General features: G+C 41.0%; 3 protein-coding genes across 3 annotated transcripts; 1 reads left to right on the top strand and 2 right to left on the bottom strand.

Moving 5' to 3' along the window:
• Positions 1–15,706: 15,706 nt before the first annotated feature.
• On the bottom strand, positions 15,707–21,603 carry LOC140991963 (tubulin alpha-1C chain-like). Its single transcript, XM_073462135.1, has 4 exons — positions 21,505–21,603; positions 17,751–17,973; positions 17,072–17,220; positions 15,707–16,906 (listed from the first exon to the last, which is right to left on the bottom strand). Exons 1-4 carry the CDS (start codon positions 21,505–21,507, stop codon positions 15,932–15,934), a joined length of 1,350 nt encoding a protein of 449 aa, XP_073318236.1. The 5' UTR covers positions 21,508–21,603; the 3' UTR covers positions 15,707–15,931.
• Positions 21,604–22,570: 967 nt separating this feature from the next.
• On the top strand, positions 22,571–25,908 carry LOC140992174 (tubulin alpha chain-like). The gene is made up of 4 exons (XM_073462451.1): positions 22,571–22,588; positions 24,327–24,549; positions 24,627–24,775; positions 24,925–25,908. Exons 1-4 carry the CDS (start codon positions 22,586–22,588, stop codon positions 25,906–25,908), a joined length of 1,359 nt encoding a protein of 452 aa, XP_073318552.1. The 5' UTR covers positions 22,571–22,585.
• Positions 25,909–30,858: 4,950 nt separating this feature from the next.
• Positions 30,859–67,175, bottom strand: LOC140992175 (inactive dipeptidyl peptidase 10-like). Its single transcript, XM_073462452.1, has 27 exons — positions 67,107–67,175; positions 61,871–61,985; positions 61,683–61,778; positions 52,958–53,052; positions 49,208–49,282; positions 47,368–47,420; positions 47,198–47,279; positions 45,574–45,694; positions 44,719–44,873; positions 44,322–44,419; positions 44,109–44,232; positions 43,816–43,854; positions 43,547–43,654; positions 43,360–43,451; positions 42,342–42,389; positions 42,137–42,255; positions 41,776–41,823; positions 39,654–39,752; positions 39,418–39,487; positions 38,241–38,369; positions 38,048–38,113; positions 36,656–36,710; positions 36,133–36,232; positions 35,639–35,697; positions 32,951–33,023; positions 32,648–32,721; positions 30,859–31,461 (listed from the first exon to the last, which is right to left on the bottom strand). The coding sequence occupies exons 1-27, from the start codon at positions 67,161–67,163 to the stop codon at positions 31,327–31,329; spliced, it is 2,385 nt and encodes a 794-aa protein (XP_073318553.1). The 5' UTR covers positions 67,164–67,175; the 3' UTR covers positions 30,859–31,326.
• Between the last annotated feature and the right edge of the window lie 4,914 nt (positions 67,176–72,089).

Genomic DNA, 72,089 nt, shown 5'->3' with positions numbered 1-72,089 from the left:
TATACTGGCTGAACGAGACACAGCAGTCCCCATCGGATTCCGGTGGAATTTGTATTTTTGGTGAATATTTTAGTGAAAAGGGACAATGTTTCATGAGACTGGCTTAAGGCTGGAGTTAGGGTTAGGGTTAGGGTTAGGGTTAGGGTTATGGGGCTAGGGTTAGGGTTACGGTCGTCTTTTGACCGATTGACTCGAAATTCGGCACGAATGTGGTCCTCTACTGGCTGAACAAGGGACAGCAGTTCCCATTGGATTCCAGTGAAATTTGTATTTTTGGTGAATATTTTAACGAAAAAAGTGGCCCATTTTTTCAATAGCTTCCAGGTCTTTGGACCGATTGACTCGAAATCGCTCCCAAATGTGCTCCTATACTGGCTGAACGAGACACAGCAGTCCCCATCGGATTCCGGTGGAATTTGTATTTTTGGTGAATATTTTAGTGAAAAGGGACAATGTTTCATGAGACTGGCTTAAGGCTGGAGTTAGGGTTAGGGTTAGGGTTAGGGTTAGGGTTATGGGGCTAGGGTTAGGGTTACGGTCGTCTTTTGACCGATTGACTCGAAATTCGGCACGAATGTGGTCCTCTACTGGCTGAACAAGGGACAGCAGTTCCCATTGGATTCCGGTGAAATTTGTATTTTTGGTGAATATTTTAAAGAAAAAAGTGGCCCATTTTTTCAATAGCTTCCAGGTCTTTGGACCGATTGACTCGATATCGCTCCCAAATGTGCTCCTATACTGGCTGAACGAGACACAGCAGTCCCCATCGGATTCCGGTGGAATTTGTATTTTTGGTGAATATTTTAGTGAAAAAAGTGGCCCATTTTTTCAATAGCTTCCAGGTCTTTGGACCGATTGACTCGAAATCGCTCCCAAATGTGCTCCTATACTGGCTGAACGAGACACAGCAGTCCCCATCGGATTCCGGTGGAATTTGTATTTTTGGTGAATATTTTAGTGAAAAGGGACAATGTTTCATGAGACTGGCTTAAGGCTGGAGTTAGGGTTAGGGTTAGGGTTAGGGTTAGGGTTATGGGGCTAGGGTTAGGGTTACGGTCGTCTTTTGACCGATTGACTCGAAATTCGGCACGAATGTGGTCCTCTACTGGCTGAACAAGGGACAGCAGTTCCCATTGGATTCCGGTGAAATTTGTATTTTTGGTGAATATTTTAAAGAAAAAAGTGGCCCATTTTTTCAATAGCTTCCAGGTCTTTGGACCGATTGACTCGATATCGCTCCCAAATGTGCTCCTATACTGGCTGAACGAGACACAGCAGTCCCCATCGGATTCCGGTGGAATTTGTATTTTTGGTGAATATTTTAGTGAAAAAAGTGGCCCATTTTTTCAATAGCTTCCAGGTCTTTGGACCGATTGACTCGAAATCGCTCCCAAATGTGCTCCTATACTGGCTGAACGAGACACAGCAGTCCCCATCGGATTCCGGTGGAATTTGTATTTTTGGTGAATATTTTAGTGAAAAGGGACAATGTTTCATGAGACTGGCTTAAGGCTGGAGTTAGGGTTAGGGTTAGGGTTAGGGTTAGGGTTATGGGGCTAGGGTTAGGGTTACGGTCGTCTTTTGACCGATTGACTCGAAATTCGGCACGAATGTGGTCCTCTACTGGCTGAACAAGGGACAGCAGTTCCCATTGGATTCCGGTGAAATTTGTATTTTTGGTGAATATTTTAAAGAAAAAAGTGGGCCATTTTTTCAATAGCTTCCAGGTCTTTGGACCGATTGACTCGATATCGCTCCCAAATGTGCTCCTATACTGGCTGAACGAGACACAGCAGTCCCCATCGGATTCCGGTGAAATTTGTATTTTTGGTGAATATTTTAGTGAAAAAAGTGGCCCATTTTTTCAATAGCTTCCAGGTCTTTGGACCGATTGACTCGAAATCGCTCCCAAATGTGCTCCTATACTGGCTGAACGAGACACAGCAGTCCCCATCGGATTCCGGTGGAATTTGTATTTTTGGTGAATATTTTAGTGAAAAGGGACAATGTTTCATGAGACTGGCTTAAGGCTGGAGTTAGGGTTAGGGTTAGGGTTAGGGTTAGGGTTATGGGGCTAGGGTTAGGGTTACGGTCGTCTTTTGACCGATTGACTCGAAATTCGGCACGAATGTGGTCCTCTACTGGCTGAACAAGGGACAGCAGTTCCCATTGGATTCCGGTGAAATTTGTATTTTTGGTGAATATTTTAAAGAAAAAAGTGGCCCATTTTTTCAATAGCTTCCAGGTCTTTGGACCGATTGACTCGATATCGCTCCCAAATGTGCTCCTATACTGGCTGAACGAGACACAGCAGTCCCCATCGGATTCCGGTGAAATTTGTATTTTTGGTGAATATTTTAGTGAAAAAAGTGGCCCATTTTTTCAATAGCTTCCAGGTCTTTGGACCGATTGACTCGAAATCGCTCCCAAATGTGCTCCTATACTGGCTGAACGAGACACAGCAGTCCCCATCGGATTCCGGTGGAATTTGTATTTTTGGTGAATATTTTAGTGAAAAGGGACAATGTTTCATGAGACTGGCTTAAGGCTGGAGTTAGGGTTAGGGTTAGGGTTAGGGTTAGGGTTAGGGTTAGGGTTATGGGGCTAGGGTTAGGGTTACGGTCGTCTTTTGACCGATTGACTCGAAATTCGGCACGAATGTGGTCCTCTACTGGCTGAACAAGGGACAGCAGTTCCCATTGGATTCCGGTGAAATTTGTATTTTTGGTGAATATTTTAAAGAAAAAAGTGGCCCATTTTTTCAATAGCTTCCAGGTCTTTGGACCGATTGACTCGATATCGCTCCCAAATGTGCTCCTATACTGGCTGAACGAGACACAGCAGTCCCCATCGGATTCCGGTGAAATTTGTATTTTTGGTGAATATTTTAGTGAAAAAAGTGGCCCATTTTTTCAATAGCTTCCAGGTCTTTGGACCGATTGACTCGAAATCGCTCCCAAATGTGCTCCTATACTGGCTGAACGAGACACAGCAGTCCCCATCGGATTCCGGTGGAATTTGTATTTTTGGTGAATATTTTAGTGAAAAGGGACAATGTTTCATGAGACTGGCTTAAGGCTGGAGTTAGGGTTAGGGTTAGGGTTAGGGTTATGGGGCTAGGGTTAGGGTTACGGTCGTCTTTTGACCGATTGACTCGAAATTCGGCACGAATGTGGTCCTCTACTGGCTGAACGAGACACAGCAGTCCCCATCGGATTCCGGTGGAATTTGTATTTTTGGTGAATATTTTAGTGAAAAGGGACAATGTTTCATGAGACTGGCTTAAGGCTGGATTTAGGGTTAGGGTTAGGGTTAGGGTTAGGGTTAGGGTTATGGGGCTAGGGTTAGGGTTACGGTCGTCTTTTGACCGATTGACTCGAAATTCGGCACGAATGTGGTCCTCTACTGGCTGAACAAGACACAGCAGTTCCCATTGGATTCCGGTGAAATTTGTATTTTTGGTGAATATTTTAGTGAAAAAAGTGGCCCATTTTTTCAATAGCTTCCAGGTCTTTGGACCGATTGACTCGAAATCGCTCCCAAATGTGCTCCTCTACTGGCTGAACGAGACACAGCAGTCCCCATCGGATTCCGGTGGAATTTGTATTTTTGGTGAATATTTTAGTGAAAAGGGACAATGTTTCATGAGACTGGCTTAAGGCTGGAGTTAGGGTTAGGGTTAGGGTTAGGGTTATGGGGCTAGGGTTAGGGTTAGGGTTATGGGGCTAGGGTTAGGGTTACGGTCGTCTTTTGACCGATTGACTCGAAATTCGGCACGAATGTGGTCCTCTACTGGCTGAACAAGGGACAGCAGTTCCCATTGGATTCCGGTGAAATTTGTATTTTTGGTGAATATTTTAAAGAAAAAAGTGGCCCATTTTTTCAATAGCTTCCAGGTCTTTGGACCGATTGACTCGAAATCGCTCCCAAATGTGCTCCTATACTGGCTGAACGAGACACAGCAGTCCCCATCGGATTCCGGTGGAATTTGTATTTTTGGTGAATATTTTAGTGAAAAGGGACAATGTTTCATGAGACTGGCTTAAGGCTGGAGTTAGGGTTAGGGTTAGGGTTATGGGGCTAGGGTTAGGGTTACGGTCGTCTTTTGACCGATTGACTCGAAATTCGGCACGAATGTGGTCCTCTACTGGCTGAACAAGGGACAGCAGTTCCCATTGGATTCCGGTGAAATTTGTATTTTTGGTGAATATTTTAAAGAAAAAAGTGGCCCATTTTTTCAATAGCTTCCAGGTCTTTGGACCGATTGACTCGATATCGCTCCCAAATGTGCTCCTATACTGGCTGAACGAGACACAGCAGTCCCCATCGGATTCCGGTGAAATTTGTATTTTTGGTGAATATTTTAGTGAAAAAAGTGGCCCATTTTTTCAATAGCTTCCAGGTCTTTGGACCGATTGACTCGAAATCGCTCCCAAATGTGCTCCTATACTGGCTGAACGAGACACAGCAGTCCCCATCGGATTCCGGTGGAATTTGTATTTTTGGTGAATATTTTAGTGAAAAGGGACAATGTTTCATGAGACTGGCTTAAGGCTGGAGTTAGGGTTAGGGTTAGGGTTAGGGTTAGGGTTATGGGGCTAGGGTTAGGGTTACGGTCGTCTTTTGACCGATTGACTCGAAATTCGGCACGAATGTGGTCCTCTACTGGCTGAACAAGGGACAGCAGTTCCCATTGGATTCCGGTGAAATTTGTATTTTTGGTGAATATTTTAAAGAAAAAAGTGGCCCATTTTTTCAATAGCTTCCAGGTCTTTGGACCGATTGACTCGATATCGCTCCCAAATGTGCTCCTATACTGGCTGAACGAGACACAGCAGTCCCCATCGGATTCCGGTGAAATTTGTATTTTTGGTGAATATTTTAGTGAAAAAAGTGGCCCATTTTTTCAATAGCTTCCAGGTCTTTGGACCGATTGACTCGAAATCGCTCCCAAATGTGCTCCTATACTGGCTGAACGAGACACAGCAGTCCCCATCGGATTCCGGTGGAATTTGTATTTTTGGTGAATATTTTAGTGAAAAGGGACAATGTTTCATGAGACTGGCTTAAGGCTGGAGTTAGGGTTAGGGTTAGGGTTAGGGTTATGGGGCTGGGGCTAGGGTTAGGGTTACGGTCGTCTTTTGACCGATTGACTCGAAATTCGGCACGAATGTGGTCCTCTACTGGCTGAACGAGACACAGCAGTCCCCATCGGATTCCGGTGGAATTTGTATTTTTGGTGAATATTTTAGTGAAAAGGGACAATGTTTCATGAGACTGGCTTAAGGCTGGATTTAGGGTTAGGGTTAGGGTTAGGGTTAGGGTTAGGGTTATGGGGCTAGGGTTAGGGTTACGGTCGTCTTTTGACCGATTGACTCGAAATTCGGCACGAATGTGGTCCTCTACTGGCTGAACAAGACACAGCAGTTCCCATTGGATTCCGGTGAAATTTGTATTTTTGGTGAATATTTTAGTGAAAAAAGTGGCCCATTTTTTCAATAGCTTCCAGGTCTTTGGACCGATTGACTCGAAATCGCTCCCAAATGTGCTCCTCTACTGGCTGAACGAGACACAGCAGTCCCCATCGGATTCCGGTGGAATTTGTATTTTTGGTGAATATTTTAGTGAAAAGGGACAATGTTTCATGAGACTGGCTTAAGGCTGGAGTTAGGGTTAGGGTTAGGGTTAGGGTTATGGGGCTAGGGTTAGGGTTAGGGTTATGGGGCTAGGGTTAGGGTTACGGTCGTCTTTTGACCGATTGACTCGAAATTCGGCACGAATGTGGTCCTCTACTGGCTGAACAAGGGACAGCAGTTCCCATTGGATTCCGGTGAAATTTGTATTTTTGGTGAATATTTTAAAGAAAAAAGTGGCCCATTTTTTCAATAGCTTCCAGGTCTTTGGACCGATTGACTCGAAATCGCTCCCAAATGTGCTCCTATACTGGCTGAACGAGACACAGCAGTCCCCATCGGATTCCGGTGGAATTTGTATTTTTGGTGAATATTTTAGTGAAAAGGGACAATGTTTCATGAGACTGGCTTAAGGCTGGAGTTAGGGTTAGGGTTAGGGTTAGGGTTAGGGTTATGGGGCTAGGGTTAGGGTTACGGTCGTCTTTTGACCGATTGACTCGAAATTCGGCACGAATGTGGTCCTCTACTGGCTGAACAAGGGACAGCAGTTCCCATTGGATTCCGGTGAAATTTGTATTTTTGGTGAATATTTTAAAGAAAAAAGTGGGCCATTTTTTCAATAGCTTCCAGGTCTTTGGACCGATTGACTCGATATCGCTCCCAAATGTGCTCCTATACTGGCTGAACGAGACACAGCAGTCCCCATCGGATTCCGGTGAAATTTGTATTTTTGGTGAATATTTTAGTGAAAAAAGTGGCCCATTTTTTCAATAGCTTCCAGGTCTTTGGACCGATTGACTCGAAATCGCTCCCAAATGTGCTCCTATACTGGCTGAACGAGACACAGCAGTCCCCATCGGATTCCGGTGGAATTTGTATTTTTGGTGAATATTTTAGTGAAAAGGGACAATGTTTCATGAGACTGGCTTAAGGCTGGAGTTAGGGTTAGGGTTAGGGTTAGGGTTAGGGTTATGGGGCTAGGGTTAGGGTTACGGTCGTCTTTTGACCGATTGACTCGAAATTCGGCACGAATGTGGTCCTCTACTGGCTGAACAAGGGACAGCAGTTCCCATTGGATTCCGGTGAAATTTGTATTTTTGGTGAATATTTTAAAGAAAAAAGTGGCCCATTTTTTCAATAGCTTCCAGGTCTTTGGACCGATTGACTCGATATCGCTCCCAAATGTGCTCCTATACTGGCTGAACGAGACACAGCAGTCCCCATCGGATTCCGGTGAAATTTGTATTTTTGGTGAATATTTTAGTGAAAAAAGTGGCCCATTTTTTCAATAGCTTCCAGGTCTTTGGACCGATTGACTCGAAATCGCTCCCAAATGTGCTCCTATACTGGCTGAACGAGACACAGCAGTCCCCATCGGATTCCGGTGGAATTTGTATTTTTGGTGAATATTTTAGTGAAAAGGGACAATGTTTCATGAGACTGGCTTAAGGCTGGAGTTAGGGTTAGGGTTAGGGTTAGGGTTAGGGTTAGGGTTAGGGTTATGGGGCTAGGGTTAGGGTTACGGTCGTCTTTTGACCGATTGACTCGAAATTCGGCACGAATGTGGTCCTCTACTGGCTGAACAAGGGACAGCAGTTCCCATTGGATTCCGGTGAAATTTGTATTTTTGGTGAATATTTTAAAGAAAAAAGTGGCCCATTTTTTCAATAGCTTCCAGGTCTTTGGACCGATTGACTCGATATCGCTCCCAAATGTGCTCCTATACTGGCTGAACGAGACACAGCAGTCCCCATCGGATTCCGGTGAAATTTGTATTTTTGGTGAATATTTTAGTGAAAAAAGTGGCCCATTTTTTCAATAGCTTCCAGGTCTTTGGACCGATTGACTCGAAATCGCTCCCAAATGTGCTCCTATACTGGCTGAACGAGACACAGCAGTCCCCATCGGATTCCGGTGGAATTTGTATTTTTGGTGAATATTTTAGTGAAAAGGGACAATGTTTCATGAGACTGGCTTAAGGCTGGAGTTAGGGTTAGGGTTAGGGTTAGGGTTATGGGGCTAGGGTTAGGGTTACGGTCGTCTTTTGACCGATTGACTCGAAATTCGGCACGAATGTGGTCCTCTACTGGCTGAACGAGACACAGCAGTCCCCATCGGATTCCGGTGGAATTTGTATTTTTGGTGAATATTTTAGTGAAAAGGGACAATGTTTCATGAGACTGGCTTAAGGCTGGATTTAGGGTTAGGGTTAGGGTTAGGGTTAGGGTTAGGGTTATGGGGCTAGGGTTAGGGTTACGGTCGTCTTTTGACCGATTGACTCGAAATTCGGCACGAATGTGGTCCTCTACTGGCTGAACAAGACACAGCAGTTCCCATTGGATTCCGGTGAAATTTGTATTTTTGGTGAATATTTTAGTGAAAAAAGTGGCCCATTTTTTCAATAGCTTCCAGGTCTTTGGACCGATTGACTCGAAATCGCTCCCAAATGTGCTCCTCTACTGGCTGAACGAGACACAGCAGTCCCCATCGGATTCCGGTGGAATTTGTATTTTTGGTGAATATTTTAGTGAAAAGGGACAATGTTTCATGAGACTGGCTTAAGGCTGGAGTTAGGGTTAGGGTTAGGGTTAGGGTTATGGGGCTAGGGTTAGGGTTAGGGTTATGGGGCTAGGGTTAGGGTTACGGTCGTCTTTTGACCGATTGACTCGAAATTCGGCACGAATGTGGTCCTCTACTGGCTGAACAAGGGACAGCAGTTCCCATTGGATTCCGGTGAAATTTGTATTTTTGGTGAATATTTTAAAGAAAAAAGTGGCCCATTTTTTCAATAGCTTCCAGGTCTTTGGACCGATTGACTCGAAATCGCTCCCAAATGTGCTCCTATACTGGCTGAACGAGACACAGCAGTCCCCATCGGATTCCGGTGGAATTTGTATTTTTGGTGAATATTTTAGTGAAAAGGGACAATGTTTCATGAGACTGGCTTAAGGCTGGATTTAGGGTTAGGGTTAGGGTTAGGGTTAGGGTTAGGGTTATGGGGCTAGGGTTAGGGTTACGGTCGTCTTTTGACCGATTGACTCGAAATTCGGCACGAATGTGGTCCTCTACTGGCTGAACAAGACACAGCAGTTCCCATTGGATTCCGGTGAAATTTGTATTTTTGGTGAATATTTTAGTGAAAAAAGTGGCCCATTTTTTCAATAGCTTCCAGGTCTTTGGACCGATTGACTCGAAATCGCTCCCAAATGTGCTCCTCTACTGGCTGAACGAGACACAGCAGTCCCCATCGGATTCCGGTGGAATTTGTATTTTTGGTGAATATTTTAGTGAAAAGGGACAATGTTTCATGAGACTGGCTTAAGGCTGGAGTTAGGGTTAGGGTTAGGGTTAGGGTTATGGGGCTAGGGTTAGGGTTAGGGTTATGGGGCTAGGGTTAGGGTTACGGTCGTCTTTTGACCGATTGACTCGAAATTCGGCACGAATGTGGTCCTCTACTGGCTGAACAAGGGACAGCAGTTCCCATTGGATTCCGGTGAAATTTGTATTTTTGGTGAATATTTTAAAGAAAAAAGTGGCCCATTTTTTCAATAGCTTCCAGGTCTTTGGACCGATTGACTCGAAATCGCTCCCAAATGTGCTCCTATACTGGCTGAACGAGACACAGCAGTCCCCATCGGATTCCGGTGGAATTTGTATTTTTGGTGAATATTTTAGTGAAAAGGGACAATGTTTCATGAGACTGGCTTAAGGCTGGAGTTAGGGTTAGGGTTAGGGTTAGGGTTAGGGTTATGGGGCTAGGGTTAGGGTTACGGTCGTCTTTTGACCGATTGACTCGAAATTCGGCACGAATGTGGTCCTCTACTGGCTGAACAAGGGACAGCAGTTCCCATTGGATTCCGGTGAAATTTGTATTTTTGGTGAATATTTTAAAGAAAAAAGTGGCCCATTTTTTCAATAGCTTCCAGGTCTTTGGACCGATTGACTCGAAATCGCTCCCAAATGTGCTCCTATACTGGCTGAACGAGACACAGCAGTCCCCATCGGATTCCGGTGGAATTTGTATTTTTGGTGAATATTTTAGTGAAAAAAGTGGCCCATTTTTTCAATAGCTTCCAGGTCTTTGGACCGATTGACTCGAAATCGCTCCCAAATGTGCTCCTATACTGGCTGAACGAGACACAGCAGTCCCCATCGGATTCCGGTGGAATTTGTATTTTTGGTGAATATTTTAGTGAAAAGGGACAATGTTTCATGAGACTGGCTTAAGGCTGGAGTTAGGGTTAGGGTTAGGGTTAGGGTTAGGGTTAGGGTTATGGGGCTAGGGTTAGGGTTACGGTCGTCTTTTGACCGATTGACTCGAAATTCGGCACGAATGTGGTCCTCTACTGGCTGAACAAGGGACAGCAGTTCCCATTGGATTCCAGTGAAATTTGTATTTTTGGTGAATATTTTAAAGAAAAAAGTGGCCCATTTTTTCAATAGCTTCCAGGTCTTTGGACCGATTGACTCGATATCGCTCCCAAATGTGCTCCTATACTGGCTGAACGAGACACAGCAGTCCCCATCGGATTCCGGTGAAATTTGTATTTTTGGTGAATATTTTAGTGAAAAAAGTGGCCCATTTTTTCAATAGCTTCCAGGTCTTTGGACCGATTGACTCGAAATCGCTCCCAAATGTGCTCCTATACTGGCTGAACGAGACACAGCAGTCCCCATCGGATTCCGGTGGAATTTGTATTTTTGGTGAATATTTTAGTGAAAAGGGACAATGTTTCATGAGACTGGCTTAAGGCTGGAGTTAGGGTTAGGGTTAGGGTTAGGGTTAGGGTTAGGGTTATGGGGCTAGGGTTAGGGTTACGGTCGTCTTTTGACCGATTGACTCGAAATTCGGCACGAATGTGGTCCTCTACTGGCTGAACAAGGGACAGCAGTTCCCATTGGATTCCGGTGAAATTTGTATTTTTGGTGAATATTTTAAAGAAAAAAGTGGCCCATTTTTTCAATAGCTTCCAGGTCTTTGGACCGATTGACTCGAAATCGCTCCCAAATGTGCTCCTATACTGGCTGAACGAGACACAGCAGTCCCCATCGGATTCCGGTGAAATTTGTATTTTTGGTGAATATTTTAGTGAAAAAAGTGGCCCATTTTTTCAATAGCTTCCAGGTCTTTGGACCGATTGACTCGAAATCGCTCCCAAATGTGCTCCTATACTGGCTGAACGAGACACAGCAGTCCCCATCGGATTCCGGTGGAATTTGTATTTTTGGTGAATATTTTAGTGAAAAGGGACAATGTTTCATGAGACTGGCTTAAGGCTGGAGTTAGGGTTAGGGTTAGGGTTAGGGTTATGGGGCTAGGGTTAGGGTTACGGTCGTCTTTTGACCGATTGACTCGAAATTCGGCACGAATGTGGTCCTCTACTGGCTGAACGAGACACAGCAGTCCCCATCGGATTCCGGTGGAATTTGTATTTTTGGTGAATATTTTAGTGAAAAGGGACAATGTTTCATGAGACTGGCTTAAGGCTGGATTTAGGGTTAGGGTTAGGGTTAGGGTTAGGGTTATGGGGCTAGGGTTAGGGTTACGGTCGTCTTTTGACCGATTGACTCGAAATTCGGCACGAATGTGGTCCTCTACTGGCTGAACAAGGGACAGCAGTTCCCATTGGATTCCGGTGAAATTTGTATTTTTGGTGAATATTTTAGTGAAAAAAGTGGCCCATTTTTTCAATAGCTTCCAGGTCTTTGGACCGATTGACTCGAAATCGCTCCCAAATGTGCTCCTCTACTGGCTGAACGAGACACAGCAGTCCCCATCGGATTCCGGTGGAATTTGTATTTTTGGTGAATATTTTAGTGAAAAGGGACAATGTTTCATGAGACTGGCTTAAGGCTGGAGTTAGGGTTAGGGTTAGGGTTAGGGTTATGGGGCTAGGGTTAGGGTTAGGGTTATGGGGCTAGGGTTAGGGTTACGGTCGTCTTTTGACCGATTGACTCGAAATTCGGCACGAATGTGGTCCTCTACTGGCTGAACAAGGGACAGCAGTTCCCATTGGATTCCGGTGAAATTTGTATTTTTGGTGAATATTTTAAAGAAAAAAGTGGCCCATTTTTTCAATAGCTTCCAGGTCTTTGGACCGATTGACTCGATATCGCTCCCAAATGTGCTCCTATACTGGCTGAACGAGACACAGCAGTCCCCATCGGATTCCGGTGAAATTTGTATTTTTGGTGAATATTTTAGTGAAAAAAGTGGCCCATTTTTTCAATAGCTTCCAGGTCTTTGGACCGATTGACTCGAAATCGCTCCCAAATGTGCTCCTATACTGGCTGAACGAGACACAGCAGTCCCCATCGGATTCCGGTGGAATTTGTATTTTTGGTGAATATTTTAGTGAAAAGGGACAATGTTTCATGAGACTGGCTTAAGGCTGGAGTTAGGGTTAGGGTTAGGGTTAGGGTTATGGGGCTAGGGTTAGGGTTACGGTCGTCTTTTGACCGATTGACTCGAAATTCGGCACGAATGTGGTCCTCTACTGGCTGAACAAGGGACAGCAGTTCCCATTGGATTCCGGTGAAATTTGTATTTTTGGTGAATATTTTAAAGAAAAAAGTGGGCCATTTTTTCAATAGCTTCCAGGTCTTTGGACCGATTGACTCGATATCGCTCCCAAATGTGCTCCTATACTGGCTGAACGAGACACAGCAGTCCCCATCGGATTCTGGTGAAATTTGTATTTTTGGTGAATATTTTAGTGAAAAAAGTGGCCCATTTTTTCAATAGCTTCCAGGTCTTTGGACCGATTGACTCGAAATCGCTCCCAAATGTGCTCCTATACTGGCTGAACGAGACACAGCAGTCCCCATCGGATTCCGGTGGAATTTGTATTTTTGGTGAATATTTTAGTGAAAAGGGACAATGTTTCATGAGACTGGCTTAAGGCTGGAGTTAGGGTTAGAGTTAGGGTTAGGGTTAGGGTTAGGGTTAGGGTCATGGGGCTAGGGTTAGGGTTAGGGTTACGGTCGTCTTTTGACCGATTGACTCGAAATTCGGCACGAATGTGGTCCTCTACTGGCTGAACAAGGGACACCAGTTCCCATTGGATTCCGGTGAAATTTGTATTTTTGGTGAATATTTTAAAGAAAAAAGTGGCCCATTTTTTCAATAGCTTCCAGGTCTTTGGACCGATTGACTCGAAATCGCTCCCAAATGTGCTCCTATACTGGCTGAACGAGACATCGGATTCCGGTGGATTTTGTATTTTTGGTGAATATTTTAGTGAAAAGGGACAATGTTTCATGAGACTGGCTTAAGGCTGGAGTTAGGGTTAGGGTTAGGGTTAGGGTTATGGGGCTAGGGTTAGGGTTACGGTCGTCTTTTGACCGATTGACTCGAAATTCGGCACGAATGTGGTCCTATACTGGCTGAACGAGACACAGCAGTCTCCATTGGATTCCGGTGAAATTTGTATTTTTGGTGAATATTTTAGTGAAAAGGGACAATGTTTCATGAGACTGCCTTAAGGCTGGGGTTAGGGTTAGGGTTACATTGGATTCTGGTGGAATTTGTATTTTTGGTGAATATTTTAAAGAAAAAAGTGGCCATTTTTCAACAAAACATCGGCCAATTTTTTCAATAGCTTCCAGGTTATTCGACCGATTGACTCGCAATCAATGCCGAAATGTCTTGTTATACTGGCTGAATGAGACACCCCAGTTTTAATTAGATTTTATTTGAATTTTTTATATATATTATATTATTATAAATATTTTGAATATTTTAAAGAAAAGTCACCATTTTTCATGAAAATAGAATAGAACAGAATAGAAATAGAATAGAATTAATTTAGGGATCGCAGACTGAACATTTATTTTTTCACAGCAGCAGTGTCTGTACACAACATAAATAGCAAGATATATACAATGTATATACACAGTGCAAACTATACTATAAACAATAATAAGCTATACAACTATACAAGGAATAAACAATTCCTATGAATGTGCAACAACAGAACCAACATATACTTATGAGTGTGCAATAATAGAACCACAGGTAATATAAATAGATAAATAGACTTAAAATTACCTAAAATGTGCAGATGTAAACATGTTATAAACGGAGTAAAAACAGTAGAGAGATCAGAGATCAAACAAATCGAACAAACCACAGCAAAGAAAAGTACACTGACCACCACAGACTGATAAGATCTCCAACATCTTGCTGCACACGTTGAAGGATCTCAGCTTCCTCAGGAAGTATAGTCTGCTAATCCCCTTCTTGTAAACAGCTTCAGTGTTAGATCTCCAGTCCAGTCTGTGGTTGATGGTAACACCCAGGTACTTATAATCCTCCACCGCCTCCACATCCTGTCCCAGAATGCACAGAGGTTGGAAAGCCTTCCTCCTCTTCTTCCTAAAATCAATCACCATCTCTCTGGTCTTGCTGATGTTCAGCCACAGGTGATTCTGTCCAGTCCACTCCACAAAGTTGTCCACCAGTGCCCAGAAAACTTCTGCAGGTGACACGACCCGGTGTTGTACTGAAAGTCAGTGGTGTATAAGGTGAACAGGAAAGGAGACAGTACAGTCCCCTGTGGAGCTCCTGTATCACTAACCACCACATCAGACAGAACACTGCCCATATAGACAAACTGTGGCCTGCCTGTCAGGTAGTCAGTAATCCAGGAAAACATCGGCCGATTTTTTCAATAGCTTCCAGGTCATTTGAGCCATCGACTCGAAATCGATCACAAATTTCGTCCTATACTGGTAGAATGAGACACAGCAGTTTTTATTGGATTTTAGTGGAATTTTTATTTTTCATGAATATTTTAAAGAAAAGTCACCATTTTTCATGAAAACATTGGCCGATTTTTTTCAAAGGCTTCCAGGTCTTTGGACCGATTGACTCTAAATCGCTCCCAAATGTCTTGTTATACTGGCTGAATGAGACACAGCAGTTTTTATTGGATTTTAGTGGAATTTCTTTTTTTCATGAATATTTTATTTTTCATGAAAACATGACCCGATTTTTTCAATAGCTTCCAGGTCATTTTACCCATTAGTACATTACACATTACACTGCTTCTACGCCGTCAGGCGGGAGCATCCAGGCCAAAGAAGAAATAAGTTGCATTAGAGAAAGGATCCAGTGTTTTTGGAGTACAAACATTTATTTTGCAGTTGTCGTGACACAAAGTCGTTAACCTCTCATCCCATAGTGACAGTGTGTCTAGTAGGTTGTAATTATGAATCTTGAAAATAATAATGTTATCAAGACTCTTTTATTGTAAATCTAAGAAAGGGGGCATTTGTATTTGAAAATTACTTCCTTTTTGGGGTTCATCCTTCATCATCTTGGTCATGGTCCAGTTAACTGTCAATAGGAGGCACTTTTTGCAGGTTTGGGCTTCAGGACTTCTATATGACAACAGCTCCAAATGAATTCAACAAAAGCCTCAACAAAAACCTTTTTAAAAAGTGTTTGGGTTTTAGACTGTACAAACAAATTATTTGTTGACATCGTTGGTGAAAAATCAGTAATCAGAAAGGAAAATCAACCGGCAGATAATAATAATCATTAGTTAAACCCACTGAGACAGCACCCATTGGTCTTTGGACTACTGTTTTGAAGCCTTGAGTTTGGCGCCATGTTGGTTTTTTGGAGCCAGAAGTGACCATATTTGGACCAGAAGGTAGAGATGGGGAGGTTATCATGATTGTTCAATCACAAGGTAGCTACATCCTAAAGCGTTTGCCGTTTATCATCTATTTTACTCTAAATGGGACCTTTATTTTTACAAACTGAGCATCATGCTGTGCTGAAGAAGACATGAAACTAGAGATCGAGACAATTAACTCATCAGGAAACTGTTTACTGAGGTAATAGAACAAGTGAAAAGTAGGGTCATTTTCTCATAAGCTTACATACAATCAGACTTCTTTATGAAACCAGTAGAAACACTGGACATTAGAAAGACTGCAGGTTTAAGGCACTTCTGCATCGCCTTCCCTTTTCAAAACCGGAAGCTCCGTCCATATTTAGTCCAAACGTCCAAAGACTTAATTCTTCGAAGTCAGTTCACCAAAAAAGTTCTGATCGAGAGAAGTAGACGTAAACAACTTTATTTAGAAAAGAAGGCAAAGACACATTCTCTCCCACTGGAGAGTAATTTTTCAATAAACCAAACACCATGGGATTGATCTTGGACAAACTGCAGCTCCGCAGTTACATTAGTGTTTATTGATGGTCTACAAACCAGTCGTTAAACTGCACATTAACACTCACACTGCTTCTGGAGGAGAACTTTACCACTTCTTTAATACAAGTCTGTCTAATACTCCTCCCCCTCTTCATCTTCTTCGAACGAGTCGATGCCGACCTCTTCGTAATCCTTCTCCAGGGCAGCCATGTCCTCTCTGGCCTCTGAGAACTCTCCCTCCTCCATGCCCTCTCCGACGTACCAGTGGACGAAGGCCCTCTTGGCGTACATCAGGTCGAACTTGTGGTCGAGTCGAGCCCAGGCCTCGGCGATGGCGGTGGTGTTGCTCAGCATGCACACCGCCCTCTGCACCTTGGCCAGGTCTCCTCCAGGAACCACTGTGGGAGGCTGGTAGTTGATGCCCACCTTGAAGCCTGTGGGACACCAGTCCACGAACTGGATGGATCGCTTGGTTTTGATGTTGCTGATCGCCGTGTTGACGTCTTTGGGTACCACGTCGCCGCGGTACAGCAGGCAGCAGGCCATGTACTTTCCATGACGAGGGTCGCATTTCACCATCTGATTGGCCGGCTCGAAGCAGGAGTTGGTGATTTCGGCCACAGTGAGCTGCTCGTGGTAGGCCTTCTCTGCTGAGATCACCGGAGCGTAGGTGGCCAGAGGGAAGTGGATACGAGGGTAGGGCACCAGGTTGGTCTGGAACTCTGTCAGGTCCACGTTCAAGGCGCCGTCAAAGCGCAAAGAGGCGGTGATGGAGGAGACGATCTGGCTGATGAGGCGGTTCAGGTTGGTGTACGACGGACGCTCGATGTCCAGGTTCCTGCGGCAGATGTCGTAGATGGCCTCGTTGTCCACCATGAAGGCGCAGTCGGAGTGCTCCAGGGTGGTGTGGGTGGTCAGGATGGAGTTGTATGGCTCCACCACGGCTGTAGACACCTGAGGAGCCGGGTAGATGGCAAACTCCAGCTTGGACTTCTTGCCAAAGTCAACTGAGAGGCGCTCCATCAGCAGAGAGGTGAAGCCAGAGCCGGTTCCTCCTCCGAAGGAGTGGAAGACCAGGAAGCCTTGAAGACCTGTGCACTGATCAGACTGAATGAGAAAGATAGGATTCAGTATTTAAGAACGCCGCAAGAAGACTAAAAAACTTATATATAAGGGTTGTGTCAAGACTATCAAGAACTAATCAAAAACTACACTGATTGGTATTGTTTTCTCAAAAAAGAAACATGATTCTTGCCCTTCAGCCTTTCTTACCAGTTTGCGGATCCTGTCTAGAACGGAGTCGATGTGCTCCTTTCCGACGGTGTAGTGACCACGAGCGTAGTTGTTGGCGGCATCCTCCTTTCCTGAGATCAGCTGCTCAGGGTGGAAAAGCTGACGGTACGTTCCTGTACGAACCTCATCTGAAGGAGAGAGAAGAGACGGTTATATATCCTCCTTTATGTGACTTCTACTTTTCTGAATCGAGGGTCGAACAATTTAGGGTCTCATATGTTGCACAGATTGTGTCCGAACCCTAAGGCCTACCCTTAACTTTCCACATCCACATCCTCTTCAAGGACAAAATTTTATTTAAATCATAAACTAACTTAATAAATTGAAGAAATTCATTCTTTGTGAATTTAACATTTGTCCAAAAGACAAAACGATTGTATCCAATTATTGACAGATAACTAGTAGTGAAAAGTGAGCTTTTGAGATCTGATTGGCTGATTCAAACTGAAGTGGGTGTGGCCACAATAAAACTCAGTTGACTTGGAAACAATGAACAGCTTGAAATGAACTTTGGCCAGAATATAAATTCATAGAAATATGATTTCTTGGATTCAGCCGACTTGTTAATATGGTTAACGATCAACTAATTTAATCTTTAATAGCTTTATTGTCTTCTCTCTAACCCTTTAAAATGTTGTTTAGATTTAAAGCTACTCACCAATCACAGTGGGCTCCAGGTCGACAAAGATGGCTCTGGGGACGTACTTCCCAGTGCCGGTCGAACTGAAGAAGGTGGTGAAGGAGTCGTCGTAGCCTCTGGTTGGCTTCTCGCTGGGCATGTGGCCGTCCGGCTGGATGCCGTGCTCCAGGCAGTAAAGCTCCCAGCAGGTGTTGCCCATCTGGACACCAGCCTGGCCGACGTGGATGGAGATACACTCACGCTGTGGAGGAAAAAAGAAAGAAGAGACTTTATGTTATTGTTATTTAATGTTTCTGTCCTGAATCCAGAATGATTTGAGGATATTTCATGTTTAGATTTTGCTGCCTTCCAGCTTCATGCCACTAATTTTTATTATTAAGTCTGTCTTGACCTGCTGAAAATGACAGTTGAGTACCAAGAAACACTGGAGTCACGGTGACTTTTCAACTGCTTTTGCATTTTTTGCAACATTTGCGTCACAACCTGCTTTCTGCGTGTTCAAACGAGCAGGTCTGGATATGCAAACTCTGCAGAAAAAACATTAACCTTTCACAATTCCTTGCGAGTAGGTTGTGACACATGAAATGAGGAGTCACTGATCTAAATATTCAAGCAGGGGTGATTAACACAGTCTTGTCAGAGTGTCTGCAGGGGCCAAAGTGCCTCCACACCCTGCTGAAGTATTTCTAGTTCCTTGTAAAAGATGACGGTAGGGGGTGGAGGTTCGCTGAGTGCTGAAACAAGTTTGTTCTCATCATGTGGAAGTAAAATTTGGCCTGAGGGAGTTAAAGATGTTACGTCATCTGTCCTGTTTGGTTAAATGGCCGTTCAAGGGGAGATAAAAGCGACAGAAATGCAAATGTGTGCAGCAGTTAGTCTGCCAACAAAAGGCCAGCTGGTTCTGGTAACATGAGAACACGAACACGTCAGGCATTGCTGTCAAAATACCATCGTGCCCTTTTTGGTGACTCACCTCATACCTGCCAAGGCAAGAGTTTAGGTAAAACAAACCATGCTATAATTATGTGTGTGTGTGCAGGGTGACTTAGAGGCTGCAGCTGACCACGACCTCTGTGACCTCATCTCTAGAGGGAACACACGAGCCAGTGAAATATTTGAGTTGTTGTGAAATTCCTGTGATGTCAGCCTCTCTTTGAGCCTATAGGCGAGCCTCAAAGCATCTCAGGATGGCAGCTCGGTATGTTTTTCCAGTGAGACCTCTTCTGTCACACAAATAACCGGGCTCCAACAATGCAGAACCCGTCCTCCCTCACAAGGTCACTCAGTCTGATAAGCAGTCTTAAAGTAGACTGTTTTAGTTTGAAGACAGTGCTTCACTCGATAGATTTTTATCAGGTACAATCTCAAAGCGAGTTATCATGAACATGAGTGACCTACTTTCTTTTAAGATCCACATTCCTTACGTGACATGATGCAGACCGACAGCTATAAACGATTTAAACCAAATAAACAAGCTGACAGTAGGATTAATGGCTGAAATAGTTAGCTAAAAGTTGTAGATAAACAATTGAAAGAGTTAGCTAAAAGTTATAAACAACTGAAAGAGTTAGCTAAAAGTAGCCAAATGGATAAACTTTGAAATTGTTAGCTGAAAGTGATGGTTAATAGTTAACATTAGCTAAATGCAAGATTAAAAAGCTAGTTGAAATAGTCAGCATAGGGGATAAATGGTTGAACTAGTTTGCTAAATATAGCAAATATATAAACAGTTGAGATAATAAGCTAAAAGTAATGGGAAATTCTTGAAATAGCTAAATAAAAGTAATAATAAAATGGCTGAAATTGTTAACATTTGCTAAATGTAAGATAAATGGGTGAAATAGTTAACTAAAAGTAATGGATATAAACAGATGACATAGTTTGATAAGTTACGGACAAATGGTTGAAAGTGTTCGTTAAAAGTAATGAATAAATAGTTAAAATTGTTCAACTAACAGATATATGGTTGAAATAGTCACTAAAAGTAATCTATAAACAATTGATAATAGCAAGCTAAACGTATTAGATAAACAATTTAAATAGTTATAAAGTAACTGTTAGCTAAAAGTATGGATAAATGGTTGTAATAACATGCTTAAACTTAAATAACAGATAAAGGTTTTGTTGTGATATTTAGCTAAATGTAACAAATAAATAGTTTAAATATACCTAAATGTATTGGACTGATGGTTGGAACATTTAGCTTAAAGTTGCTACAGTAGAAACAGTTACATAAAAGTCATGGCTACATTGTTTAAGGCTAATTGTAGGCTAACTAATCGGCTACAAGTGTGGTTCAACCAAAGACCCAAAGACTGACAGTTCAGTTGAACAGACAAGCAGAAACTAAAACTGACACAGTGTACAAACTTGACACAGATTGTCTTGTTCATTGTGGGTTTTTGTTTTGAATTTTGATCCCTGGACCTCCCCTCCCCCCTAAAAACCTGCTGATAACGTCAGAGGAGGAGTTACGGTGACATGGGAGCTGCCAAGTATGGCGATGGCGGCCAGCTCAGCAGCAGCAGCAGCAGCAGCAGCAGCTATTTTGAGTGTAGCTTCACTCATGCGTCCCACAGAGAGCTCAACTACACCCCACTGAACTGCAGAGTGCAGCTTTTGACCAGCCCCACGCAGCATGTACAGCGTCGTAATGTACTTTACATTTTGTTTCTGCTTCCTGAGCCAGATTGCTTCAGATTGAGAGGAGAAAAGTGGAAGTGGTGGGTTGTTTGTTCAAAGGTTTTGCAACACGCCACATCCGCCAACACACAGACTGTGAAATTCACTCCAGGCAACTTGACTTCATGATTATCTGCTTCCTGTATCTTGTCCCGAAACTACGTCACACATATGTTTGGATCCCAGCAACAAAATGAGGGCATTGTGCTAGAAGCTGTTGTGTACTGAGATAAAAACTCAATCAGAAACATCACGATTTTATCGTTTCACAAGAGAAAATCCATGTTTTTGTGCTTTTCACACCTCCTCCCTCCTCATGCTGTCTACCAAATGGCCCAACAGGAAGTGTCAGCAGCTCAAAAGCCAGTTGTGAAAACAGACTATTCCTCACCTCGACAAACTGTCTGCAAACATTACAACACACTCGCTGTTTTCAGCCGTGTTACGACGGATCAAAGTCAGGAAGGAGAGGTCAACGTCCTGGAGAATGAACTTAAGACTCTTTAGCTCTTGTTAGTTTGAAAAATGTTGATCCAAGGCTTTTGGGATTTATGGTCATGTGGCTTCCCTCCACAAATATGCGTCTTGGTTGCGTATTGTGCTGCTGTTTTTAAAGTTAATGTAGCAGACAGAGGTCTAACTCTGCAGCTAATCTGTGAGCGAAAAGTAAAATACACATCAGCATTCCCAAAAGCAGCCCGCACGCCCTCCACTACCCATATGGAAACAGTTAACCTTTACTGGAGCTGCAGCCACATGCCTGGCAGCGTGTTTCCACTGATGGACTTTGTGTTTTTTATTTCACCGCTTTAAAAACAAATCAAATCAGCTTTATGTGCTGTAGCGATGCCACAGAGTAGTTTCAGGAGCAGGCTGAGGCCCTCAAACGTAGACGCAGAAGACAAAAAGTCAGATTTGAAGCAACTTTTGGAGGGAAAGTGAGCTGATGTAACAGGAAATGTACGACTTTCATGTGTTTTTAAGCCTTTTTGAGTCACAACTCTCACTAGTAGAGATATAAAATACTACAAATATGACTTTTTATGGATTTTAGCTCTATAATAAGTAGTAATAAAGACTTTATACTCACCATTGTGCTGTTTTGATTCCTTTTTTAAAGAAGAAGAAGAAGTGTAAACTTGCAGGATCTCACAGTGACCTATAATGGGATCTCTGTGAGTGAAGTCTTGACAGTGTGTGACACACACACACTTTTATAACTGCTAGAGGGGGAGGAGGAGGAGGAGGAGGAGGAGGAGGAGGAGGAGGAAGAGGAAGAGGAGGAGGAGCCACAACAGCTGCAGCCTCATGGTTTTTTATAGAGGGAGGTATGGCTTCCTGTTTGGGCCTTTTCAGAGTAAAAGCAGGACCAAGTGCAGTAAAGTGATCACAGCTTAAAGTTTAATTCCAGTGGTGGGAAGTGATTAAGTACAAGTACATGCTTTAATGAAGTATTTGAGAGAGAGAGAGAGAGAGAGAGAGAGAGAGAAATATAGTACTTTTACTCAAGTACGTACTTAAATACAATTTTGAAGTACTGTACTTGAGTATTTCAATTTTCTGCTACTTTATACTTTCAATCCACTACATTTAGGAGGCAGATATTGAACTTTTTGCTCCACTATACTTATTTACTTTAGTTACTGATTAATTTTTCTTAATTTTTCTGCATTCAGATAAAAAAAAGGATTATCAAAATACAAGTAAAAGTTAAATTACTGTAAAAAAAAAAAAAACTTTATTATTGTCCGACTTTTATTTGGCATTTTTCCAATTATTAGAAAAAAAATAAATGTGCTACTTTGGCTCTGATGCAGGATGTACTCTGCAAAGTAACTAAAGTTATCAAATAAATATAGTGGAGTAAAAAGTACATGTTTATCTCTGAGACGCAGTGAAGGATAAAGTTGCATAAAATGGAAATACTCGAGTAGAAGTACTTCAAACTTTACTGTTAGTTAGTACTATGAAATACTATAATTCCATCTCTCAGTAGAGTACTTGAGTAAATGTACTCTGGGTGCTGATTTACTCTGAAAAGGCCAAACAGGAAGCCACTCACACCTCCCCTGTAGTGAAGTGTAGCACTCTGACAGGACTTCACTCACAGACAGACTCAAAGTTTCAACTTCTTCTTCTTCTTTTCCAGAAAGGAGAACCAGAACAGCACAATGGTGAGTACTGAGTCTTTGTTACTGCAGTCTGACATCCAGGAAAGGAAACATAAGCAGTGTTTTATTTGCTTCTGGTGAGAATTATGAGTCACATCTTAAAGTTTGAGCCACACAAACACTTGATTTTATGGTGGTATTACACACTTTCCTCCTAAAAGTTGCCAGAAACCTGAACCTTTTGTCTATTGTTTCTACTTTAGTGGCCCCGGGCTGCTTCTGAAATAACTCTGCGGTGTTGTTAGGGCACATGAAACTAATAAAACACAAACAACTCGTTCATTTGTGTCCTAATATTGTTGCAAAAAATGAAAAATTGGGTCCCTGAGGAGAATCTGGAGGGCTGGAACAGAAACTCTGTGTTCACACATTCTGGATCCTGCAGGATGGTTCGGTCCAGAAACACAAAATAACTCCATTTTATTTAGAAATATAAGAAAGAGAGAGCGTTTAAGTGCTTTTCTCACATATTTACAGTTAATCCTCTGACACCTGAGGTTACATGTTGATCAATAAATATAAAATTCATTCATTCATTCTGTCATTTATTCATTAAATGGACCTTTTCTGTTTAAATGAAGGTTTTTAAGGAATAGAAATATAATTATAAAGTGGTAAACAAGCTGTAATATGAATAAACACTCATTGTTATCAATATTCAGCTGTTATTATTGTGACTTTCCTCCTTAAACACACATTTCCTGGCCTCTTTTTTGGTACATATAGCTGCACAATCTTCTTTTTTAATATTTGTTAGTGGGTCTTGCCGTATTTGTGGTCTATTAAACTGTTAAGTTGGAAATAAATTTGAGAATTTGTTGAAATAATATGAGTTAAAAGAAGAAAAGTGAGAAAAGGGGGTAGGGATATATAAGTTTTACTTCTACCTGCTACATTTTGGACACTGTTACTTTTGTTTTGTTTGTTTTTTATTATATTGTTTTGATTTTTGGTTCGACATAAAGTAATAAGATTTGTCAAAATCAGGGTCTCATGTTACTATTTTACAAACTGCATCTCTCTGTGGTCACTCCGGGTCTCCGTAAACGTGCCACGCTGGTATTCTGACAGCGATTCTTGACGTGTTTGTGTTCTCGTGTTACCACCGACAGCTGGCCTCTTGTTGACAGACTGACTGCTGCAGTAATGTCAACACACAGCAGTGGGACAGAAAATAAAATAATCTGATTCATGCATTTTTAAGATAATAACTTCTTTGGTATCAGTGAGAAGTTGTTGGTCTTGGTCTCACACATCTCCTCGTGAACGGTCAGTTAACCAAACAGGAGGGACGACGTCACATCTTTAACTCCCTCAGGACAAAATTACAGAGACCAAACTGTTTCAGCACTCAGCGAGCCTCCACCCCCCACCCTCATCTTCTACAGGAACTAGAAATACTTCAACAGGGTGTGGAGGCACTTTGGCCCCTGAGGAAACTGTGTTAATCACCCCTGCTTGAATATTTAGATCAGTGACTCCTGGTTTGATGGTTTTTCTGCAGAGTTTGCATATAGAGACCTGTGAGTTTGAACACACAGAAAGCAGGTTTTAACGCAAATTTCCTGGTGCTCAACTGTCATTTTCAGCAGGTCAAGACAGACTTCATGGCCAAAATAATGGCATGAAGCTGGAAGGCAGCAAAATCTAAACATGAAATATCCTCAAATCATTCTGGATTAAGAACAGAAACGTTAAATAACAATAACATAAAGTCTCTTCTTTCTTTTTTCCTCCACAGCGTGAGTGTATCTCCATCCACGTCGGCCAGGCTGGTGTCCAGATGGGCAACGCCTGCTGGGAGCTGTACTGCCTGGAGCACGGCATCCAGCCGGACGGCCACATGCCCAGCGAGAAGCCAACCAGAGGCTACAACGACTCCTTCACCACCTTCTTCAGTGAGACCGGCACCGGGAAGTACGTCCCCAGAGCCATCTTTGTCGACCTGGAGCCCACTGTGATTGGTGAGTTCTTCATGCTTCCCAGCAAAACAAAAAAGGGAACTGATCCCTAAAGACATCGACCTTTCTGTCTCCTTCAGATGAGGTTCGTACAGGAATGTACCGCCAGCTTTTCCACCCCGAGCAGCTGATCTCAGGCAAGGAAGACGCCGCCAACAACTACGCCCGTGGTTACTACACCATGGGAAAGGAGCACGTATACTCCGTACTCGACAGGATCCGCAAAATGGTAGGAGCAACCAGAAGATGACATTTGTCAGGCTGTCTAGTGCCGAGAAGATCAAAGTTCTTGATAGTCTTGACACAATCCTTATAAGAAGTATGTTTTTAGTCTTCTTGCGGCGTTCTTAAATACTGAATCCTATCTTTCTTGTTCAGTCTGATCAGTGCACAGGTCTTCAAGGCTTCCTGGTCTTCCACTCCTTCGGAGGAGGAACCGGCTCCGGCTTCACCTCTCTGCTGATGGAGTGTCTTTCAGCCGAGTTCGGCAAGAAGTCCAAGCTGGAGTTTGCCATCTACCCGGCTCCTCAGGTGTCTACAGCCGTGGTGGAGCCGTACAACTCCATCCTGACCACCCACACCACCCTGGAGCACTCCGACTGCGCCTTCATGGTGGACAACAAGGCCATCTACGACATCTGCCGCAGGAACCTGGACATCGAGCGTCCGTCGTACACCAACCTGAACCGCCTCATCAGCCAGATCGTCTCCTCCATCACCGCCTCTTTGCGCTTTGACGGCGCCTTGAACGTGGACCTGACAGAGTTCCAGACCAACCTGGTGCCCTACCCTCGTATCCACTTCCCTCTGGCCACCTACGCTCCGGTGATCTCAGCAGAGAAGACCTACCACGAGCAGCTCACTGTGGCTGAAATCACCAACTCCTGCTTCGAGCTGGCCAATCAGATGGTGAAATGCGACCCTCGTCACGGAAAGTACATGGCCTGCTGCCTGCTGTACCGCGGCGACGTGGTGCCCAGAGACGTCAACACGGCGATCAGCAACATCAAAACCAGGCACAACATCCAGTTCGTGGACTGGTGTCCCACAGGCTTCAAGGTGGGCATCAACTACCAGCCTCCCACAGTGGTTCCTGGAGGAGACCTGGCCAAGGTGCAGAGGGCGGTGTGCATGCTGAGCAACACCACCGCCATCGCCGAGGCCTGGGCTCGACTCGACCACAAGTTCGACCTGATGTACGCCAAGAGGGCCTTCGTCCACTGGTACGTCAGAGAGGGCATGGAGGAGGGAGAGTTCTCAGAGGCCAGAGAGGACATGGCTGCCCTGGAGAAGGATTACGAAGAGGTCGGGAGGGACTTCCTCGATGAAGATGAAGGAATAGACGTAGGGGACGAGTATTAAAAACAGCTGTCGTCTTGGGGCGACGGACAATGTTTCGGAGCTGCTGGTGAAGCCAACTGATCCCTGGCTTCTTCTTCCGTGGGCTGATTAAAAACTTGAGACATCAGAATGGAGATAAGACGATATTTCAGCTGATCTTGATGAACAGATGTCGATTTATGGATCAGAGCGTGGATAACTGTCAGGACGCGTCGGGTTCGAACAGAACTCTTCAGCTTTGCACCGCACATGACCTCATACAGTATCTGTCCTATAAAGTATACATATAGATATATATATATATATATATATATATATATATATATATATATATATATATATATATATATATATATATATATATAAAGGGAGTTTATACCTGCACACATCACAGCTTACATATATTTATTGTATCACTGTATCACAGTATGTATTTATATGCACATTATCACTTCTCTACACAAGTCTACCTCAGTGTACAGCAGAATACTTTATTGATTATTAGATTTTGTTGCTGAAAGCAGTCTGAGAACAAGAATTTCAATGTGGCTGTTGTGCACATGACGAATAAAGAACATTTTGCCTTCATTTCAAAATAAGAGCGCACTGTTATTCAACGATGCTGCGTTCAAAGAACCAAATTAGCTGAATAATAAAAGAAAACAGGATCATTTTGACCTGATAACAGCAGGTTAGTCTGAATAAGTTCAACTAAAGGACAGAGCTTAGTTTATTAAAGTTACCTTTTACATTTCATTTTCTGTTAATCTGCTGATTGTTTGAGATATATATATTATAGTAGTAGTAGCAGCTATAGTAGTTGCATTTAGATTCAGCTCCATTAAATGAGCATTATCTATAAAGAGGAATAAGAAAGACTAAATAAGTGAAAAGTATGATTTATATCGATAAAAATTCATATATATTATTCAAATAAACGAACAGATACACGTAAAACTAAATGAAAATGCTACGAATATTTTATATTTTGTTATTTATCTTTATATTTCCGTACTTAACTCTTTTTTTCTTAATATTATCACAGTTCCTAATTTACTTTTATTTCCCTTTTTTTCCATTTTCTTCTTTTTCGGGCACTCTCATGACTCCATACAAACCTCAAAATTATTAGAAATTAACTTAGATTATTTAAAAAATTAAAACAAAGAGCAAAAATCCTCAAATCTGAATAATAAAATGTTCTTTTACATGAAAAATGACTTCATGATATCAAAATATTTCCCAAAAAAGTACATTTCCCTCTTGAGATGAAGTGGAAAACAAGTCTCAACTTGCATTTACTTGAGTAAATGTACTTAGTTACATACTGAGCAGCTGATATTTTACCCAGTCATGTGAGGTGTGTGTTTCACCACAAGATGGCGGCGTGGCGTCACTCACCTGTTACAACAGCTTCCAGAGCAGAACTCAGACATCTGAAGGCCAGAAGCTTCAACCGAGGTGGAAAACTTGCATTATATTAACAAACACACACACACACACACACACACACACACAGTTTACACTATATGGCCAAAACTATGTGGACACAAGCCACATAAATCATCCCATTTGAGAGCTTTTTCTGTTTTTCCTCATAGCTCCAGTTACATTTCTGGTCATTTATCTTCTTATTAGTTTAAATCTATTTGTGCTGTGCTGACTTATTACTGTGAATACTCAGAGAAAGCTCCACTAAAGCGGATTTGTCTTCTGCTACAGTAGCAAACGAACAAAAGACTTCTCCTCCTTTATAGATTTTCTGTGCAGAACCACCAGAGACACGCTGACACTCCGGTTCAGGTCTTTAACTCTGAGTTTCTGAAGTTACTTCTGGACTTTTTTCCTCCTTCCTCAGTGGAGGAGGCCTTCATTTTGGCTCTGTAATTGCTTTGATGTAATTAAGGCTCAGTTCTAGCAGAATCTAGGCGGTGTGGACAGGGGATTTATAAAGGTCGTACAGGACGGAGAGGAAGATAAATGTTGAAATTTCTTCTGTTTCACGAGAGCTGTTAAGTTCTCCTCTCTTGGTACGAGTGTAAAGAAGAACATGAAGTGGCCTTTCAGACAGGATTTCATGCTGTCACACCTGCTCAGTACAGGAAATTAAACAAAAGGTGCTGATAAGACAGATTGCTGAATGGTAGAGGTGCAATAAACGGATAAAGAAAGTGAGTTTATCTCCAAATATGATGCTTTTGAATGTGACTTTTCCACATAAACTGAAGGATGAAGTGTTTCTTCATGTGTTGAGAACATTCTTGAGCTAAATAAACTCCTGAAAAACCCTCCTGGATTAGCTGGAAGATGCATCGTCACAAAGCTGAAAACAGGAGTATTTTCTCTGTGTGATGTTCAGATTGTTTGATTTATTTGTCAGTGTGCAACAAAAGGGGAAAACTCCTTCATGCTGCACAAACACAGAACGTATCTTTGTCTTTGCAAAAGTCATCAATACCAAAAGTTTAGGTACAGACGTCTTTGTATAAATCCCTGTCGATGGGCAGTGAAACGTGACGGCTCTTCACAGAATCTTCCTCAATAATTTGTCAGCAAAACATCATAAACAGCCATTTTTATCTCTTTTCCATCACTGCATATTCAGTCTGTCTGTCTTTCTTAATATAACGACAAGCAAACATCCATTCTGTCACGACGCTACAAACACTCAAACTTCTGCGTCATCGTCTCCAAAACTCTTTGTTTCTGCCCGTCCAGATGTAAACGCTGAAAACTGAGTTTCTGAATATCTTCACCCTGGAAGGAGCTTTCCAAAATCTGTCTTCAGTGACCTGAGACGCTGTTTACGAGTACGGAAAAGCTTCATTTTAAGAAAAACCCATGTACATGTGGACACGGCCTCTGTCTGTGCTTTGAGTAAAGGATCTGAGTACTTCAAGAAACAATAATCAAAACAATACGACTCATATGGCTCATTCATTGTTCTTTAATATTAAAACAGCCAAAAAATACAATAAGCTTTTTCTTTATTCGTTCCTCACCCACAATGTTTCTCCCCCCAAAGAAAGAAAAAAGTCACAGTACAAACCCCGATAGAAACAATAACCATGACTTCACACACTGTTTCTTTAAATTGGACTCAACGTGGCGTCAAAGCACACACAGCGGGACGAATCAGCAGGATGGTTTTTATGAGACACACGTGACTTTGAAGATGTTTCGTCCTTAAATAAAGTCGGATTTCACTGTTTTTCTCACGTTTTTACTGCTCGGCTTGTTCGGCTCCTCTCGTCTAAAAGCAGAAACAGCGTCGAGGACGTTCGTCGTGGTGATTAAGACACTTGTAATCAGCCGTGAACGCTCTCAGTCCTTGTTTTGCCGTAACAGTTAATGATTTATTTATTTGTAGTGCTCTATGCTCCATAACCGTGGAGCGTTTCCAAACCGTTGCAGCAAAAGAAAATATTTTAAGGACAAACTCGGCTGCTAAGTGAAGAGGAATCGCATCCAGAACAGCAGTTTAATTTTAATTAATAAATCAGGACACGAGTTTCAATTGAGGTTTACGTAACAAAAATAATATTAGTGTGTTTTGTTATGCGAGGACTCAAAGGAGCATTTAATGGCTCGAAACCACTTTGGCAAACAGTAGAAAATATAAAAATATAGAAAATTAAATAGCAAATAGCATCCTGCAACTGTCACGAACAGTGCATGAGGACATCACAGCAGAAATTACAGTAAATCATCATGTAAAAAACAAAACAAACTGCTGCAACAACAAAAATCACTTCCTGCCCCTCTAATCCCACAAATTTTAAATTATTAGTCAAAAAAGTTGCTGTAAAACAATAATAAATAAATAAATAACTCTCAGTTAAACACCAATACTGAACAGGAGACTGTAATAAAAAAGATCTTACAACATAAAGTACTGTACATGTGTTTAGCTCTATTGCTGTCTAATTACAGGCTCGATGACCTCACAGATCTGTTACCATATTTGGTAAACAGGAAACGAGAATACACGAGACTTGACGTGACAGACGGGTTTTTTTTTTTTTAGGTCGTCTCACGGTTACAAATGTTCTGCTTCCCTTCACACCTTCAGGTAAAGTTTCAGTCTTTAGAAATGTTGACGTAAAGTAATAAAAGTCATATGCTAACAGCGGCTAACTAGCCCCCATCATACCTTGTGTGAATTATGGGCGTGTCCTGTCACTTTACCATGGTAACAGTACGCTAACTCTTTCTTAGAGTGATTAGCACGGCGTATCATTCATTCATTAAGATCTAGCCTAGCGACTTTATCGAGTAAATGATACCAACACTATTTTTATTCCTTAGCGCAATTAGCTAACGCTTCTAAGGTCTTGAATGTACCGCCAGTGTCAATCATAGCATGTGATCGTTAGCATGCTAACCCAAACTCCACTGTAATGTGCTGTAACTCTCTTATTTGACTGGTGAAAGGGGAAATGCACTTTACTTCATGAACACACAGAGAGGAGATGGGAAAAAGAAACTACGCTGCAGGAAAACAGAAAGAACCAGCGTCTCCGGTGAGTGCTGCGTTCGGTCAGAGGCTAAACTCAACACAAACACAGACATGCTGCCATCTTACGTCTAATGTCACTAATGTTTTGTGTTGACAACGCTAGCTTGTTAGCCTTAGCTGTAGCATTAGGTGAGTGTTTTGTTTTTGTTTTCTTGCCTCAGCTCCAACTCTGTTATTGGTTTTATTCCATTTTCATCATTTTCTTTCCCTCGTGTGCATTTTGTCTCAAATTGCTTTACTGTTTACATTTGTACCGTCTTGTCATTGGCTTGTTTGTCATCTGTAAAGCACTTTTATTGAACTAACCTGTCTAGCTGTCAAGCTTGACTGATAATAAGGATGTTTTTGTCCAAACTTCACTCAGTTTTTTGCCTTTTCAGTCATGAATATTTAACATTGTTGAGGAATACATGACATTTTAAGTTTTCAGGGACTTTAACCAGAACCACAATGACTAAACCTGCTTTTACATGACACAGATGCATGAAAGTAGCACAAAACACTGTCAAGGGATGTAATCGTCAAAGTATGTGTCCACAAATAAACGTGTCTTTCTGTTTCAGGTCAATGTGCCAGTAGAAGCCTGTCATGGTTGCCAGTGGAATCAAAAAGAAACTATCACCTCCTTCACCAAACCTCACTCACATTTTGTCGAATTTTAAAAAAATCTCACCGTCACACAAAAATGAAGCATCTTCTCTGATCTACAGGTGAAACTTGATACTCGACTGTAGGAGCTTTATTCTACTGAGGTGATAGAAACTATACTTGATATGTTGAAGAAGCTTGTTTTGTCCATCAAACGTTGTGCTACAGGTATAAAACACACACACACACACACACACACACTCTCTCTCTCTCAGTCTACCAGGGGCACACACACACTCATAAACACACTCTGGTAATGACCACGTTCGCTCTCACTCGTCGTCTCGTTGTTGTTGGCCGAGTAATGATGATGCGTCAAGCAGGCATCCTCCAAAATAACCAATTAGGGAGTGAGTCAGCTGAATCCGGCTGCGTCTTGACAGGAAGTGTCCCTCGTCTGGGTAGATCTGTCCCCAAAAACACGACAGATGCACGAGTAAGGAAGATATAAGCACACACAAGGTCATACAAAAGTCCACTTGAAAAATGAAGGATCTTTGGAACATACTTTACATCTATATATTTCCTGAAAATCAGAATAATTCTTGTATTGAGCTGATTTTTGACGTTGTCTCCACTCAAAGTCCACTTTTTAGTTTGGTTTTCTTTGTTTCCGTCTCTCTAAATGTCCCTTCCCTCTCATGAAAACAAATAACTTTCATTTATTGTTCCATGAGCGCGTGTTTTTTGAGTCTATTCAATGGTGAAGTAAGGTTTTTATGAGCTCAAGGATGTTTTAAATTGATCTGAGATCACAGAGGGATGTCAGCCTTCAGCTAAAGTGAAAACCCATAAAAGATTACACATGAGTTACGGCCGCACAATATTTCATAAACTACTTGAATCAGAGCTTTGTACAAGTATTTCTAATACTTGAAATGTTTTCTAACAAACATTTTTCAGTAGAAAGACTTTTGCTGAAACAAAGATTAATGTTCGATAAACATATTTCAGTCATGATTTGGATTCTTCAACACTTCCTGTATCATTTAAAGCTCTTAAACCGTACAGACTCTTAGAACTTTGTAGTATTGTCTTAAAAACGCAGTTTTTCCAATGCAGTTTGGAACAGAGGACTTTTTTTCCTCCTTCAAGGTATTGATATATGTACAGAATGAGGCCGACTATTTACCAACATTTCCAAATCGTAATTATATAAATATTTGAAATGTGCTCGAAATATTAACATTTAAAAAAATAAACCTTTTGGGGGCATTATTAAGAAAAGAAAGACATTTACAGGTGAAGTCTGGTTGATTATATGTTCAGAATCTGTGCAAGACTAATTTCTGTATTAGACAAACATATTTCTGTCATTATTTGGCAACTACAACACTTCCTGTATCATTTAAACCTTAGAGACTCTTACAACTTTGTAATATTTTCTTAAAAACGCAGTTTTTCCAATGTAGTTTGGAACAGAGGACTTTCTTCCCCCAGATATTGTGATTGTTATTCAGGATTGTAACTTTTTTGCAACACACTGTATATATATTCAGTATAAATCACACTTCACTGTCTTTGTGAAATTTGCACAGTTTAAGTTATTTTTTACAGGATGAAATGTATTCTGTTTCAGAGCGTAGTGTTTACCTGCATAGTATAATTGGCTCCGATCTTTATTAGGTGTTTGATGAGCTCTGCCGAGTGCTGAAAGTGAACGTTCGCTGTGGAGAAACAAGAGTCGACGAGGTTAATTCCACTGCTGGGATATAAAAGCTCCGGCTCTCATCAAGGTCACGTTTTTAATGTTCTGCATCACGGACAAGCTCACTTCTGAAAAGGACACAACGACCGGCTGAAAAGACTCACACATACCTTTAATATCACACATTAGAGGTTATACTGAACATCACACCTCATACGTTGGAATAATATACAAGGAAATGTTCGTACCATCAGCGGTACCATGAGCCAGAAACAGAGTTCCTCCCTGCAGACCTTTCATGTTGGGCAGGACTTTAGATGCCTGGAGACAAAATAAAGAAAGATTCTTCATCAATACATTGTATTTTATAACCTATATGTTTTATATGTAAAATCTCAAAGGAATAGTTCAGCATTTTGGGAAATAAAGGGGAAAGTCAATGTTAGTGGGTTATTTTTCTAGTATTGTCTTAAAAATACAGGTTTTCAAGTGGAGTTTGGAACAGAGGACGTTTCTGTCTAAACGTCACAAAACCCACTTACCAGCACCTCTAAATGTCAATAATTAACATGTTATATCTTGTTGTGGTTTTAGTGTGATTATACCCAGGACTTATACTTATATACATATATTTTTAGGCAAAATAATTGGAAGAGTGTGTGTTCAGGAGTTATTTTTCTGGTATTGCCTTAAAAATATAGTTTTTCAAATGGAGTTTTGAACAGAGGATTCTGTGTCCAAAGGTAATTAACACATCTTATGCGGCAACAAACGTAACATAAGTGCTACTCAGTTACTTTGAGGGGAAATGAAGTGGAGAGTGCATGTTGAGGGTTTTTGTAGTATAACCTTAAAAATACAATTCAGATACCTGAAAAACCCTTCAACCAGCACCTCTAAAACTCACTAATTTACACTTTATATCTCAATTGGTTAGACTTAACTACAACAATAAAAAAATTAAATGTTAAAATAATAAAACAAATGAAGACAATGGATAAAAAAGGTATTAAAAACCAATGATGAAACACGACCATGTTTCCTGTTGTGTTTGTGAAACTCTAACAACGCCGGCGTGAGCAGGAATTAGGTCCTGGAAAGGTCATGGAGGGATATTTTGAAAGCGACTTGGCCTTTATAGTGTGTAGTGGAATTGAACATTTGCAGAGAAAAATATCTTCACGCTCACATAACTGGTGAGTGTCTGGTATTTTAGATTGCATTTAGATCTATTGCTCAGGGGAGTTTGGTTTGTGGCTGTTATATTGGAGGATATCTCAATCTCATCATTCAGTTTGTTCCCAGCTGGGATTGAAACAGGAAGGTTTCTCCGGTTTGTCAGTCACCGCACATCAACAGCCGGATGCTTTATAACCCATTTCAGTCTCAGAGGTCGGGCTGAGTGATGATGTCCCGCTGATTATTGTCTGATCACATCGTGCCACATTCTCCCTCCTTCTGATGTCATTTAAAGCAGACCCCCCACCTCCAGCTGTGACAGTCACAAAAATAGCGTACCCTGGCCCAGTTATAGGCAACCCACTTAGGAGGGAAAAACAGACTTTGACTGCAACCTTCACTTAGAGGACAATTGTGTAATTTCTCTGTTCAGCCTCTGGCATTTTCTATTTTTCATGTTTGTGTGTTTTGCAAAAGGACAAAGATTTGGAGTGTTGCCTGAAATGCTTGTGGCCAAATTTAGTTCTTATTGCAACACAGACGGAGACTGTTTTGTTTGTGAATTGAACCAAAGAATGAGGCAGAGTGTGTTTTCATTAAGTTGTGCGTGTTGTCTACTCCACAAACCTTTGTGGCTTCTACCTGGACTAAAAAAAAAGAAAGAAAAAAAATAGAGATTTTCTGAAAAGAAAAGTATTTTTCTTTTGGTCTAAAATGTTGAGCACCAGCAGCCTCTCAGTTGTGGCTCTATTCAAGTCAGTGGAAGTAAATGATTTTAGAAATTGATTTTCCAATAATTGTTTTGTCTCCACCACATCTTTACAGAGACCTGCCTCCGCCACATCTTTACAGAGACCTGTCTCCATCACATCTTTACAGAGACCTGTCTCCACCCCTTCTTTACAGAGACCTGTCTCCATCACATCTTTACAGAGACCTGTCTCCACCACATCTTTACAGAGACCTGTCTCCATCACATCTTTACAGAGACCTGCCTCCGCCCCATCTTTACAGAGACCTGTCTCCATCACATCTTTACAGAGACCTGCCTCCGCCCCATCTTTACAGAGACCTGTCTCCATCACATCTTTACAGAGACCTGCCTCCGCCCCATCTTTACAGAAACCTGCCTCCGCCCCATCTTTACAGAGACCTGTCTCCATCACATCTTTACAGAGACCTGCCTCCGCCACATCTTTACAGAGACCTGTCTCCATCACATCTTTACAGAGACCTGCCTCTGCCCCATCTTTACAGAGACCTGCCTCCATCACATCTTTACAGAGACCTGCCTTCACCACATCTTTACAGAGACTTGTCTCCACTACAACATCCTGGATCAAGCTGTTGCACATGACTTGCGGACCTTGTTCCAAGTCAAGGTTGACTCTGCATTTATATTATTGAGGCTCGGTGCTTCTACAATCAACTGTCAAGTTACAAGCTTTATTTAACTTTCTGTTTATATCCGTTATTATAATTTTTTGTGTGAGAACAGAGCAGTAAGCCAAGACATAAAATCATAACATTATAAAGGCAGTCCGTGTAGTTTTTTTAAACTATGATAGTTTTGGTTGATTTTTAAATTATGTGTTTATTGGTTTGGAATTGTTTCAGATTAGGGGTTTTATTGCCGCCTTACCAACATTGTTTTTTTCTTATTTATGCATCTGGCTGCTGGAAAATATGCAATTTGGGACATAAAAATAATAAAAACAAGCTCAGCAACAGATGGAATATTGATTAAAGCAGCTCACTTGGTATTTGTTCTCCTCAGTTGAAGGCGAGCCAAGATATCTCTCCGAGAACGCAGAAGCTGGAAGAGATATGAAGGTGAAGTTGTTGTATGTTGTCTTAAGATCTTTAACGGATTTGACATGTTTAACAGTAACATAAGAGAAACCTATATACACTGTGTGAGCCAAATCCTTCTCCTGCTCTGCCTGCACTCATTACAAACACAGGAACCAGAAGAAGTCTATTAAACTATAATCACATCCAGCTGCATCTCCTCAGCTATACAGTTGCTTCAATACTCAGTCGACGCTCCCAGAAATGAAGGAAGCTTTTCATCCTAAAATTCAATAAGAGCAAATTCCCGAAAGCAGAACCTGAGGATAATTAAAGTCACATTACCCAGACAATACACCATGTAGGATAAAGACGTCAGCGCTGCAGCAGCAGAAGTAATAAGCCTCCACGTCCCTGCAGGGTGGATTAAAGAAGAGGAGATATATGAAGGACTGCTCACCGTACATTGTCCAGTCGATGACAGGAGCCTGAGCTGCAGCACATCGGATCAGCTTCTCCGTCGACTTCAGCATCATCAGTGTGAGGAAGCCACCGTAGTCCTGTTTAAAGTAAAAAATCTCTTGATTTAGATTAAAGCAAAGCAGAAAAAACAGAAAAGGTGTTTAACATTTACTTTTAGAGAGAATAAAGGGAAAGTTGTACACTTTTTTTCAATTATTGTCTTAAAAATACACATTTTTAAATGCAGTTTGGAACAGAGGATTCTTTTAGGTATTGTAATTTTGATTCTCGGTCCAGAAGTAACAAAACACACATAAGCAGCAGGCTGTATCTAATCTCATAACAATGTGCTCTCTTAAATTACCCTGTGTGAGTTAATTGAGTTGTCAGACAGTTTAAATGAGCCTCATTGAGCATTTTAAACCACACGGTGGACACAGATTGATCCAGTTGCACATGCATTCAGTCAGCTGAAAAATCAGGGTGAAAGGTTCGATTAATTCACAGTCTGATGGACGAACCTCTCCAAAGACTCCGACTCGAGTGCGATCAACAAACGGCAGCTTCGTCAGGTACCTGAGGTGCACAGAGGAGACATCTTAAATCAACCAAAAAACAAGTGGAGTTCTGTATCAGAAGCTTTTTACATTTCATTTCACACACTCAGCTGAAGCTCGGATTTACAGAGACTGAGAAGTTTTAATCTACAGATGATCAAGTGACCAACAGTAAGAAGGTCACAGCCACAGGAAGTTACTGACAATACTCATGTGGTGCCTTCAGGAACTGCTGGGAAAAGAGATGAAAAAAACAGGAAGGAAGCAAAACGAGTAACCAAATGTGTTATTTTCTTTGAACAATGGTTAAAAACCCAGAAATATTCACTTTGCTCACACTGAAAGTAAATTCACATCTACGTAGCTGAAAATATTGAATATATTTTTGACATGTTTGCTTATAACCTTCCTGGACACTTAAAAAAGGTGTGCGATTGTGTTTTAATTCAAATTAAATTCAAATTTAAGAAAATGTTGAACGTTTTATGTTTTCTAATTCTGTTTATACACTTTCATCAAGCACAGGTGTTGCTGAAAGCTGCATTAATGAAACCCTCATTTAAACCCATCTGTTTATGCGATTGCTGCCATTTCTCCACAAAACAATTCAAAAAGGCATCTGTGAAATTCAAATCACAGACAAGCAGCACTGAAGCTCTGTCTTTCCAAATTGAATAGAAATCTGACAAATCAGACCAGACATAAAGAAACTCTTCCCAAACTTTATAATATCTCCAGAGCTTTACCTCGTCATCAGACAGCCCTTTCAGACAGGAAACTGCAGCAGTTTTATTCATCTATTCTCTCTTTTCAAAGCCACCAAACTCCTTTGACAAAAGCAGTAATTTTACCTTGCAGAACACTGGAGTTGCTCGTCTACGACAGCCTGGATTGGTTGGTCTGTTGTGTTGTTGTCTGACTTTAAGCGTTGGTTCGGATTCACCAAGTCACACAATACTGCAAACAACCTAAATGAGAAAGGCGGCGGTAGCACAGAAATTCCTGTGTTCTGTGAGGCAAAATTACTGTTTTTGTCAAAGAAGTCTGGTAGCTTTTGAGAGAGCATAGATGGATATAAATGCTTTGGTTCCCTGACAGACAGCACTGTCTGGTGCGAAGTGAAAGCAGTGAAAATATTTGAAATGCAGCATTCACTTAACATTGTTTTATTATTTGCCCCCATCCACAGAACTACATCACTTAGCTTCTGTGGCGGTACTCCCGCTGCCTCTCCTGACTGTGGGCGATCTGACCGCCATCAACTACGGATAAGTGCCTCATACAACCCCACTCCAAATAATCTGAACTAACCCTCTGAAATGATGCACACAGACGGGACAAAAATGTGTTACGTACTCCAGAGCTGCTATCTGGTCCTGTGTGTCCACTGTGCCGAGGCCCTGGTGGACCTGCTGCAAAATCCTGAGAAGTGACAAAGAAAAGGAGGATGAGGTTCAGACGTCATTAGATAAGACTGACTTTCATTTTATGTATTGAGTCAAAACATGCAGGAAAGACATAAGACATGTTGAGTGTTTCTGTGAAGTACCTTTGACCTCTGAACCCCGACCCTCTGCCGTCCAGTCGTGCTACAATGACCTGCCCTGATCCCACCAGAACCCAGTCCCAGTCCGGTCTGAACTCCTCTGTCACTGCCTGGTCGCCAGGAGAACTGTCACTGTCAGGACAAGACCGAGATATGTCAGCCATTATAACCTTTGTTGGTTGCGTTCTCTACGCTTGACTCAAAATGTCTCTCATACTGTAGCTCTGGTAGCGATACAGCAAATTATGTGCTTTTCCCAGTAAACACACCAACCTGTTCGACCTCCGTACCACAGACACTGCAGCTGCGACAGCCGAAGAGGTCGGTGTGTTTACTGGGGAAACTACACCTCACAAGCCACTTTACGAGCTCCATCACTGGCTTCTTGTTTTACAATCCAACCGTATTATTACAACCCATCACCACCAGACAACCAGTGAACACAGTTAGAATGCAAGATACACAAATATTTTTTTTATTGATGCTTCCACACACAGTTTGTTCTACTTTTTCGATTTTTTTCTTCTTTTTTACTGACATTAGGGCCAAAAGTCAGAACTCAAATTTCTTTTTTACATTGGCCCTCACCCTCTTCCATATTTTTTGTAACTGTGCAGAAGTTTTTTTTTTTTAAAGAGCTGTGTGAAGTGATGGAAAGTAACTACATTTACTCACTTACAACTTGCATTTACCCAAGTACCGTACTTTACTACCGTACAGTTTTGGGGTATTTTTATCAGGATCAGAACATTACTTCTGATAACTATCGAATTTTTCGAATTAAATGCATGCTGCAACATGTAGCTGCACTGCTAATTAAAGCATGTAAAATGCTATCATGCTAATCTGCCGTTTTTGTATATATTAACAGTTTGAACTTGAGCTCAGGAGAAGAAATTGTACAGTTTGTGACTTTACTGAAACTACTTTGCATACAAAAAGGATTTAAGGTCGTTCAAATTGTAGCCAAGATAAAAAATGTAATGCTAAATTTACATTTTCTCATCTATAATTCCTTTTTATTTTCACTTATTACTGCTGTTGATTTATAAGATGTATTGAACAGCCTGCAGCTATAGAGAGGAGTGAGTCTGTCCTCGCTGAGCTCGGCCTTTGAAGCTCACAGTGCTGCTGCGGTAAATGAAAAAAATGCAAATGTAATAAAGTGGAATGGGCTTACACAATGAGGAGGAGGCCGTAGAGGTAGGTCTCGGAGAAGTCGGGAGGATAGATGAGCTTCAGAGGCAGCTCTGTGAGCAGGAGACAGAAACAATGAGGTGAACCAGAGGACACACACACACAAACACACTCATTCTGCCTCTAAGTAGCTCATTATCTCAATTTATTAAAAGATCTCAACACACACAAACACACACACACACACACACACAGCTGTTAAGTGTAGATCGTTTGTACCAAAGTTGTCATTAGTGATCATCCGGATCTCCGACTGAATCGTTGTTTTAGTCTCCAGCGCCGACCGCAGAGGGAGGTTGTTCTCCAAGATGAAATATGCTGTGAAATAAAAATTCAGATTTGAGCTGCTTTTTATTTATTTGCACGAAATGAAATTCTGAAAACCGAGCAGGGCCAGAGGTGTTCAGTTAAAGAGTAAAGAGTTCCTGTCGTTTCAGCTAATTTCCATGAACACGGACAAACCAACGAAGAGTGAGCGGGAAAACTAACACAACACAGGCGTACACAGAAAAACTAAAAACTTTACCTTCTTCTATAAAGTAAGGCTGCCAATGATTATTTTCATTATCGATCAATCTTCTAATTATTTTAACAGTGATTATTTCCTCAAATTGCTTCCAAAGACTCAGTGGAGCTGTATGGAGCCATTTTTCAGATGTGTTTTTACATTTTAAAACGTCCCCATCTACTACAGTTGTTGAGGAGAATGCTGCAACGCTGTTTTGCTGTGAAGCTCCAGAAATGTTTTGTGGACTATGAAACTCCACCTGACTTTCCATTGGAAAAGTGGTGAGGAGATAATGACTGACTTTTCATTTTTGGGAGAACTTTAATTGTTTCGTCAAAAGTCATCCCAGATTGTTTCTTTTATCCAAACAAAGGACTGTGAGAAGCCTGAAAGAACCAAAACTTTTTCCTAAAGGATTTTATCAGAACTCGTAGAATAGAAACAGATGACCAACATGAACCCTTGATGAAGATCTCCAAGGTTGAAACATTTCAGTGCTTTATTGATCTGTAAGCAGCCATGTTTTGAACCTAATTCAAGTATTTTTGTTCCTGCTTCAAGCATGAGCGCCGGAAATTTGTTTTTCCTCTCATGTGCACCCGTGTTTTTCTTGAGTTTGATAGTATAAAGACAGTCCTCAAGGACACCACTACTTCGTTTTCATAAGTTTAGATTTCCAATAAGGCTGTGAGCAATACTAAAAGAAGCAAACATTTCCCTTGGAGAATTCTTAAAGTACTTTTAGAAATGTATTTATTTCAAAATCAGAAAAGTCCTATAGGCGTTTTTGACCATGGTAACAGTCCAAAAACCCAAAGACTCTTCATTTACTGTCACGAATGACAAAGAAAAGCAGAAAATCCTAAAATTTAAGAAGCTAGAACGAGCAAATATTTGATATTTCTGCTTGAAAGATGACTAAAAATAGCAACTAATTGTTGCAGCTTTAATATAAAAAGGTCAGGAGGTTAACCAGATGGACATATATACGAAACCAACCCAGTAGTACTCGCATATTGACTCGGCTCATTGTTGAAAGAAAGAAATAAACACCCACTACAACTGCGGCTCTAATTAACCATAAAATACCAGTGAGTGTTTTCTGGCCTCCAGCCACAGGGGGCAGTAATGAGCTGTTGGTGTCATTGAATCTCTGCTGCAAATACATATGGCGAATAAAATACAGACCTGCACCTTTAAATGAACAATTACTCTATAAACGTCCTGCCTCAACATGAGGGGATTACGTTAGCGTGAGTAGCTGCAGATCTAAGTTGATATTTCTGTTCATATATTCGTGTTTCCTGCCGCCGTAGAAGCAAAGGTGAAGCGTGAGGTCGTGCAGACGTAAAGACATGAAAGACCTCCGTTCACATGAAATATTCAGCGATGAAAGAGCATGACTGCATTTTTATTTTATAACCACTGATCCATACAGCGGGCAGGGCTCCTCTACTGTTCATGTAGCATCACACAGTGACACACGTTTTAATATCTGATCTGTTCAAAGAATTCCTCCAAATGTTCCTTTATAAAAATGTCTTTGTAAGCGCCCACAGAAGTATTGACTATATCAAAAATAATAATATAGGAGATGAATCACGGCCCTTCAAAATGTGAATCACAAACATGATGATTGCAGGTGCAGATTGGCGCAGGCATCAAACCCGACAGCTGCCGATGTTTTCAAACAAATGAGATGATGAGGCTTAATTGCTGCAAACTATTTTCCATTTCAGAGCAGACGAGGGAGAAAAAGCACATCTGCCTGCCCACACAAACATCACAGGAACATAAAATGGTTTCAGATTGGGCAGAATAAAGAGCACTCACAGTCCTCGTCATCCAAACTGAGAAGCAGCACAGCAGGAACTCCAGGACCTGCGACGGGACGGAAAGAAATATGTTTATGAATCCAACACAAGATGCTGAGAAATCTTGTCGACACAATTAGAAATTAAAGCCAAATATATTGACTTATTTGTCAGGTTAAGATACATTTTTCTCAAGTTTTAAAGTTTTAGACCCATCAAGAGCACCAGAATGTTTTTATTGTTTCATGCAATTTAACACGTAATTTGTAAACCACCATCATTCTTAAAAGATCGATAAACTTTTCATAATTAGTTATTTGCTGGATTGTTTTAAAGGCAATACTCAGCACATTTCACTGATTTATTCGCCTGTCTCTGACCTTTACAGTACAGGATGGCGTGCTGTGCGTCAGGACTGACGTCGGCATCAAAGAACAAACAGTCCTCCTTCAGTCCACAGGTGAGGCATCGCCGCGGAAACAGGCCGAGTGTGGACACGCTGTCAGAGGAAGGAGACGACGTGTTTACACCGAACAGTGGAAGATAAATAATGAAACGATGAGTAGAGTTTGGTTGAGAGTCTACCTGTATAAATGCCTCTGCTGTGCAGAGTCCTCTGTGCTCAGGAAGTATCTGTGTGGAGGAAAGTAGGACAAGGTCACGGATCCATTACACATCTGCCTTCAGTCGTCACTGCGTATTATAGCTGACCGACCAGCAACAGAGAGTTAAACAGTCATGAACCCGCAAAGCCTGTTAGACAAAAGACGTTTCCACAAATGAAACTGTTGTTTACTTCTTATCTCCTTCAACAGAACAGAGCTGAAACGCTGGAGGAAAATCTTCAGAGAAAAAAACATTTTTTTAAGACGTGGAAGCTGCACAAAGACTCAAACACACATCTCTGTTTCTCAGAGAAAACATCAGTTCACCAGTTTGGAGTGAGGGCACGGTAAAGTCGTATTTTCAGGAAGATATAATGATTACACGTTGGCAACAACGAGCCGGTGTTCATGATAAATAATTCATTCTCGGTGTAGTATTTTTCAGCTAAGACTGGTGCCCGCAGATCTTCCTTTCAATCCTCGAAAAGCTCCAACAACCAGTCAGAAAATCCTTGACTGGTCCTGAATCATGAGGCCGTTTGGGGTAAATGTCCTCTTACTGTTCAGCTGTCAGATTATTGATACTGGTTTAAAGAGATTTCTGTGAGTAAATCAATCTCAAACTTGTCGCTCTTGTATTCTGCGCAAAATGCATTTAAAATTTCCAACAGAAACAAATTATAAATGTTTATATGATGCCACAAAATAATTTTCCATTTAATTTTAGCCATTTTTTGTTTGTCTTTAAAGACGCAATATGTGCGAATCTTAGCTCAAAACGTCCAAAAATTAACTACAATTATCAACAGAGTGTGAAAAAATAACAGTTTTGTCTTTCTGTCAAAGACGTGTATGTACTGTGTTGCAGAGATGTCGCTCCAAGTTTCAAGTCAGCCAATATGACCGCTAACTGCACGGCTAACTGAGCTAACTAGTTAACAGCAGCTACTGTTACTCTGGTGTTATGCTGCCCCCTGTTGCGCAGAACTTGAACTCACATGATCTGGTTGTTTTCGTCGTAAGCTACGATTTCCGTCACCTCCCAGTCTCCTGACGTCAAGTGTCGAACTTCATCCTGCTCGCTTCGTAGCTGAAAGACAATCAGTTGGAAGGATTGGAAAAAATCTGCACCGAGAGGTTACGAATCAGAGACGAGGACAGCGTGTGGAGGATAAAGAGAGTCACCTTCCTGCTGAACATGGTGACGTGGTGGAAGTCTCCCTGACCTCCCTGTTTGACCGGCAGAGTGCAGAAGAACCGGCTCCTGTCTTTGGAGAACAGCGGCTGCTGTCTCTGCAGAGACAAACAGAGGTCACATACTTTATGCATCAATGGCTGCTGCTGTATTCTCCCTAAATAATGCAACACACTGTATATCGCTCTGAGGATAATACATTCATTGTTCGCCGGAGTCAGTTATTGTTGGTGAATACTGCTGAGGAATGCAGGTTTACCTGTCGTGGGAGCCATGTGTCGGAAGATTCCTCGTGTCTCTGGATAAAGACAAGAAAACATGGTTACATGTGCAAAACATGATGCGTACACATTTAAAATAAGAGTTTTATATTCCCTTTGAATCTTGTATGCTGTTTTTGTGCAAATTATATGGAGATTTAGTTCCTAAAATCTAGAAAAAAATGTGTTTTTCAAAGAGATTTTATTAAGATACATACAGCATCTTAATATTCAAATACTTAAGTCCAGTACTTGAGTAAATGTACTGAGATATCTGTTCTGCGACACCCACCTGCACACAGACTCCGATGGTGGCGTCACACACCGTCAGCAGTGAATTATTCTGGGGCCTGTTGAGCCAGCGCACAGCGAGGTGAGTATTACTGATCCACTTCACCATGGTGACGTAGAAATCCCTGCAGAGGACACAGAGACGGAGTCAGACTGAGGATTTGGTGACTGTGTGTGTTGTATTTATTTATATATATGTGTGTGTGTGTGTCACCTGAGCCGGAGCTGATCCGGAGGCTGCAGCTCCTGAGTGTGTGTCGCTCCAAACAGGTTGACCACAGACAATCTGACGGCAGGGTTCGTCTGACCGGCCTGACGGGGGAAGATTAGATATTCAGAGATACGAGGATATTAAGACATCGTTTTATGATTTCTGTGAGTGTGACGGGAGCAGCTCAAATATCGGTTGTGTAGGTTTTATCTTCGGGAATAATTTCTAAATTTATTCCAATTAATTTCCTGTGAAGTTTCACCAGAAAGAACTATGTAATCTGGTTCTTTTGACAGGAAGAGAATGAGCTCTTTGAAAGCAAAACTCAGTTTAAACACACTGAAAAATGACTCTCTGTATATGTTACTATAATTGTATACATGCATGGGTCCAGACTCGCCATAGGATATGGGTACTGTAGTCCTTTAGGGTAGGTGTTGCCGGTGAACTGGGCCAGAACCATGTTGGGTACCAGAGTGTTGTTGATGGTGAGGAAGGCCAGTTTCTCTCCATCAGGCGACCACCAGTGAGCCAGGTGTGAGCCCAGAATCTCCTCTGAGCAGAAACATATACAAACATGAACATTTGTATCACGTCTTTACAGAGACCTGTCTCCACCACATCTTTACAGAGACCTGTCCCCACCACATCTTTACAGAAACCATGTCCACTGTGGACTACGAAACTTCACCTGACTTTCCATCGGATTGAGGGTGAGTAGATAATGAGTGAATTTACATTTTTGGGTGAACCTTTCCTTTAAAACACCTTTAAAAAAACACAAACAGTTATTTCTTTATCATGAGCATTTCTTCGTGTTGCCGTTTGTTCATATCATTGGTGAAATGGGACTCAACACTTGCTCTGCTCTTTCCTTCACTGTCACACATCAGCCAATTTAAATGGTTACAATTTAAAGCAAATGCAAATGAAGAGGAGAGAAAGCGCAGAGCTCGCAGTAAATCTACAAACAGGAATGATTCTATAATGTCCCCATCTGCATCGGCCTGTGTTTGTGCTGCACAGACCGTCACCACATTACTGAATTTGTTTACACAGCGACTTAATGGAACTACAGGCTTGTTGATTTTTCATCGCCGTTCTTAGTTTGTCTAGTCTGCTGCGCTGCATTTTTAATGTGTGAAACTCTTTAAGCAGCTGAAGTGAAGCTGCACGGTGCACCCTCACATCCTGATGTCATTTTATGAACTAACCACTACTTGTTCTAATACTCGTCTGCTGTGATTACACACACCTTCGTACAACCAGTCGGCGAGTCCGTTGAAGATGACTCCCTCCATCCCAGAGGAGGTGATTCTCAGAGAGTTACTCCTCACGTCCGACTGGTAGTAGATGTTATTCTCAAATATGTATATCTGAGAGAAAGAAGAGAGGAAGGTATTTATTGTACGACATGATTTTTATTAGCTGTGATCCTCACTACTGCCTATCTGCTCGTCCTTTTGATCTGTTTTTCTTTTTGATTTCCTCTCTGATGAGATTGTTTTTTTTAATATTAAAGCCGCCGGTTTATCTCACCACGCAGCAGCCGTGTGTGTGTTTACTCTCCTTCTTTCATCAGTGTTTTAATATTTGCATTCGATCAGACCGACACATCCTGCATGTTCAATAATATCCCGAAGTCTGCCGGAATTTGTTTTTATCGTGCATCAAGAGCTTTTCTCCTTTTTGGATTTATTTGTTTTCAGCTCTGTTCATCACAGACACCGTGTCGTCACCTAACGGTTTGTGGACTACTGTTTTGGCATTTTGAACATCGGCATCTTGGTTGTTTTGGGGCCAGAGGTGACCACACCTTGGGGAGGAGCAAGAAGACTGCACAAGGCAACACAAACATAGAAATATACGACTAACAAAACACAATAAAATCTTGCAACTACAGCAAAAGTTACCACACAGAAGCAGGCAAAGTATGAAACACTTCAGTAAAGATGAAAACCTGATAATAAATCAGAGAAATGTTTCCCTCAGAGTAAATATTAACATTATTTCCACTTTAAACAAACATGGTTGTTTAGCAGTTCGCTGACAAACTCAGTAAAGCTGCATGAAAACAGACATGTCACCTAATAAATGAGTTTTCTTATTAATTCCCTTTAAAATTTCCTCAAAAAGGACAATTTAATTTCATATAAGGATCAGAGTAATTAAGACAACGTCCTGAGTTTTGTCAAGACAGAATCAGGACATGATAACTGATGATACGGTGGTTGTGTAGCGTTCACGAGCTTGTTGTCGACTTCCAGAGGAGAGCCGCACACAAACCCACCCTGGTGAGTTTAATTATTTCGCTCGAGCTCTCCTCGTTTCAGGACTGTGGTTTCTGTGCGCAGACTGAGTTTGATTGACGTCTCCCAAAGTCTCACGTTAGCTTCGTACACACCTTTATCACAGCATGTTAGTCTTATTAGTGTGTTGACAACTTCCAGCATGTCTTGATCCAGAGCAGAAGACATCACAATAACTAAAGAACAGTGTGTGGGTGTGCAGGAATTGTATCTTTGCCTATAATTGGATCTGAATGTGTTCAACTCTCTTTATTTGCTTGTAATTAGTCACAAATGAGTCCTTTCAGAGAGCATTCACACAAAATTAGAGTCAGAAAGCTTCCAGGAAATGTAGAATAAAGTGTCACCTCTACCTTTCTTGGCTCAAATAACCCAAAAGTGTGATGTAATGTAAAAAAATGTCAATAACAGGCAGACACTGCTCAGTGTGGATGTAAACAGAGGATATACTGTAACGACCGAAAGAAGAAAACATCACTGTGTGGATGAAATCCCTCCGGAGGAACGAGGCAGCTTGGATTTATAAGCCAGACAGCGAGGAGAGAAAAAGATGGAGACGCTCTGTCTTACCAGCTGTTGTCCTTGTCTTCCCCACGCTGCATGCTGGAGCACAGCGTTGTGAACCTCAGGAGGGTTTAGCTCCCACACCTCCCTGATAAACACATATAAATTAGCAATTAGCATGTGTTTCTCAATGCCAACGTGTGCGTGCACCGGAAGTGTGAACGCTTCAAACTCACCTGGTGTAGATGTTGTAAACGATGTAAGACGCCGTGTAGGAGTATCTGTACACCTGCAATCAGAGTTCAGCTCGTAATGAAAACATGCAAGAAACTTAAGACATCCACATGAGGAAGAGACAATCAGTCCCTGCAGGATTCCACGACATCTGCGGCCTAAAATTCCTGATTTCTTTGCAGCTTTTCTCTAAGATTTGCGACGTCTTGGAGCGATTTTTACAACGACAACAGGTGCTTTTTATTCGTATAATCACCCACAAACTTGCCATCTGTGTCAGATTTCATTACACATTAAACTTGACATGTTTGATGAAGCTTATTCAACATGTTTAAACTTTTTATCTGAGAGTTTTATTCTGAATCTTAAAGGACGCAACAGCCTTTGTCATGGTGATTTGTCGTGTCCGTTGTCCACGTTTTCAGCAACTTTCCTTGCGTGTCCTGCACCCAGTAATGTGAGACGTTCATGTAATTTCTGCGTCTTCACAATTGTAACCAAGCTGGTAACGAGTCTAGACTTTGGTATGTCGATCTGGAAACTCGGTGGAATGTAAGTTAAGTCTTGTGATCGCAACATCGCAACTTCCCGGAGGGACTGGAGCTTACAAAAGCAGGAAAATATATTTCTGAACACTTAAACTCACTCTTACCTTGAGTAAACTTGTGGATTTCTCTGGTTTGAATATTGTTTTTTTACATTTTAATAAAGAAATCTCTGTAATTGTGATACTTTTTCAGATAAAAGGGTATTGTTGCTTACAGGTGTGTGAAGAATGGTTTATTTATCAAAGGAATAATCATTTCGAGCCGACACTGAAGCTTTTGTTGCTTTAATGTTTTTAATCCATTCCCGAAAAAGAAGTTTCGAGATGAGAAAATTCAGACAGTATGATCTGTTTTCTGTCCTGGCTCTCCATGAAAGCCTCATGATGTTTACACTGACATTATATTTAAACTCATGTCTCAGCTTGACATATTTAGAAACTTTGGGATCTACTTTCTTTCTTTAAATCCCCAAAACTTCTTGGTCTTTTCCTTCTCTGCCAGGTGAACTACAGCTGATTTCCCTTCATGCACGGCGGTGCGTTAAGAGAGAAATTCAATTGAGAGGCACTAAAGGGAAGTGGAGTGAAATGTGCAGAAAATAATCGATATTTCTACATAAACAGAAAGCACACCTTTCAGAGGACGTTAAGATGTGTTTTCATCTGGCAGTGATGACAGAGTGTACTGCAGGAGACACACACGTCCTCAGCTGCTGCAGTGTTTCTAAACCTGAGCCTGTTTGCTAACAAATCTAAAAATCAATGCACAAGTCTTGACTTTGAGGAGAGAAGAAAGCCTCATTGTGGATGACTGAACGTTAACACACAGAAACAGAAGGCGGCACTGACAGAAAAATGCACCAAACCACACCGACACACAGCAAATAAACCCACACCTGTTCGGTGCAGGTGGTGCAATTTGTTTTCGGTCTGTGAGCCGCTCAGTCTGTCGATGCGTGCTCGGTCCAGCCTCCGAATTATCCCAAGCATCGACGCTAATCTTTTCAATTGCAGTCAATTCCAATTTAAGACACAGAGAGAGCTCTTCGGAGGAACAAAAGAGCAGAAACACAGATGAAACCGAGCGCGTGGCGAAGCCTCGGCCTGAGCTCGTGCGTGGGTTTGTTCGTGCATGCAGATGAGTGAGTGACAGCACCCGTGGGGAACGCGCAGGAGCAGGAAGTAAACAGAGGCTGGTGTAACGCAGAGGGTGATCCACAGCTCGTGTAGTGAGAGGGAACGCAAATCAAACAAAAAAAAAATGTGTTGTGGGTACATTTTTATTTGAAACTCACCTGTTTGACGTCATAAGCGAAGAGCACGTACTTCAGATCTGCAGAGAGAGAGTACTTTGCCACCTTGAAAGCCACCTGACGAGAAAAGAAAACAAATTAACTGAACCACAGCGGATTTTTAGACTTTCTAACACATTAAGAAAACAATGAAGGAAAGTGACTGTAGGTGAAAAGCAGTAGTGGTGCAGAGAGGACATATTTTTGTAGGCTGAACTGGATTTTGGATTATTGCGGAAAATAATCTCTCTGGTGAAAACAAATGATGATGTTTTGTTCAGCAAGATAATCCTCACAGATGAACACCACACCACCAGAAGTAAAAAAAGCTAACGTGAGGCTATAAACAACATCATAGTTGTCAAGTTTGAGTTAGAATAGGTTGAGGTTTAATGTCCCCGACAACTTTTATAGTCTCATTTAGCCACTTGTTAGCAACCGCAGTTTTAAAAGACACGTAAACTCTTTAAAAGGCTCCTACAGACCAAGCTGACATCAAAGAACCGACTGTGACAATCTGTGACTGTTGCATCGCTTCACTTCTTCTTTATCTCGGCCAAAAAGCTGCACTTGAACACACCGCGAAGACTACAGCTGACGGCCAACAAGCTCGTAGGTTCTGGAAATGCTTCTCTGTGGAAATACAAACCGTTGTTATGATTAAGCAGCATTTTTGTCACCACTCTTGAGCCGCTTCTGATGGAGAATATGTTGGATAAGAAGTTGGTGAAGAGACAAATAAGGAGAAACTGCACCAAGCGGGAGAAAGCGTCAGACTCCAGACTCTCTCCTCTGCACTGATCTGCTCACCTGAACAGCCAATCAGAGTGATTTCTCTCATCAGCGAGCCGCCGCCGATTCTACACGCTAAGTTGGCCAAAAAGCCTCGGACGAGAGCTGTTCAGGGCCAACGGTGCGAGACACACTGCACTCACTGACAGCCCTGACAACGCCCGACCGCCGGCCTTGTGTGTGGGGGCCTTTTAATATTTACAATATCAGTGAGGGAATAATACAAAATAATTTCCATCAGTGAATAAACAAGCTGTTCTCTAAAACAGTATGAAACTGTGTTGTCCTTTAAGGTCAGTTTATTTAGTTTGTTTAGGCAGAAAAAGTCAGCAAAGGTCTTTTCTTCATGACTTTGAGATGAGGGAACCAGAACACTAAATTATCTCCAGGTTTTAGGACTCTCTCCTGCAGCACTGTATATAAGTGAACTTTTAGCTGCTAACGTGGCTAAAAATGAGGCTAAAACCCTGAATTTCAAATTTTCGGTCCAATAAACTTCCTAGATGAAAGAGAATAAAAACACGAGTAAACAAAAGCAGCGAGTCTTCATTGTCTGTATTTGATTGGCTGTGATTGCTCTTTTGTGTCCGCTAACATTGTTCATATTTCCAGCTTTCATCCCGTGACAATGACAAAAAGACGCAGCAGGCAAAAAGTAATCTCGCAGCTAAAGGCCATAAAACCTCAGGGGAGCCACAGCAGGTTTTGACATTTCTGGGAGAGGACGAGGTGGACGGATGTTTTATAGACGACAATTCAAAACTGTCCAGAGTCACTGTTGTGCAGTGAGATGATCAGACGGACCTTAAAAACCAGCTCTCGCTTAAAAATCATGTTTTTACTTCATTGAGGTTTCTTTTTGTGCCTGAAAGTGTCTCTTATTTAGTTTTTGTGCCAAAATGCATGAAAAAAGTCCTTAATTAATATCTTTTTTTCTCAAAGTGGCTCTTACTGTGCAGCCAGGCAGTGAGATCGTTCAGTTTCGATGCTGCAGCTGGTGGCGTTTGCAATTTTTTGGGGGGGGATCAAATGAGTGACTTCCTAAATACGAGGCCACCTCTGCTTTTATGATTTCATTCGCATACTTTGACGAGCTTACCGGGCTTCAAATCCTCATCAAATCCCCTTATGCAACCATTAAAAAGTACAAGCTACAACAGCGTGGAACAATTCTGCAAAATTAAAAGAGGAAGGCAGAAAAAAAGAGCCCTTCAAAGACACGCGTTTATCAGGAAAAAGGTGCTTCAGAGAAGACGAGAGGGTATGAATAAGAGGCTTATGATTTCTTACAGTGTGTGTGTGTGTGTTATGAAACAGCTGGATTATAATGATGCAATTAGAAAACAGCTAAATTTAGCCTGCTTTTGACAAACATTCATGGTTGGATTACACTGATATTTGAAGCTTTTAAATGGATAACAAGATTAGGAACACTGACATATTTTCATGTTCCTGGAAGTCATACCGCATGTGAGCACAGCCAATGTTCATTTTGTGGTTCAGATCGACTTTTAGGCCGTTTTCAGACCTGGTTCTGAAGGATACGATCACAAGTGGACAGTTTAAAGTCCATCAGTTCACACCTGGAACACCTGGTCCGGACATGATGTTGTTGCCCAAAAGAAGAAAGAACTTAATATATAATATCTGCCGAATTTACAAGAATGCCCAAATAACTAAGAATTTGTCATCAACAGCCTTTCACGACATTTATAAAGTTTCTCCTAACTCACAAACTCACAAAATTGAGTGATTTTTAAAGGGAGTCTAGAGACTTTCTCCACAGGGGATTTCCTCCATGGGCATATTTGTAAAATTTGACATGTTTATTGTCAATAAAATGTTGTCTCCTTGTATAAAGGTAGTGTTAATAGTGAAATCAGTTTAAACTGTGTTTAAACAGCTGCTAAATGTCAGCAGGGAAGACACTCTTTAGACACTAAGTAGCAGACATGCCACAACACCTTTTTCAAGGAGAGAAACAACTTGATGTATTGCATTTAATGCCGAATTTACAAGAAGGCCAAAATGATTAAAATGTGTAACTGACAACATTTCACAACATTTATTAAGTTTTTCCGAACTCAGGAACACACAAAATTTAGCTTTTTTTTAAGGGAGTCTGGGGACTACAAAGAAAGATGCATCTTAATGTATTGCATTTAATGCCGACTTGATAAGAAAGCACCAATGATTCAGAATTTGTCACAGCTGGTTTTTTTTTAAAGATTTAATTTTCTCCTCACGCCAAAGTTCTTAAAATTACACATTTTTTAAAGGGAGTCTGGTCCTTAGAGTGAACTGTGATCATTTTAGTGACCATCCAATGATTTGATTGCATGTTACTCATCTAAAATAATATTCCAAACTGAATCTCTCCCCTCTCATCCTGGCGAGTGTGCTGAGGTAAGATGAGGTGAGCAGATTTAGCGGTCTCGTAGGCCGACAGCTGGGTACACAATCCCCCTCTGAGCAGCATATTATCATATTGTGATTCTGGAGGTAACAGAGATAGAGCGGTGAGGTGCTGCCGGCTGCTCTCACATGTTTTCTGCAGCCTCCGGGGATCCAACACAGCAGAAAGACAAGAAGAGAGCAGCTCGGTCTCTGTTTTAAATAAAGTGTTGAGAGGTGGCCGATAGCAACGTTAGGAGGCTGAGTCCCACATACACAAGATTAAAAATATAATTTTTTGGAGCTCACAGGCGCTGCAGCTTTCCTAAAAATAGTTTAATGTGTTTTTATGGACATTTTGTAACTGCAGAATCTTAAAAAGTCTTTCAGAAGTTACATTTTTGAGCACAAAGTATGTAAAATACCAATAATCCTGTCAAAAAAAGTTAGCATTTCAGCATTGTTGTGCTAACCCAACACATGCAACATCTAACTTGCTTCAACTGGACACAAATTCTCTCATGGTGAAATAATCGTGGAATGAAATAACATTTCAACGAGACTTACGAACGTGCTGTTGCTCAGAATGACCTCCGTCTCGTTCAGCTCGAAGTTAAACTTGATGACGTGACCGTCTCTGTTCCTGTACACCACCTCTGAGTCTGAGAGAGGAAACACAAAAGACATTAATGACCAGCAGCTCTTATAAAAAGGTCACTGAGCTGCACGTAAAGAACAACTGGAGTGACTTAAGAGGCTTTAGGAAGTGAGAGAAAAGGTCAAGTGAACATACGGTGTGTGTAAATGAGGAGTTTTGATTAAAGCTGCAGCAGGTGGAACTATAATCGTGCTGCTGGTCGAGTATCAGGAACACAAAGAAGTAAAATTGAGGTTATAGTGAGTTTTTTTATAAAGAAGCAAATACTGACTGATGACTGGACTAATGCTGTGTTCGTGACATTTGGAAGTGACTGTATTTACCAGGTTCTGACTGTAAAACCTCAAAATTACAAATGAAATATCTATTTATGCCTCCGCGCCAGTTATAGCCGTGGCCAGAGACATTATGTTTTCGGGTTGTCCGTCTGTCCGTTCATCTGTTTCATTCTTGTGAACGCAACATCTCATTTCTTCAAATGTGTCACAAACATCCAATAGGACTCAAGGAAAAAAAAACGCTTTCTGTCCATCCTCCTGCCGTGGAGGAAAGTAAGCGAGGAAGTCTGACTAGCTGGTAAGTCATGGAAATATGTCTCAGCACAGCATAGCTCTGATCGATCCAAACTCCATTCAGGGAACAAGCATTTTAAAAAAGGTGTTTGCTCGTCTTCTAGCTGACAGACCTGACAAAGCATGATTCAGGCTTTTTACAAGGCGGCATTATGATGTTGTTATTTCGGCGTCCTTAGATCCGTTTATTACAGTCAGATCACAGAGAAATCTGTTTGTTTTGGGTTCATACCGATGTGGTAAAACAGATTAATCCAGTCTACATCTATTTGCTTGGTCTGAACACACCAATAGACTTCTGCTCAGGTTCTGATCAGAGCAACATATATGAGTGAAATCAATTAGTTTAATCGAACCTGTGATCACCAGATGTTGACGATGAAATACGAGTACTTTCATGTACTGAGTTTGTGGAAAATTTGTGACCAACCTTGAATGAATAAAGAGAACAAGTCTAAAAATACAGGAAGCTATGACGTAATTAGCGTTACGCCATTTAACTTTATATTATCCTTTACGACAACATAATGTGTCGACTCATTGTTCAGCCAGTTATCTGCAATCAGGAAGCCAAACAGCTCTAATTAATCCTGGTTTTAATATCTACACCTCGCTGTGGCCTCTGCAGGAGATAAAAGACAGACGAGGCTCTTCTTTGCTGTGACATTAAACGTGAAAATTAAAAGTGACATCAATCAGCAGGAGAGGTCAGACGGATGATAATGAATGTTATTCCTGTGGGGTCGTCTTCTTCTTTTTATCTGGCAAATAATAATAAAAAAAAAAAAGAAAGAGGAAGTGCTGCACCTTCTGCAGAAGAAGAAATAGAAGCAGAGACACCCCCTCCACACCGGAGATTCAGAGCTTGCCACTTCATTAGCCGTCTCTCTGTCCACCGGGAGCATTTGTAATTCACAGAAACACACATATCCACACTGATGCTGTCCTGGATTTCTCTTATCTGACGCAGGTCATAGCTGCACCTTCCACACCTGCTGTCACATTAATTCACCTGTGAGAGCTGAAGTCTCACAGCAGGTTGTGAGGTGATGTCAACAACATCTCAACGTGTTTTAACAGCTTTTTTTTATGTCAGTCTTTTCATTGTTTTGATTGTTTCCCCACTCAAACTCCAGCCCCACCAAACCTCTGAGTATTTTCACTTAATTTTGCGCATGTTTCCATACTATTAACAATAATATAAACGTATGTTCAAAACTTAACATAACACAGATTTATTGTAAACTAGAATGCATTCTGCTCCATTCTGCTACATCTACACCTTAAAAGGAGTTTTAAAATGGCGGTTTACAGGCAGCCATTTTGGTCCACGCGAAACAAACAAACAAATAAATGAATAAAAGATATTTTAAAGTCAACAGCGATTCCTATTTTAATGCTAACAAAGAGAAACAAAGATAGAGTAAATAGTAGTCAGAAGATGATGTACTGCAACAAACACTTTTAGTCTCCGATGCATCTCCTTCACTTTTCAACCTCTTACTTTAAATCCCTGAATCCGAACGAACTGTTTCTGAACATCGTCATCAAACTGAACCCGGAGCAGCTGTGCCTCCGCTCGCTCTCCTCTGACGAACTCCTGAAACTCATTCACAGTGAATTTGTGTCTGATTGCAGGGGAGGAAATCACAGTGCTGTGTGAGAACAGGCAGCTTTCAGCCTGAATATGCATTAACAAAGAAGTGTTAAAAAAAAAAATTTACATTGTTAGAGTGAAAAAAAAGAAAATGTGAATCAAATAGCAGCAATTTAAGTTTGGGTGTCCACATACTTTTGGCCATGTTGTGTCCTAAAGAAGGTGTCTGGATTTATTGGTTATATATGAATGAAGAAAGGATCCTTGTTTTTATCTCCATCAACGTAAATTATGTATTCATCATGTTGTTTTATTCATACGGGTCATTGCTGAAGATGTAGCCTGTTGTTTATGAACCTCATTAGCAATCATGTATGACAAGCCGAGCAGCGAGAGGCACTCGTCTGTAACACACTCTGATTAAACACACACACACACACGCACACACACACACAGTCTTATGTAAGTACCTGGATGTTTTCTTCACCCTTGACTTCACCCGACATAAACAAGTATTCTACATTAAGAATACACAATATGTACAACGTCTCCATATACATAACAATGTTGACCCTACAGATACACAGCAGACATGTCAAAATAAATACAAGTAAAGAGAAGATTATATGCTTCTCATAGTAAGATAAAAAAAAAATTTAAAAATCAGTGTGGCATCCTTAATGCTGACGATGATGCAAGAAAATCAGGGTTAGCTCTGAGATCTGTAACTGCGAAGTCTCATAATTTCAAAGTATGACAAAGAGCTTTCATGTCAAATGTGAAGAAATCTTTTCTGAGCTTGGTCTGTACTGTAAATTTGGACAAATGTTCTTTGTGTGCTGCTTCCTATTGGTCCAATAAACTGTAAATGTCCTGCCAAGAAAGTGACCGCAGGACGAAGCCCCAGGAAGAGCACCAAGCTTTGAAGCCGATTCAACATAGTCGCCAAACCATGTTATTACAACGTAATTACAATTACAAGTCGGATGCAGATCCAGACCTTCTGGAGGAATAAAACACCAAGAGTCACGTCGGATTCTGCTCTGAGTCATTTAGCGACAGGAGAAGAGCTCAGAGACTACTTTTTTTATCTTCACTCCTGTTTATCAACCTGACTGCAGCAGTGATTCACGGAGCTGACATCCATTGTCAGGTGTTATATTCTGTAATGTTGTCTGCTGATTATAGCGATAATTGTGTCCCCACTGAGCCACATGAGCTACTGTTCATGAGATACTTCGTTACAAAAAAACAATGAGATTTTAAATTAAGTTTTCTCAGAACCTTAAGTTCTCGTCTCACAGGCCAAAGAACGTGAATTATATCTCAAGCTTTTCCCTTAAAACAAATGTTGTCCTAAATCCTCAGAAAACAACGACCATCACACTTTATACGTCCAATACTCAGGCTCTAATCTCACTACTTCAACGGGAAGTGAGCTTGATGACATTATTTATTAGTATTCATCACTGTTCTTATTCGTGCTGAGTGTCGTTCTGGGGGAAACGTGCTTTGTGTGGTCACAAAACAGATTTGGTCACTGATGTGTTTGATTGTTTGGCTCTGGTTTCCTGATGGGTTTGAGAACACCATCGTAATCATATTCAGCTCTGTTACTGAAGCCACTGAACGCTGGAGCTGCAGGTACACGTCTTAATCTTTTATATCGTTTCATTTCTCCGAGGTGTTTGGACGCGGGTTTGACATCTTGCTTTTCTTCAGTCTGGCACTCTGAAAGAGGACTCTGAAGAGAAAGAGGAAATGAGCTGGAAGTTGTCAAGGAAGCAATTTCCATTATGTCTGAATTACACCCACGGCACCTACAGAAGGCCCGGCAGTAAATCCAGACCCAGACCAGGCTCGTCTACATGGGCTCTTGGCTCTCATCATAACTGGTCCACATTAGATTTACAACACACAACATGTCAGCCGGTAATTTCCCAGCGTCATCATCAATCTGAAGAAAACAGCTGACCTACAACACAACAAGTTAGCTCTCACTCTCACAAGTCATTCAGCCTGTCAGACTGTTTCAAAGCAATATACAGTCAATCCATCATATTGTTATTGGATCTGATTAATCTTGTGTGCTCAACACCCCCTGCTTTGCACAATAACAAAAATACAAGTACAAGTTTGGATGTTTAGTCAAACACTTCTCTGTCAAATACATGTTTTTTTTAGGGTAACTGAGCTCTAGAGTTTGAGGAAACAGTACAAAATGTTGGGAATTTAGTTAATTCGCTTTGATGTCTATACCTTAAATATTATCCATGCTATTAGCCAGTTCGCTTAGCTTAGCATAAAGAATTAAAACAGTAAGCCTGGCTCTGTTTGAAGCCGACAAAAATTGTCCTCGTGCACTCTTAAAGCTCACAAATTAACATGTATCCCAAAACACAGAGCTTAAATTCACATTAAAGCTCTGTAAAACTGCATGGAATTGAAGTGTTGATCACAACGCGCCACAAGATCAATCATTAATATAAGAATATTGATTATAGCTTCTTTAAAACACCACACACTGTTTACTTTTTCGTACTTTTTATCTCCCGACTGTCGAGAGTGAAACAGATTCCATCAGATCAAATGGGTCCCCGCTTTGAGGGAGTGAACTACAGTCCTCACAAGCACACTTAAACATACGTGTGTGTGTGTGTGTGTGTGTGTGTGCGTGTGTGTGTGTGTGGCCATCCCAACAAGGGTCCATAATGAGAAGCCACGGGCCGCAGGACTAGTCATTAGTATTATCTCCCTGTGGAAGCGAAGGACGCAGCAGGCAGTGAATCTCTGTTTCATATCCATCTCTCACTGTTGCCGTCCACCTCTGTCCTTGTGTCTCTCCGTCTGTCACTCCCAGCAAGTCTCCAGAAAGGTGTCATGGATATATTTAGTCATCTACCTTCCCGAGTTTACCATTAAAGCTATAATTTAGCCGTCATGTTGTCAACAAACCCGCTGTGATTTTTTGTTTTTCCTGCTCAGCTCCTCCAGCTACAGCAGCTATTTTCTTTTCTCCTCCTCCCTTAATCTTTTCTCTTCTTCCGCGAGCCTCGAACGCAAACACAATCTGTCACACTGTCAAGAAGCCAGTTAAACAACACAGACGTTTCGAGATTCGCCACGCTTGGTGCTGAATACGAGCGAGAACATGTGGAGGCATGTTGCTCTCCGCATGCTGTGTGACACAATAAAAGCGGCAGATCAAGGCTGTGCTGCAACACCTCCAGCCGAGAGCTTCTTATGTAACACGGGAAGAAAACGTAATGAGGAGGTGTTGGAGATTTGGCCCGGGGACAGAGTGGGGAGGAGAAAGGTCAGCGAACTCAAGTGGCAAGGTGTGATGGAGGCAGCATTTGCCCTGATGTGAGGGAAGCAATGTCCGGAGAGCTGTGAATGCATTTACGCTGTGAGGCAGCTGGAGTCACAAGATCAGGCTTGAATCCATCTTGCAAAGGCTTCGAGTTATGGTCTTCTGGTTCAGAGAAGCTTTATCTGAACTTTCTCCTCCTTACATTTTCAAAACACGCTCGCTACTTTAGTTTAAATGCATTTGAGGGGAATTGTTTTTATTCTGCGTCACTGCACGCCGACTTAATATGACGTGAGCTTCAGTCAGTTTTCTACTCTGAGTACATGTCAGAGCCTGTACTGTATTACTTTTAATTGAGTAAAGAAGTTGAATGAATACTTCGACTTTTACCAGAGTCTTTTCTTACACAAGAAACGTTTTTTCTACTTGAGTAAAGAATGTGTGGACACCTCTGCAAATGAAATATAGCAAATAAAAAAGTTTCCCGTCTCTGTGGGTGAAAATTGTACGGAGGCAGAATTATGATCTTTCCAAAAACACATCTGCTGTTGCAAATTAGTTGCTTACAAACATAATTTCTAGGAGACGGGGTTGCTTAACATACCTACAGAGAGAGAGAGAGATGTTTTTCTCCGCTGCCAGAGGTATAGATACAGATGGTGTTTGGTAGAAGAGTGATTAAACCGAGGGAAGTACAGCCACAAAACGTGTTTGATACGCTCATTAAACACGAGAAAGTTTTCAGAGGAACTGTTAATGGAAATGTACAAATAAACAAGAAGGAACAAGAGAAGGAAAAGAGTTTATGCCACATTAACTCCAGGTCAAGCTCCATTAATACGCAGGTTTATCTAGTTTCTGTTATTTTAAAGCGGTAACTCAAACCAGGAACAAACATACTCTGTTAGCTCTTTCTCCTCCGGCTTCCAGTGACATGTAGAGTCGCTGAGAAGATTTCATCGATTGCTGTGTCTTATTGTTGTTGTTTGTTTGTCAGAGGGTGAGAGGATATCTGACCCTGACTCACTGCAGGCCGTCGTACGCTCGATTCAACGCGACACTGTGAGGCCATCTGTGTTCTGACACGCAGGTCAGCAGGAGTCACTTCAATTAGTTGATCTGTTTATGCACTGAGCACTGTTTGTTCAAGTGGAGAGGTAAATAACAGAGCAAACAGAAGATCAGGAGACGAGGAGCTAAAAGCAGATCCTAACTGGCTGAGTCACAACAAAAACAAGTCAATAATTTACTGTCTTATGTCTTCATACTTGATATTTGTGACCAGCTTTATAAAACATCTAAAACATTTCTTAATAAAATCTACTTATTTTGAAAATTTTATTTAATTCTTATTTTTGTATCATTTTCAGTTTATTTTGGCTAATTTGTTTGAATTCAATTTAATTGTAAATTTGGTATAATCTAATTAATAAGATATGGATAATAATAATAATAATAATAATAATAATAATAATAATAATAATATAATAATAGGATAATATTCATTTTTAATTTAAGGTTGTGTTTAATTCTGATTACTGATTTAAGTGTGAATAAAAGTGCGTAAGAAAATCAATAGATTTTATTTCTTCATGTATTTTTTTTAATAACATTTAATATTTTTATTTATATTATTTTTTATAATAATTTTATTTTCATTTAATCTTTTTAAGGTCATAACGTGGGTTATACATTTTTCTAGGAACTACGTCTTAAATATTAAATGAATACATAAAATGTATTGAGGTTGGAGATTTAAAATAATTTAATTTTAAAAGTGGTTTATTTTGGTTGATTATTGGATTTCTAAAATAAACTATGGTCTAATTATATTATTTAATGTTTATGTGAATCATTTTATTATAATTTTATTGAATTTTTCAATTTTAATCTAAGTTTGTTTTTAATTCTGATAACTGATTTGTTTTATTAATTTACATTTTATATTGTATTAAAATGTCAATTAATTCGATTTAATTGTTATGTATTTTAAATATCAATTTTTTATTTTTGTTGTTGATGAGTTTTATTATAATTTTTACTTTATTTTTGTCATCATAATGTGGGGCAACACATGTTTGACTTAACTGAACCATTAAGTGAATAAATAAAATGTACATATGCAGAGATTTCGGTGGCTTGTCAAAGATTTTTTTAGGTTGGTGAGGATCTTCTGGGAGACCTTGAACAAACTCCTTCTGTATTTCTAAAAACTTGCCGGTGACCCTGAATGCATCTCGGATTCCCGAGAAGTCTTTCAGCTGCATATATTTTGGGAACAGGTGTTTTACCTGCCTGAACGACGTCTTCCGTATGAGATTATCTGGATTGAATTCTCTGTAACTTTGCAGAGAGCATCTCACTTTAGAGACGATGATCTTGGTGAATAAATGGTTTTAATATATATGAAAGTGATACCGTCCACCGCTCTTCACTGACAAATGTTTGGAAACTGTAATGAAACCTCAGGTGGAGAGATTCTCATTTTCCACTAATGCACTTCCCACAGTGCTCTGAACTTTTCACCCAAAGCTCTCCGAGCGTGAACATGTCTTTCCTCCGCTGGTATCCTTTCAGTCCTCAGGTGTGACGACTTTATGTGGACAAAATGGGCTTTTTATTAAATTAACCTGATCCGATTCTGATACAGCATTTATTTTTGGTGACTTTCAACTCTGCATTTTCATAACTTCAAGGTGCCATGGGGGAGAAAATGAACCTCGATAAGCAAAGGTGTTCACGGTGAGAAAAGAGCGTGAAGATGTTAAAACCCCACTGTTGTCATGCCAGCTGTCGCACCTGAAACTGTTTTGAATTTCTGTAAGAGCCAGACGCGACCAGCTGTGCCATTCAAACTGTGACAAAAGAGCACATATATTTTTATTTCGAGAAGATAAAAAATACAAATTCATGTTATCAGCCTTCAGAAACTCGCACACACGTCGACTCACCCCTGTCATCATCTAAAAGTCACATTGTTTTGTTCTCCTGTTACATCACCATCACACTCTCCTCTCAATATCACCTCCATGTCTCCCTTAATGCAGACATGTGACACAGCTGAGGAGTTTTAGTTGCCTTGCTCAGTTTGGTAGGAACTGATGCATTTATTAATATGAAGTCTTTCAGAGCAGTGAACATGCAGCACTCACCACTGATCCACGTGGCCTCGGGGTCGTGAACGCTGAACTCTGGTTTGAACAGATCCGCCACAGTCAGCCTCGACTTGCTGCTGCCAGGGAGCTCCACTGGGAAAATACAGTAAACTCCAGTCAAATCCAGTCTATTCTTACAGCTGATAAAAGGAGTATAAAAGCATATGCATTTACACCTGACATACCGGGTGTGAGGACGACCACAGACATGGTGATGAGCGAGCAGACGACCACGATCACCAGCAGAGAGATGGCGATGCCCTTCCAGTTCCTCTGCGGGGGGCTGACATCCACAAACTCCTGCAAACACACAAAAACAAACGAGTTATCATTGTTGCGTCCTGCCAAGGGGGACCGTGTATAGAACAACCAATGGGAACGCTTCTATGTTTCCAGAATCATTTGTTCCCTTGGGGTCCCAAGTTCAAAAAGTCCCATGTTCCCAGGTGCCTGACTTCACAGGTTCCTAAGTTATCAGGGTCCCAAGTTCAGGGATCTGTGTTCCCAGGGACCCAGGTTCCTACCGTCTATGCTCCAAGATTCCTATGTACCCAGGGTCCTGAGATCCTAATGTACTACATTCCCAGGGCTCCAAGTTCCTAAGGCCCTATGTGCCAAGATTTCTAAATTCCAGAAGTCCTAAATTCCCAGGGTCTTAAGCTCCCAAGGTCCTGTGTCCCCAAGGGACCTTTGTTCTCATTGTCTTTCGTTCCCAGGTCCTCCCCAGTTCAATAGTTGGTTAACACACATTAACCCTCCTACTGTGCTCCGGTCACAACTCTAACATTGGCCCTTGGGAACACTGGACACTGTAAACATAGAAATGACACCAACTACAAACAGTTCAAAATCACCCATCTGTGATTGTCGAACATTTCATTCCAAAACCATCATTTTTTAGCAAATACCTGCAAAACTAATTAGATTCCCATTACCCTCATCTGCACTCGGTGTTAAGTGCTAAAATTTTAAGAAAAACAAATTCACAGTCATTCATATTCTCCTGAATGAAAAAGGGACAACAAGCAGGAAATATAATATTTGAAAAACCATCTCAAATGACCAATTACCACACAAAGATTTACTGCATAACCCCAGGGAGACATTTGCCCTTGCAGTTTTAGGGTAAATACACAAAGGTTGACTCCAGTAAGTATCTAATCATATTTTTCTGCTTTTTTTTATAGTTTGAAGAGTACATTTCATCTTTGTCCACAGATTACTGTAATCCTGTATTACTCCTCTCCAAGTCTAGAGCAAGAACAGCCTGTGCATCATATCCAGATTGGTGATTTATTTTAATACCAGTGTCTCCTCTCCTGTCCTTGCTTCAGTTCAGCACAATGTGTGAACGGTTTATCAAGATAACACACGAAACAATACAAAAGGAGACAAAAACAATGGAAGAAAACATTAGCTATTATTTCCTTTTGTCTCAATAAACAGAATGGGTGATATTTCAAGTTTCGTATGCGATAAAGATTTTAAACAAAGAATACAAGACGTTTTTTATCCGACTATAAGATGAATTGATTTTTGAATTTGCCAGTCCAGCTCTTCTTATGACTGGTCAGTGAAAGGAGACGGACTCCCATGCAGCTTACATTCATCCTGTCGAGACAGAGTGGTGATTATCCAGCAAAAAGAGCCATTAGAGTAAAGCTTTTTGTGCAAAAAAAGAAAAAAGAAAAAGAAAGACAACACTTGGTCTTGACATGAAAAATGTAATCTGAGCTTTTGATTTTACATTTTTCAGCCTTTCAGATGACGCTCTCATCTGTGCCAAAGGGCAGAGACGCAGCGGTTTGCTAAAAGACTCTTGGACATCCAAAACTTTTTTTATGTGATACAGAGAAAGCTACTGGCTTACATCATCGCTCTGGACTGATCTTTTCACTCTCACTCCAGGCTATGATGATGAAAGTTACCTGCAGCCAGGACTTTAAAACAAGGGAGAGAAAAGAGGGCGAAAATGATGCAAGAGGGATTTTTTTTGGTTCAGCCTGAAAACTGGCGTGGACTCGAAAGTTTCCAGCAGTGCCACTGCAGGGAACTGTAATAGGTAGCTGTCGTATGGTGTTAAATTCACCATTCTTCAAAAGGTTCAGAGAAAGACACAGAGATGCATCAAAGAAGACAGTGTGAAGCCTCTTTCACACATCAAACTTGTCAGACTGGGTGCTGACTTTTCCAGCAGCAACTTGTTTCCCCTGTAAGACTTGTATCTAGAGAGGTAAGCAAGATACACGTGTTGCTTTCCAGGTACGGGATTTAATATCGGAGAAAAGATGCAAAACTCTTGATCTTAAGCAGCCCATTTCCAGAAAACTTTGATTATGCCACAGCTGTTCAAACTCGCAGCTGTCCTGCTTCATTTGCTATGAAGGATATGATGTTACCTTTTCAAAGCAACGGTTTGAAATTTTGGGAAACACTTCATGCTTGCTGAAAGTTAGATGAGAAGTTACTTCGCCTTTCTCCACCTGCACCTCACCCCCCCCCCCCCCGGTTGGTTTAGTTTGTTTTTAAGTCCAGATATTAGTTTAGTCTTTGTCGAGTCATCAGTTGAGTTTTCCTGATCCTGCCGTGTTTGCCTGTTCCTACCGATGATCCTGCATAAACTTCATCCATTGATATTCCTGCCTGCAGTCTCTAGTTATTAGTTTAGTCTTTGTCGAGTCATCTGTCCAGTTTCCTTGATCCTGCTGTTGTGTAGCCCTGATTTTGCCGCTGTGTTGCCCTGATCGCGCCATTGAGTTTCCCTCATCCTGCTGTTGATCCTGAATAAACATCTATTGATATTCCTGCCTGCTGTCTCTAGTCATTAGTTTAGTCTTTGTTGAGTCATCTGTCGAGTTTCCTTGATCCTGCCGTGTTTGCCCGTTCTTGCCATTGATCCTAAATAAACCTCATCCACTGGTATCACTGCCTGTCGTATCGTGCATTTGGGTCCATTTTCTTTGATCTCAGCGCGACAGAAATATCAGGTCACCTCTTTTTTATTCCTATTTGTAAAACTGTTCCTTATCCACACAGTTTATGGACATAGTTTTCTTAAAGGACGGGACGATCACTACCCCAAAAAAGAATACTGACTTTATTTAAACAAAATAATTCATCATCGTGGAAGAAGTACTCAGATCCTAAGAAATGCCTTAGCCTGAAAATACAAAATGACAAATGAATGGCCTGCATAAAGTACAGACGTTATATTAAGCTAACTGTAGCACTGTGAAAACAGCCTAAATCCTTTGAGCTCCAGTGTTATACAGTAGATCCACCGAGCCACACTTGTACTGTATGTGGTGCTGAGTCGAGTGTAACTGAAGGACTATAATCATGAAGATAAGAGTCACTAATGTGTCCACAACAGTCTGCGTCACGTGTCCCTGTCTGTACAGTCGGCGAGCTGGAAACGGCATTCTTCGCACACCACTGAGCCATCGACTGCTCTCTGAGTATTAGTTCGACATCTCTGAGCTAATTCTCTGCATACTGTGTGTGTGTGTGTGTGTGTGTGTGTGTGTGTGTGTGTGTGTGTGTGTGTGTGTGTGTGTGTGTGTGTGTGTGTGTCAGACACAGTCCACTGCTACAGTCTGTTGATCAGATTCACTCCAGTGGAAAGGAAAGCAAGCGGGGAAATCAAGTGTGTGTGTCGGTGTTTGTGTTGTGACTGAGTGTGTGTGTGAGAGAGAGATCGACAAACTGAATGTGGAGAAGACGATAATGTGGATTTCCCTGAAATAAATCAAATTTTAAGGAAATAGACAGAAATTTAACACGAACACATAAATATACTTCAACACACTGCATCTACAAACATGTACTTGTACTTTATGTATTTTGATTTTGCTCTTCTACTCCACCACATTTATCTGACAGCTATAGCGGAGTACAAACACTTCATTACTGTGCTTAAGTACTTTACTTTTCCTCCCTACATTTGAACACAAATATCTCTACTATCTCCTCCCTACATTTTCATTATTAGAGGAATTAATCGATTATTTACGACGCTTCACCGACGAGACTCCACAATCAGCTATCTTTGCGGTGCGTTCAGGAACAGCTGTGTGCAATATGATGTGAGCTTCAGTTAGCTTTGTGCAGAAATGTCCTTCAGAGGGATACTTTTATACTCCGAGTACATTTCAGAGCCAGTACTTTATTACTTTTACTTGAGTAAAGAAGATTACTTTCACCAGAGGTTGTTTTTTTTAACACGAATATCTGTATTTCTACTTGAATAAAATATTACTTTGGTAAAAGTGAAAGTCACCCATATGAGTAGTACTTGAGTAAAAGTCTTTAACTATCTGATATTAAATGTACTTAAGTATCATGATACAAGTAAAAGTAAATTATACTTGTATTCACATGTATGTACTGTATCAGATCCAGTATTCAACATTTTTCTGATTATTACAATCAGTGTTTTTGTTTTTTATTGTACATTTATTTAAAAATGCAGCATGTAATCTGTAAAGTAACTAGTAACTAAAGCAATCAAATAAATAGTACAACATTTGCCTCGAAAAATGTAGTGGAGTGGAAGTATAAAGTAGCAGAAAATGGAAATACTCAAGTACAAGTAGCTCAAAATTGTACTCAAGTACAGTACTTGAGTAAATGCACTTAGTTACATTAAATTACTCAAGATATACAAAAACATACTTGAGTGAAAGTAGAGATATCGTGTTAAAATATTACTTTGGTAAAAGTCAAAGTCACCCATATGAATAGTACTCGAGTAAAAGTCTTAAAATAGCCGATATTAAAAGTAGTTAAGTATCAAAAGTACAAGTAAAAGTACATGTATTTGCATGTACTGCATACTATAATTCTCAGATCAGATAATCAGCATATTTCTGATAATTTGAATCAGTGTGTTTTTATCCGACTGCAGATAAAAAAATAAATGTATTGTAACTAGTAACTACTCTGTAAAGTAACTAGTAACTAAAGATAGCAAATAAATGTAATGGAGTACAATACTTGCCCAAAAAAAAATGGAGAGGAAGTATAAAGTAGCAGAAAATGAAAATACTCACGAACAAGTAAAGTACAAGTATCTCATAAACTGTACTCGAGTAGATGTACTTAGTTACATTCCATCACGGGGATACATCTTATAATAAGTAGTCCTTTCACTTTGTGTACTTGGAGTATATTTTGATGGTTACACTTACACATCAACATTACTTGTAACAGAGTATTTTTCTACCTAGTTACCTAGAATATTCCCGAGAAACAGCCCTGACCTTGCTGTACTTTATATTAGAGTATTTTAGTAATCTAGTGTCGGAGTAATCCCTCCAGCAGCAGCAGCATCACGTCCATCACGAAGCCTGAACCGTCTCCATTTGTCTCCTCACAGGTGATAAACACAGTAAAATGTCCCTCCGTGTTGTGTTCACGTACCTCGTCCTGCTGCGCCTCCTTCGGCTTCTTCTTCGTCGGGTCTTTGGACGCCGTCATGGTTCCTGCTGCTCAGCCGCGGTGCAGCGCCTCTCTGCCGGGTCAATGACACCCGGAGCTGCCGGCGCGTCCATTTAGCGGCGGGAGCGACAAGATGGCGGCACCAAGAGCGGGGCGACTTCCGGGAGCGGTTTCAAAATAAAAGTCGACCCAGAAGCTACATTTTGAGTGTTTATCTTTGTCTTTAAAAACGCTTCTGAACGCTTGGACTATATATGTTTTAATATCCTTAGTATGTCTAAGAATAGCGTAAAAATAAAGTTTTTCTCTTTTGTTTTCATTGCTAAGCACTAAATACTGTAACTTTATCAGCCTGTGAAATGTGTTTTACTGATAAAGTGTATTATTTTTTTTTATAGTAGGCCTATTTTTCCCTCCTTGCAACCCAAAAATAAATTTAGTAAGCATACATGATGACCCGCCTTTCCTTTTTTTATGTCGTTAATTTGGGGTCTAGTACTCCCCTGTGAATCCCATTGTTCAACACAACCTCCTTTTCCAATTCAATTTAAGATAAAGAGAGATTATTGTGCATATACATTACTGAATATATCAGGGACATAGTGTATGGATATATTATTAAGACAAAATTCATGTTAAGTTCTTACTCTTAAGTAAATAAAACAGGAAACAGATGTCTTCCTGTAAATCATAATTGTTTGTTTCTGTATAAAGAGGATGTATGCTCATACTAAGTTTCAGTTTTGTGGCAATTAAACTCCTTCGAACACACAAGCTGCAGTCTCTGCATTTATTCTTGAAGAATACTTTCTCTACAACTAGAAAAGATAAGATAAACTTTATTTATCCCGAGGGGAATTGTGCAGCAGTACAAAGCAGGAAAGAGTGCAATTAAAAAATATGACATATCAATAAGGTGTAAATCCAAAATATACACAAACCAAAAATGTAAACAGATTCATGTTAAGCATTAAAATAATATAGTACCAGCTGTATTATATTTTCATGCAAAAATTAAGATTCATTCTTCCTACAGTTTTTGTCATATGCTTTTATTTTCTTAATAAATGCCAACATCCGGTGTTACTAGGGTGAACGAATGTAGCTCTGTCCATGGTGCTGATAATCCAGCCCGTCTGTGTCTATTGTACTATATAATATCATATTGATGTAGGTTCTGTGATTTCAAGGTGGTGGCAACTCTCAAAGTGAAATTATGACTGAACACAAAACAATCACCTGCAGGATTATTATCATAATGATGGTGATCTTATAAAAATATAAAACATGAGTAAGAAACAGAGGAAGAAGTACTCAGGTGTTAGATGTTATTAGCATCAAAAATGTAAAAGGGTTAATTCTGCAGAATGGCACATTTCAGTTCATAAATATTCTAATTATTGATTTATTAATGTGCACACCACATTAATGTTGCAGCAGGTAAAGGTGGGAGTCATTTATAAATAACTTTTCATACTGCTGCACATCCCTCAGGATCAATAAAGTCTTACCTTAAAGGATATAATACATCATATCTTGCACCTGAGTGCATGTACATTTACTCAAGTGCACCTGAGTAAATGTACTTAAAACTTAAAGAGGAGAATGGGGGGATGCATCTAAGAGAGCTATTCTACTGATAGAGGGGAAGTATATCCACAAAAATTGACTTTTAAGTGTTGCATACTATAAAAAAACGTTACAAATTGTGACACAAAGTTTCAAAAGGGGGGGATGCATCATAAACATAGATTGCACGGAGGTATGCAATCTATAGGGTGGTTTCATAGTTGGTATTAGAGATAGACCTCTTAAATGTTGCATACTAAAAAAAAAAACGTTACAAAACACGATAAGGAAAGTGTAAGATTGAATATTTACTTTACGTCCCTGGCCGAGTATATTAAACAAGAAAGGGGGGGGGATGCATTAAAAACAGGAGAACAGGAGGATGCATCTAAGGGGAGGTATCCTTGCTTGTATAAGGGAAGGTATTTCCCCAAAATGTGCCCCTTCAATGTGGCATACTACAAATAAAACGTTACAAAACGTGACACAGAAACTGTCAAATAAATGACTTTACGTCCCTGGGCCAGTGTATCAAGGTGGAGGAAGGGGGGGGATACATCTTTCAGGAGGTTTTTCTGGCTGCTTTTAGAGAAGTTGGCATACCACCAAAAAAAACCCAGTGTATTAAACAGTCTAATCACGAGTCCGCTATTAATCAAGTTATTTAAAACTTGAAAACAGTTATGATGTTAGCCATTAATTAAACTAAAAATCATGTCTGTGGTTTAATTAATCCTGACAATGACGCTGCATGGGCCTCGGTTAGATTAAATAATATCTCATCATATTCTTTGCAGAACATGTCTCTTATAACAAATTGTATTCTTGCCGTGAATCAGTGTTTGTACAGCTGTGTGTAATATCCCCACAGGGACTTACAGTGTCTCGCACTTTGTGGTATTTTTACCTCTGATGATGTCAGATTACTCTACTACTCCTACAGTATCACTTCAGAGACTGAGAGCTCCTCTGTGATATCTCGTATTAGAATATCCCTCGGAAATAAATTATAGGATTATAGCTCAGCGTGTCATCGGAGGATGAAACCGGGCCGAGGCTTCGTCTGAAATCCCTTCAGAGGCGAATGAAGCGAGACAATCGAGCAGATCAGTAACCAGCTGGCCTTTCCTGCCGCCGAGTGACTGATGCAAACTGATAGGTGTCACAGAGAAAGCCCCGAAGACACAAACCCCCCGAACGCCACGCACACACGTTCCCATCCAAAAATAATGAAGATAACGGGAGGTGGGGAAATGAAGATGGAGCAGGAAGACAAAAACAAGCCCGAGGATATAAATCTCCTCGTGTGTGTGTGTGTGTGTGTGTGTGACGGGTTTCTGGGGACCAAATGCTCCCACAAGGACAGAAAAATGGCACCTATGAAGAACGCTGACAGGTCGCTAAGCCCCGCTCCCCTTAGTTACTGTTGCCACGTCTGTCAACCTTTGCATTCTAGCACTGTGTATAATTCAGTTTGTAACAATGACATAGCAATTTAAGCTAACGTTACCGCTCAAAATAAGTGTTCGTTTAACAAACGTAAGCAAAATTTTCATTTTTCTACCAGTAGACGATGGATTTCCAAGGCTGAAATGATTTGTTAGCGAGCTAATTAAGCTAACCTTAGCTCAGAGTTTGTGGTAATTTCAATCTTTTGAGGGCTTTTCTCACTGCACATACTTGGTCCAGCCCTTACTAAGAGTTGACCCTGATAACTTAGCCCCTGCTCACACACACATTGCTAACGCAGGGTTATCCCAGGACTATACGATTTACACTTCACCTCCACTAGCACTGGGTTAAATGTACGTTCAAACACGTAACATGTTTTCTAATTCTAGCATGATGCGTGAATATTCTGTTTACTTTAACCCTTTTACACGTTGGCACCTTTTACTCCCATTTAGTTCATTTCAAAAGGGATAACCCCGCAAATTCGGGATTAATGGTAAATAAGGCCTATGCTAACATTGGGTTAGCCTGGGGCTAAGAAGGTCCTATTAATGCTTTTAATCCTGGGCTACGTGCAGTGTGTAAAACCCTTTACTTAGGTAAAAGTAGTAATACCACAGTATAAAAATATTCTGTATGCCTACAAGTAAAAGTCTTGCATTCAAAGTCAAAGTATTAGCATCAAAATGTATAAACATGTAGTGCATTTTTCTGAATTCTTTGGGGTGAACATAAACGGCAACAGCAAGAAGGAGATGATAATATGGTCGGCATCTTCATATTTAAAGTTCAACTTCTGGGAAACTGTCATCTTTGACTGCGTTTGAGCATCAAGCATCAATGACGTAAACACAGAGTCCTGATCTCCGTCGGCTTGGAAAATAGTTCCACCTGTAGAGTATAATAATCTGAATCTACGAGGTTACTAACCCAATGTGGTAGTGGAGTAAAACGTACATTAATGGATTTGAAATTGTAGTGAGTGGAGGTATAACGTAGCATAAAATTGGAAGACTCAAGTTAGTACAGGTAGACCTACCTCAAAATTGTGCTAATTAAACATTAAAACCGGATAAACTTGCATAATTTAGCCTGCTGTGTTGAGTACATGACAGTTCTGGCACCTCATGCATGTTTAAATAGAGAATCAGGATCTTCAGAGTTCAGCTAGAAGGGTTAGCGGTGAGCAAAAGTCATCAGACATGCAGTAACACAAGTTTAGCGTGCTTGATGGAAACCAAGTGAGCAGCGTTAGTGCTCGAATGGAGACAGGGAGGAAAAGCTTGAGGTCATGGAGCAGGGAACGAGGGGAGGAAATGGCAGCGGATGGAAAGCAGAGGGGAAGCAATAATGAGTAAATGGACGGATGGTTGGACAGAGAGAGATGGGTGGAAGCAGAAAAGAAAAGGCAAGAACAGAAGAAGAGGGAGGGAAAGATCCTCAAAGCTTGGGTTGGACTCTCTTCCCTCAACCATTAAATATTTAACAGGCAGAATCAGAGACCACATGGAAATGATCTCCCTCTCCCTCTCTCTCTCTCTGACCTCTGCTTGTGCTTGAGAAGTTCACTGACGTCCCCAAGGCAGAGATCTCCTCCACCGTCTTCAGACCACAAGCTGCTTTTGTGCCTTTGTGTTTGCACATGCATTACTTTTGCAGCAGCCTCCACACTCACATTTGATTTATTTGTACAGAAAATAACATATTACAGCCACTTTATCATCATGTTTATGTTTGGTACTGTTCGAGTTTCATTTTCTAATTTCTTTGTGTGTTGTTCCTCGTGAAATATTAAGTAGTTTCGAGCCTCTTGGCCTCCTAAAAACCGAACACAACAACCTGAGGATGTTTCTTTCCTTGGCTGTGTCTTTCACTGACTTTACTTACATCTGGACGTAACCTTGAAGCCACTGGGATCAACGCTCAAATTCATCTTCTTCCAGT

Source organism: Pagrus major, chromosome 24 (assembly GCF_040436345.1).
Source record: "Pagrus major chromosome 24, Pma_NU_1.0".
In the NCBI taxonomy this organism is placed as follows: Eukaryota; Metazoa; Chordata; class Actinopteri; order Spariformes; family Sparidae; genus Pagrus; species Pagrus major.
Note: the sequence above shows the minus strand (reverse complement) of the source record. Positions and strands in the feature narration are given on the sequence as shown.

Bases quoted from the DNA above. Each gene is read 5' to 3' on its own strand.
- LOC140991963 (XM_073462135.1), bottom strand. The intron at 17,221-17,750 runs GTGAGTAGCTTT...TCTCTCCTTCAG, and splicing joins CCTGGAGCCCACTGTGATTG to ATGAGGTTCGTACAGGAACG. The intron at 16,907-17,071 runs GTAAGAAAGGCT...TTTCTCATTCAG, and splicing joins TAGACAGGATCCGCAAACTG to TCTGATCAGTGCACAGGTCT.
- LOC140992174 (XM_073462451.1), top strand. The intron at 24,550-24,626 runs GTGAGTTCTTCA...TGTCTCCTTCAG, and splicing joins CCTGGAGCCCACTGTGATTG to ATGAGGTTCGTACAGGAATG. The intron at 24,776-24,924 runs GTAGGAGCAACC...TTTCTTGTTCAG, and splicing joins TCGACAGGATCCGCAAAATG to TCTGATCAGTGCACAGGTCT.
- LOC140992175 (XM_073462452.1), bottom strand. From the start codon at position 67,163: ATGACGGCGTCCAAAGACCCGACGAAGAAGAAGCCGAAGGAGGCGCAG. The intron at 47,280-47,367 runs GTGAGTTTGAAG...TGTGTTTATCAG, and splicing joins GTTTACAACATCTACACCAG to GGAGGTGTGGGAGCTAAACC. The intron at 39,753-41,775 runs GTGAGTGCTCTT...TTTATTTCACAG, and splicing joins CAGTTTGGATGACGAGGACT to CATATTTCATCTTGGAGAAC.